Raw genomic sequence first — 57,808 nt, 5'->3', positions numbered from 1 at the left:
CTGTCGCATTTTCCCCGATATGTTAGATCATAATTAATCGATCCAAAGAAAAAGTTTTTGAAAAATAACGTTTAAAATGGTAACTATATGAAAAAGAAAATCTCAACCACTCCTTGTTGTCTGCGATTTCTGCATCGCGACCCTTGTTATATCACCATGTTTCACCCATAAAATAAAAAAATCCGGCTGTGGCCATTCACAGCTGTGTCTTGACACTCAGTGACACATGCTACGTGGAGTTTTTGGATCGAAAGAAGGTAAGTACACGATAATATCTTGTTAAAATTGTGGCGTCTTTAATGCTGCTCTCGCCTCCAATTAGGGTTTTGCTGTAAAAAAAAAAAAAAAAAAAAAATTCAAAAATGCCCTTCCTGTTCAAAATTTTTGTTCCCCCCAGAAAATTGAGATATTAAGCTTTCCAATGATGTACCACACATCAGTCACCTGAGTGTTTTCCGCCATGTATGTATAATATATATATATTTTTTTATTTTTTTTTTTTTTTTTTTTACTTTATGTGTATTCTGTGCAATGGATTTAACAGCATTGCTGCTCTCTAGTGGCCACCCTTAATATTACAGAAACTCACAAACGTGTCCTAAAGCAAGGCTCATTGGCTACCATTGACGGCGATTGACGTCCGATCAATTAGAACTGCGGGGGCTGGCAGTGTCGTCAAATGGGTCCGACGTCAATAACCGTCAAAGACAACTAATGAGTTGATGAGAAAGGCACACTCACAATTACAGTACACACACTGATTTAAAATGCAGGTGTGGAATAGGTAAGATTAATTTTGAAAGTTTGCAAATTATCAAATATTTCTAATATTTTGTCATTTAAGCTAATTAAACTGGATAAAGAAAAACAAGGAAAGCCTTAACAATTGTTATTCAAAACATTTTATTGTTTTTTTTAACATGTTATTCCTCAAAAAGTCACTTTTTTTTTTTTAATTTTGAATTTTTGAATTGAATTTGAAATTCGTGTCACCTGGACTTCCAAATTCAACCACTCAATATAAAAAAATATATACTGTTTCAAAAGTATTTTGTCAATCTTCGATAATACTGGATGGAAATAATACATTTTCAGGTATTCTGAAAGCTGTGAAAAATGACACTTGTTAATCACAATTTTCATGTGCAAGTTAGTTCAAAAATGTAAACAAAGGTATTTTGGAAATATATTGCTGTAATACTAGTATGTTTTAGACACCTGTGAGAAGTGGGGAAAAGTACTGTAAATCTAATTTGAATCGAAAACTTGATACAAACATGAATAGGCTTACAGTATTTTTGTATTATTTTTCCCAAATTATTGCTTTCGGCATATTGTTTGGGTTGTTATGCCCAGTTAACTGTTATTTTCTATGACTGCCATTTTTTTCATGATTGTATTGGTAATTCATATTTAGCTTTTTCTTTTGTAACAGTTGTTGTCGATTTGTCCACTGCCTCTCTTCCCACTCCTATCCTGGCATGCTGCTGCGGAGGAGAAGGTGATGCTGAAGGCGGATGTGAGAAGCCATCCCTGCGCCAGCACTTGCTCAAGCTGAGGTAAAAAAAAACAACACGTACGTCATCATTAGTTTTAATTTCCTGTCAACACGAGTTGTGGTTATGTCTGCGTGTGAGCCGAGTTAAACAGGGTTGTTTTTTTTTTTAAGAGTCTGAAGCAGGTCCAGCCCTGGGCATAGACGAACTAGGCGGTTGCCTAGGGCGAAATCTAGTGGCGGGGGCACCAAATTGCTTTGGGGGGGAAAAAAATCACCCGAAAAAAGATTCTCACGCTATACTTTCAGAACGTTTTCTATTATATCAAGTACATTCAAAAAGGCTACATATAAAAAAATATTTTTTTTTCCCAATCTGGATTGTGTTAGCTACGTACCTGCTATTTTGTGGCACATATGAGGGAGGGAGGAACAGCTTAAAGTATGTAAGCAGATCCACTTCGTGAAAAAGGACAAATAATGGCAGGTGATTAAATTAAGTCATTCAAACTCACGATTTCAAAACGAAATTAAAATTATCACATAACAAACGCGCAGAGCTGCCATTGTTCCGGAAACGTCTCTACCGGCCTTTCAACCTATTACTGAGATTGTTTTAACCTACTGCTAACTTCGTTTCAATGACTAGTTAGTGGGGAAAGCTAAATGCTAAAAACATGCCCTTTTCCTAGTTCCTTAGAGTTTGGGTTTGTGCAGTTGTACTCAGCAGGGGCAGGAAAAATGATGCATTCAAGGAAGGTGGGAAGACTGACTTATCCCACTCGGATGCTGCCAGTTGTGACCTCGAAGCGTTCCAAACGAATGTAAATAACAAAGATGGTTGTTTGCGACAAGTTGTTTTTTATTTTTGGCATTAAAAGACAATAAAGCTGACTTTGACCTTCACTTCTTTAATTACATCCTTGCTGAAAGTCAATCTAAAAAAGATATATATATTTTTAAGCTAATTTACTGTAAGACAAAAAATTTATGGCGTCTCAAAGAAAGTTAATTTAACGTCATTATTGTGTCATCAATACGTTGTCTTTAGCGCCATTTTGTTGAGTGACGCCAGACTGACATGTTTACATGATGATGTTAACATGATTACATGTTTTTTCCCCGACTTCATTGCTAGGATCTCCCAGTTCGAGTGGCATTCCAATCATATTTTTCCTGGTCGGAGGTCGGAAAACTCCAACTTCCTACCTTCCTCGAATGCAGCATGCTTATGAAAACCTGACGGAGAGGCGCTTTCTTAGCTGAGTACAACTTTGCATGGCCAAACCTTGAGAAACTATGGGCAAAGGTAATATTTTTAGCATTTAGCTTTCGCCGCTAACTAGTCGTTGAAATTCGTTTGCTAATAAGTTGAAACAAGGTTATCAATACGTTGAAATGAGAATATCAGTACGTTAAAACAAGGTTAGCAATAGGTTGAAACGAGTTGTCAATATGTTTAAACGTGAAAACCCTGGTAGAAATGTTTCACTAAAACAGGCAGCTCTGCGCTTCCGTGCAAACGGAATAGCATAATTAGCGATTAATAACACAACTGGAACACTAAATTAATAATAAGCAAAGAACATGAAGTTGAAATGTTCTTTACATCTGTAGTGCTGCAATGCATGCTGGGAGGCTTGTTGTATGACAACAGTGTTGACAGCAGGTGGCAGCAGAGGTCGTCTCTCTCCCAAGGAAAGTAAGCAATTACCTTGATCGGCCATGGCCAAATAAAGTTTCATGAGGCAATGAAGCTTTGCAGTTAATTGATTCAAAGCTTCATGGTGGTTCATTTGCTCTATGGCGCTATCAAGTGGTCATGAAGTCAAAGAGGTGTGGAGAGGTCTATGGCTATTTTTTGAAGAAAATTATATGAATGTGGTTGTGTTACTGTATGAACAACATGCAACAAGTGCTATCAGGATAATTTGCTATTTATTTACAGTGGGGCGAATAAGTATTTAGTCAACCACCAATTGTGCAAGTTCTCCTACTTGAAAAGATTAGAGAGGCCTGTAATTGTCAACATGGGTAAACCTCAACCATGAGAGACAGAATGTGGAAAAAAAAAAAAACAGAAAATCACATTGTTTGATTTTTAAAGAATTTATTTCCAAATTAGAGTGGAAAATAGGTGTTTGGTCACCTACAAACAAGCAAGATTTCTGGCTGTCAAAGAGGTCTAACTTCTTCTAACGAGGTCTAACAAGGCTCCACTCATTACCTGTATTAACTGCACCTGTTTTAACTCATTATCGGTATAAAAGACACCTGTCCACAATCTCAATCAGTCCCACTCCAAACTCCACTATGGCCAAGACCAAAGAGCTGTCGAAGGACATCAGAGACCTGCACCAGGCTGGGAAGACTCAATCTGCAATAGGTAAAACGCTTGGTGTAAAGAAATCAACTGTGTGAGCAATTATTAGAAAATGGAAGACATACAAGACCACTGATAATCTCCCTCGATCTGGGGCTCCATGCAAGATCTCACCCCATGGCGTCAAAATGATAACAAGAACGGTGAGCAAAAATCCCAGAACCACACGGGGGGACCTAGTGAACAACCTACAGAGAGCTGGGACCACAGTAACAAAGGCTACTATCAGTAACACAATGCGCTGCCAGGGACTCAAATCCTGCACTGCCAGACGTGTCCCCTGCTGAAGCCAGTACACATCCAGGCCAGTCTGCGGTTCGCTAGAGAGCATTTGGATGATCCAGAAGAGGACTGGGAGAATGTGTTAGGGTCAGATGAAACCAAAATAGAACTTTTTGGTAGAAACATAGGTTCTCGTGTTTGGAGGAGAAAGAATACTGAATTGCATCCGAAGAACACCATACCCACTGTGAAGCATGGGGGCTGTTTTTCTGCAAAGGGACTAGGACGACTGATCTGTGTAAAGGAAAGCATGACTGGGGCCATGTATCGAGAGATTTTGAGTGAAAATCTCCTTCCATCAGCAAGGGCATTGAAGATGAGACGTGGCTGGGTCTTTCAGCATGACAATGATCGCAAACACACAGCCAGGGCAACAAAGGAGTGGCTTCGTAAGAAGCATTTCGAGGTCCTGGAGTGGCCTAGCCAGTCTCCAGATCTCAACCTAATAGAAAATCTGTTGAGGGAGTTGAAAGTCCGTGTTGCCCGACGACAGCCCCAAAACATCACTGTTCTAGAGGAGATCTGCACGAAGGAATGGGCCAAAATACCAGCAACAGTGTGTGAAAAGCTTGTGAAGAGTTACAGAAAATGTTTGTGCTCCGTTATTGCCAACAAAGGGTACATAACAAGGTATTGAGATGAAATTTTGGTATTGACCAAATACTTATTTTCCACCATGATTTGCAAATAAATTCTTTGAAAATCAAGCAATGTGATTTTCTGTTTTTTTCCCCCACATTCTAATATTTTCAAGTGAGAGAACTTGCACAATTAGTGGTTGACCAAATACTTATTTGCCCCTCTGTATATTGAGAAACACTAGCTTCTACAGTGTTTTGACAAAATATTTTTTTTTAAATGTTTTTTTATTGGGGTTTCCTAGCTACACGTTGCCTAGAGCACCAAGTCACCCAGGGCCGGGCCTGGTCAGAAGGATTCGAACATACCAAGTGTCTTACTCTTCCAGCTGTACAGCTGCGCAGATGTCTTTGTTTTCTGGCGCTATGGCTAAATACTCGGCCCTGAGAGGTGGAAAAGGGAGGAGGAGGAAGGAGAGAAAAGAGTCAAACAATCAAAACAGAATCTGTTTTGATCCAGCTGGAGAGTAGGGAGGACTTTGAGTGCCAAGCTTAAATCAAGACATGAATAATAAGAATGTGTCATTAAACATATGATGTCACTGATTTTTTTTTTTTTTTTAAAGCAACACTCGGTAACTTTTCAACCTTTATAAAATATTTTCACAACATTTGTGATGATCTGTCGACTGACAAGTAGTTGAATGACACCTCTTTAAAGGCAGGAACCCTGCCACACAAAAAAAACTACAAATGTGCTGACAGCTTTACGGCAAATGTTACTTCAATGTAAAGGTGCAAATTCTCCAAAGATGGCAGAGTAACAAAAGAGACAAAAAGTTTGGTCTGAGGAGAAAAAAAAAGGGAGGTTGGCGTGACCCCTCCTCAACAACCAGGTAGGGTGTTGGGGATTAACCACATGGTTGCTAGCCGTCATATGCTATTGTTTAGCCACAACTGGATTCATTATCTTACTACTGTTCATCCTTCACACAGCCACTGGAAACAGAAATGTCATTTAATCCATCTCCCATCTCCAGGTGACAGAGATCATTTTACGACACTGTGCGGGTGTGTGCTGGTCCTCATGGGAAACGCTATCTTCCTAAAGGCAAAGCACTACCTCTTTTATCCACCGGCATCGCTAAAATTGACCAAAACTGAAGTTATCTCATGTTGCTTTAAATAGATTTTTCAAATTTGTATTTAATTATTGTTTCGATTTTATATATTGCATGAAAATGCATACATTATTGAAATTTGAAATAGTGTATTTTACATTTTGAATATTTTTTTAACAAATATTGAATTAACATATTTAATGACACATTTAATTCATATATTTCAAATTCTCATTTATCACTTTCATTTTTTTTAAATTTCGAAATATATTCAAATAAGTTTCAATTTCAATTTTTAATGAAAACAGTAGATACTGAAATATCATATTTAATGATACATTCACTTATTTAATATTGGACTAAATAAAACCAAACAAATACAACAATTACTTTGATTTTTAGATAGTTATTGAAATTATTTAGTGCATATTATTTACATCTTAAAATGTAAATTTATTTAAAATCTTAATATTAAATAATAATAATCTTAAATGCTGAAATTCAATTTTTAATGACACTTATTTCAAGATTTGTTTTCAGTATATTATATAACACATATACAGGTAGTCCCCAGGTTATGAGGCGCTAGACTTACGCGATTTCGATGCCGGAGTCTCTCCACCATTTTGTCTCCGGTCGTTTTTTGTCCTTTTTTCTTAGTCGCATAAACAGTACCTTATTGTACCTCACAGTATTTTATTTTTTACTTTCTTTGTTAATATGAAGTGTTCTGTCCTCACGAAACGTGAAGTTGTTCAGATTTACAGATATAAAAAAAATGAAGCTTTTTACTCTCTTCACTTTTGACAATTTGTAAAGCTGAAACCCACGTTCAATTATGTTCAAAACGACGCACATTTTAACAATAAAACCTTTGACACGAAACAATTGGTGTTCAAACGTTAATCTAGTCTAAACAATAGGTAAATTTAGTCGATTAAATAAGCCTATTTTGCCTAACAAAAGCCTGCTAGCTTAAATGCTACGAATGCTAACGTATTTACAATACCATAGCAAATCGCTGACACGTAACTCCACAAACTGTAGCTCAAACTTAATTACAAATGCATACACAAACATATTAGCTGAAACAACTTGCAGCCTTATGTGGGCCAAACTAGAGCGCAGCTGTCTTTTATCCATTTCAGATGAGAGTCTGCTCCTCAGTCATAAGGCGACAGTCCAGCCAGACCTAACCCTGCCACCCAGAGGACAGTGTATCCTCCATCATTAAACAAAATACAATACTTTTGGACTTTTTGGATAGTTTTTCCGGGGTACTTAAAGGGTAAATTCTGACTTGTGTAGAAATTTGGTTTATGTCGCCAGCGTAGGAACGGAAGTCGCTCATAATGCGGGGTTTACCTGTATAATTTTATTCAATTTGCATTTTAATTATTTTTTGTGAATAAATATTGAAAAAACAACACAATTACAATTTTAAAAATTACGTTATTTAAATTTGACTCTCCTGATCCTCCATAGGTGAACGCTGAATGAAGGAAATTGTGACATCATTTGCGTAGAGTAATATATCGTTTCTTTGTTTTAACCTTATCAGTGAGGAGCTACAAGCAAATAAATGTACAGTGGTATGAAAAAAGTATCTGAACTTTTTGGAATTTCTCACATATCTGCATAAAATCACCATCAAATGTGATTTGATCTTTGTCAAAATCACACAGATGAAAAAACAGTGTCGGCTTTAACTGCTCCCACCCAAACATAGGTTTTCATGTTTTATTGAGGATAGTACGCAAAAAATGACAGAAGAGGGGAAAAATAAGTTATTGAATCATCACATTTAATATTTTGTGGCCCTCCTTTGGCAGCAATAACTTCAACCAGACGCTTCCTATAGCTGCAGGTCAGACTGGCAAATCGACCAAGACTAATCTTGGCCCATTCTTTTCTACAAAACTGCTGTAGTTCAGTCAGATTCCTGGGATGTCTGGCATGAATCGCTGTCTTTAGGTCATGCCACAGCGTCTCAATGGGGTTCAAGTCTGGACTTTGACTTGGCCACTCCAGAACGTGTATTTTGTTCTTCTGAAACCATTCTGAAGTTGTTTTACTTCTGTGTTTTGGATCATTGTCTTGTTGCAGCACCCATCCTTTTTTAGCTTCAACTGTCTGATGGACAGCCTCAGGTTTTCCTACAAAACATCCTGATAAACATTTGAATTCATTCATCCATTAATGATTGCGAGTTGTCCAGGCCCTGGGGTAGCAAAACAGCCCCAAATCATGATGCTCCCTCCACCATGCTTCATGGTGGGGATGAGGTGTTGATGTTGGTGAGCTGTTCCATTTTTCCTCCACAAATGACGTTGTGTGTTACTCCCAAACAATTCAACTATAGTTTCATCAGTCCAAAACTTCTGTTGAGTGTCCAAGTGCCTTTTTGCAAACATTAAACAAGCAACAATGTTTTTTTTAGACAGCAGTGGCTCCCTCTGTGGAGTCCTATGAACACCATTCTTTGCCATAGTTTTACATATAGTTGATGTGTGCACATAGATATTGGACTGTGCCCAGGGCCGGCCAAGGCCATTTGGGGGCCCTAAGCAAAATAATGCCAAGGGGCCCATATTTTTGGTCCAACATTTCGTCACAGTGTACTGTGAAACCCATACATGCAATCCAACCCATACGTCCATATTTTGTATATTCATCAGATTTTTCGTTTCTCTGCTCCGGAAGGATAAATTCTCTTCGACATATTCGTGCATCTATTTTCCAAGCAAGTTTGAGCACCAATCATCGCGAAGCAGGTTCAACGTCACTCCCCAGGTTGCCGGATTGTAATGACAAGAAAATGGAAGTTTGCATAGCTTAAACGGCAATGCGCGCCACATTATTCACGATGCTCTATTAACAACGTATAAAATGAGGTTGCCAGATTGGGGGCCCCCTAGTGGTCAGGGGCCTTAAGCAGCTGCATAATCTGCGTATAGGCTGGGCCGGCCTTGACTGTGCCAGCGATTTCTGTAAGTCTTTAGCAGACACTCTAGAGTTGTTTTTTATCTACCTATTCTGCGCTAAACTCTTGGCGTCATCTTTGGTGGTCAGCCACTCATTGGGAGAGAAGCAACAGTGCCAAACTCCTTCTATTTGTAGACAACTTCTCTGACTGTCGATTAATGAACATCCAGACTTTTAGAGATGGTTTCTATCCTTTCCAAGCTTTATACAAATCAACAATCCTTGATCGCTGGTCTTCAAACAGCTCTTTTGACCGAGCCATGTGTATGTTTTATAGTGGGCAGGGCAGATTTAAACCACTCATCAATGATTGGGCACACACCTGACTTAAAATGTTTGGTAAAAATTAGGGCTGTCAAAATTATCGCGTTAACGGGCAGTAATTAATTTTCTAAATTAATCACGTTAAAATATTTGACGCAATTAACGCACATGCCCCGCTCAGACAGATTTAAATGACAGTACAGTGAAATGCCCACATGTTAATTGTGTTTAATGGAGTTTTGCCGCCCTCTGCTGTCACTTGGGTGCGACTGATTTTATAGGCTTCAGCACCATGAGCATTGTGTAAGTAATTATTGACATCAACAATGGTGGGCTACTAGTTTATTTTTTTGATTGAAATTTTGGCAAATTTTATTAAAACGAAAACATTAAGAGGGGTTTTAATATAAAATTTCTATAACTTGTACTAACATTTATCTTTTAAGAACTACAAGTCTTTTGTATCCATGGATCGCTTTATTAGAATGTTAATAATGGTAATGCCATCTTGTTGATTATAATAAACAAATACAGTCCCTATGTACCGTATGTTGAATGTATATATCCATCTTGTCTTATCTTTCCATTCCAACAATAATTTACAGAAAAATATGGCATATTTTATAGATGGTTTGAATTGCGATTAATTGCGATTAATTACAAATAATTAATTTTTAAGCTGTAATTAACTCGATTAAAAATTTTAATCGTTTGACAGCCCTAGTAAAAATTGGTTTCAATTGATGTTTAAGTCTCCTTAGGCAAAGGGTTCACTTACTTATTCCCCCCCCCCCTTCTGTCATTGGTTGCATGCTATCTTCATTAAAACATGAAAACCTGTAAATGTTTGGGTGATTTTAGTTAAAGAAGACACTGTATTTTCATCTGTGTGATTTTGACAAAGATCAGATCACATTTGATGGTGATTTTATGCAGAAATGTGAGAATTTCCAAAAGGTTCAGATACTTTTTCATACAACTGTAGCTCAACAGACTAGCTGCCATTGACATCATTGGCGATGGAGCCAATAAGCTAAAGTCAAAGAACACACTTTAAAGTTAAAAAGCATGTGAAGGATAAAAAAAAGGACAACTCGCTGGAATAAGAGCAGGAAGAAGTGAATGTTGGGTGTCCAAAAACTAGTTTGACTTACGCGTTCTCCCTCAAGGCCTCTTCGCCGGCAGCAGAGATCTTCCTGTAGCAGTAGATCATCTCCACCAGCAGCCACAGTTGCAGACCAACGATAGACACGTACATCATCACCTCCGACAGAATGGACGCCCACCCCCGCGTCACTGCCAAAAAACACGGGTGAGTCATAATTCACACAATGGCCTCCCCAACCCAAAAAAATCAACATACTTTTGGGCACCACACGCAAGTTGATGGTCTTGCTGCTGACGGTGTGGAAGGTGTAGTCGTTGTAGAGGAGCATGCGGCTGAAGACGCACCTGTACGTGCCCGTGTCATTGAAAGTGACATTGTGGATGTAGATGGAACCGTCCTGCAGGTCCAGCGTGGACATGCTACCGCGCCACTCCATGCGGGACTCAAAGCGCTCGTCCAAAATGGAGCCAATCTGGTCCTCGAAATTGTATATCTGTTGAATTTAACGCAACGGAAATATGAGCAATGCGTCATTAGCATCGATTGAATTTTATTTGAAAAATATATATATACAATGGGGCAAATAAGTATTTAGTCAACCACTAATTGTGCAAGTTCTCCCACTTGAAAATATTAGAGGCCTGTAATTGTCAACATGGGTAAACCTCAACAATGAGAGACAGAATGTGGAAAAAAAAAAAAAAAAAAAATCACATTGTTTGCTTTTTTAAAGAATTTATTTGCAAATCATGGTGGAAAATAAGTATTTGGTCAATACCAAAAGTTCATCTCAATACTTTGTTATGTACCCTTTGTTGGCAATAATGGAGGCCAAACGTTTTCTGTAGCTATTCGCAAGCTTTTCACACACTGTTGCTGGTATTTAGGCCCATTCCTCTATGCAGATCTCCTCTAGAGCAGTGATGTTTTGGGGCTGTCGTTGCGCAACACGGACTTTCAAGTCCCTCCACAGATTTTCTATGGGCTTGAGATCTGGAGCCTGGCTAGGCCACTCCAGGACCTTAAAATGCTTCTTACGAAGCCACTCCTTTGTTGCCCTGGCTTTGTGTTTGAGATCATGGTCATGCTGAAAGACCCAGCCACGTCTCATCGTCAATGCCCTTGCTGATGGAAGGAGATTTTCACTCAAAATCTCTCAATACATGGCCCCATTCATTCTTTCCTTTACACAGATCAGTCGACCTAGTCCCTTTGCAGAAAAACAGCCCCAAAGCATGATGTTTCCACCCCCATGCTTCACAGTGGGTATGGTGTTCTTCGGATGCAATTCAGTATTCTTTCTCCTCCAAACACGAGAACTTGTGTTTCTACCAAAAAGTTCTATTTTGGTTTCATCTGACCATAACACATTCTCCCAGTCCTCTTCTGGATCATCCAAATGCTCTCTAGCGAACCGCAGACAGGCCTGGACGTGTACTGGCTTCAGCAGGGGGACACTTCTGGCAGTGCAGGATTTGAGTCCCTGGCAGCGCATTGTGTTACTGATAGTAGCCTTTGTTACTGTGGTCCCAGCTCTCTGTAGGTCATTCACTAGGTCCCCCCGTGTGGTTCTGGGATTTTTGCTCACCATTCTTGTTATCATTTTGACGCCACGGGGTAAGATCTTGCATGGAGCCCCAGATCGAGGGAGATTATCAGTGGTCTTGTATGTCTTCCATTTTCTAATAATTGCTCCCACAGTTGATTTCTTTACACTAAGCGTTTTACCTATTGCAGATTCAGTCTTCCCAGCCTGGTGCAGGTCTACAATTTTGTCTCTGGTTTCCTTCGACATCTCTTTGGTCTTGGCCATAGTGGAGTTTGGAGTGTGACTGACTGAAGTTGTGGACAGGTGTCTTTTATACTGATAATGACTTAAAACAGGTGCCATTAATAAAGGTAACGAGTGGAGTCTCGTTAGACCTCGTTAGAAGAAGTTAGACCTCTTTGACAGCCAGAAATCTTGCTTGTTTGTAGGTGACCAAATACACCCAATAGAATGCACAAACATGCCCATCAATGGCATTAATCAAAGTAAATGCCATTAGAAATGAATGGGGAAATTTGGACGTCCATGGCTGTCAGTGGCAGCACCCTTCATAAGCGTCAATGGAATCGAATTCAATTTCCATTTTAATTCTAAGATCATTCTTTGCTTAAATTTTAAGTAATTGATAATTGATTAAAATGTCAATTATAATATGTATTTAATGCATAATATTTGTGATTAAGATTTATAATAAAGTCTCGATGACGCTACGGATGTTATAAATATTTCGTGCACAATTTTGTCTGCTGGCCAGTGTAATATAAAACTATTTCAAATTTTAGTATAGAATCAAAATAGACAATTTTGAATTACTTATTAAAAGAAGATAATTAGGTTTGTAAATATAACATGCAGTACAATGTGTACAGTTTTGAAATGTGGTGCTTTGATGAAGTAATGTTTGCACGAGTGCAAGCCTGACGTGTGAGAAGTCGTCGTCGTGCGAGGCCTTGAAGAACCAAGCGACGCTGGCAGTGGCCATGACCTCTCCCCTCCTCTTGCACGAAATGCAGCCCATTTTAAAGCCTCGGTTGGCCACCGCCTCTGTATCCGAGTCCACCTCCACGCACGCGCCTGTGCACGAGCAAGCTAAAAAAAAAAAACAACAGAAAATCGAACTTAATATCAATTCATTGACGTCGATCACCATCAATTACACACACAAAAAATCATTCACTATCAGAAGCCGTAATCTACACCAGCTGTTCCCACATCTGCTAATCCTTTTAAAAGTCACTTTTATATTACAAAAACGCTCATTCCTAATTTCATCATGAAGGACGCGCAGCATCTAAGCTCAATGTCAACAAACCTTTTCATGCTGACTCTGTCAAATGACACAAGCAGTAACCGACACGCACACGGTGGGTACGTGCGCACCGCATCAAAAAATGTCAGCACGTTACATAATCAGTGACATGGTTACATTACGCAAGAGATATTCTAGAATTTGCCGTGCTCTAACTCGCTAATCCTTTCAATCAAATCATGCACAACCTCGGACGCACAAAAGACATACAACAACACATGCTATTATTATGGTGTGTACACCTCACCCCGCCCAATCACGTCTTCTTTAGACTCACCTCCCATCCTCTTACTCTTCGGATATCAAGCCCCCCCCCCACATGGTGTCCACGTGTAAATATAATTGGTAGGGTTGTTCCGATCATGTTTTTTTGCTCCCGATCCGATCGTTTTAGTTTGAGTATCTGCCGATCCCGATATTTCCCGATCCGATTCAATTCCAATCATTCCCGATAATTTTTCCCGATCATATACATTTTGGCAATGCATTAAGAAAAAAATGAATAAAACTCGGACGAATATATACATTCAACATACAGTACATAAGTGCTGTATTTGTTTATTATGACAATAAATCCTCGAGATGGCATTTACATTATTAACATTCTTTCTGTGAGAGGGATCCACGGATAGAAAGACTTGTAATTCTTAAAGGATAAATGTGACTTTGTATATTGTGACTAAATATTGCCATCTAGTGTATTTGCTTTCAGTAAATGATACTGTAGCCATTTAAATGTTCTGCCCAAATGCATGATGGGAAGTGCAACCATGACTGTGCGTAGTGGCACCGATATACAGTGCCTTCCAAAAGTATTCGGCCCCCTTGAATCTTGCAACCTTTAGCCACATTTCAGGTTTCAAACATAAAGATATGAAATTTAATTTTTTTGTCAAGAATCAACAACAAGCGGGACACAATGGTGAAGTGGAAAACATTTATTGGATAATTTAAACTTTTTTAACATATAAAAAACTGAAAAGTGGGGCGTGCAATATTATTCGGCCCCTTTACTTTCAGGGCAGCAAACTCACTCCAGAAGTTCAGTGAGGATCTCTGAATGAGCCAATGTTGTCCTAAATGACCGATGATGATAAATAGAATCCACCTGTGTGTAATCAAGTCTCCGTATAAATGCACCTGCTCTGTGATAGTCTCAGGGTTCTGTTTAAAGTGCAGAGAGAATTATGAAAACCAAGGAACACACCAGGCAGGTCCGAGATACTGTTGTGGAGAAGTTTAAAGCCGGATTTGGATACAAAAAGATTTCCCAAGCTTTAAACATCTCAAGGAGCACTGTGCAAGCCATCATATTGAAATGGAAGGAGCATCAGACCACTGCAAATCTACCAAGACTCGGCCGTCCTTTCAAACTTTCTTCTCAAACAAGGAGAAAACTGATCAGAGATGCAGCCAAGAGGCCCATGATCACTCTGGATGAACTGCAGAGATCTACAGCTGAGGTGGGAGAGTCTGTCCATAGGACAACAAACAATCAGTCGTACACTGCACAAATCTGGCCTTTATGGAAGAGTGGCAAGAAGAAAGCAATTTCTCAAAGATATCCAAAAAAAGTCTCGTTTAAAGTTTGCCACAAGCCACCTGGGAGACACACCAAACATGTGGAAGAAGGTGCTCTGGTCAGATGAAACCAAAATTGAACTTTTTGGCCACAATGCAAAACGATATGTTTGGCGTAAAAGCAACACAGCTCATCGCCCTGAACACACCATCCCCACTGTCAAACATGGTGGTGGCAGCATCATGGTTTGGGCCTGCTTTTCTTCAGCAGGGACAGGGAAGATGGTTAAAATTGACGGGAAGATGGATGCAGCCAAATACAGGAACATTCTGGAAGAAAACCTGTTGGTATCTGCACAAGACCTGAGACTGGGACGGAGATTTATCTTCCAACAGGACAATGATCCAAAACATAAAGCCAAATCTACAATGGAATGGTTCAGAAATAAACGTATCCAGGTGTTAGAATGGCCAAGTCAAAGTCCAGACCCGAATCCAATCGAGAATCTGTGGAAAGAGCTGAAGACTGCTGTTCACAAACACTCTCCATCCAACCTCACTGAGCTGGAGCTGTTTTGCAAGGAAGAATGGGCAAGAATGTCAGTCTCTCGATGTGCAAAACTGATAGAAACATACCCCAAGCGACTTGCAGCTGTAATTGGAGCAAAAGGTGGCGCTACAAAGTATTAACGCAAGGGGGCCGAATAATATTGCACGCCCCACTTTTCAGTTTTTTATTTGTTAAAAAAGTTTAAACTATCCAATAAATGTTGTTCCACTTCACGATTGTGTCCCACTTGTTGTTGATTCTTGACAAAAAATTAAAATTTTATATCTTTATGTTTGAAGCCTGAAATGTGGCGAAAGGTTGCAAGGTTCAAGGGGGCCGAATACTTTTGCAAGGCACTGTATCTTCTCTGCGTTGGGAAATAACATAGGGTGTTAAGTAAAGATCAACCACTACCTTTCTTCCCCACATTGCTTCTCACGATATTTCTAATTGTTGAGAGAGGGATTTTAAGGCTTTAGCCAATTGAAAAAAAGGTTCCAAAGACTGCCAAAATTCACTCTTATTTATTTTACGCTGCCTTTTACCTCTGTATATAGAAAAAACGGCACCATTATAGATTGAACACGACAATTCGTGAGTGGGTCGTGCAGCGCATGCGGTAATTGCGTAAAATATTTTAACTAGGGCTGCCAAACGATTAAAATTTTTAATCGAGGTAATTACAGCTTAAAATTTAATTAATCGGAATTAATCGGAATTAATCGCAATTCAAACCATCTATAAAATATGCTATATTTTTCTGTAAATTATTTTTGGAATGGAAAGATAAGACAAGATGGATATATACATTAAACATACGGTACATAAGGACTGTATTTGTTTATTATAACAATAAATCAACAAGATGGCATTAACATTATTAACATTCTGTTAAAGCGATCCATGGATAGAAATTTTAGTACAATTTATAGATATTTTATAGTAAAACCCCTCTTTGTTTTCGTTTTAATGAAATTTGTAAAATGATCAATCAAAAAATAAACTAGTAGCCCGCCATTGTTGATGTCAGTAATTACTTGCACAATGCTCATGGGTGCTGAAGCCTATAAAATCAGTCGCACCCAAGCGCCAGCAGAGGGCAGCAAAACTCCATAAAACACAATTAACAAGTGAGCGTTTCACTGTACCGTCATTTAAATCTGTCTGAGCGGGTGATCTGCGTTAATTGCGTCAAATATTTTAACGTGATTAATTAAAAAAATTAATTAACGCCCATTAATGCGATAAATTTGAAAAGACTTTGGATGAGTGCAAGACATTTTTTCTGTAACGTTAAATACAATTAGAAAACGATTCAATTATATATATATATATATATATATATTTTTTTTTTTTTTAAAAAGACATGTCCGATATTTTTTTGCCGATTCCGATACTTTGAAAATGACGTTATCGGACCCGACCGATCGATCGGGTCCGATCTTTAATAATTAGCTAACGATAGCACCACTATGTTCATAGATAGCATAAAAGAGTAATAATGTATTTTTGTTGTTGTTTGTTCTTCTCTTCTGTATGCTTATTTCCTTTCTGTCACGCCATAACCCCTTTCTGTTTGCTGCTTTCTCTTTGCAAAGCAAGGGCCCAGATAGTAACCCCCCCCCCCCTCGTTTTACTGGATTTTGACTGATTTTGCAAGGTCCACAGGAAATTCTGTTCTATTACTATATAAACATGGAACCCACCAAAAGAAAGAATACTCTTTTCAGCAGGTAAAAAGTTAGTTCATATCTTTTTCCATTCTTTAGAAATTAGCATTAGAAAATAGCTTAGTTTGAGCAATTTTCCCAATTTCTGATGAAAAATTGAGCTTTTTGTGAAAGCATACATTTCAAACATAACTTTAACACAGCTATTTTTTGCTTTAGTTACATCCCAAACATCTGAATGTTTTCCTTTTACAAAATAACATAAACAACAAGACAAAAAGAGCTTTTTATAGCAAAGTAACAATTTATTTACACATAACTAACTGAAAGATGACGCTGTTGTGGCCGCGACAGCCAGGTAAACTTTTCCCTCATCGCCACCTGTCTCATAAAGATGGATTTTTTTGAGTCTCTGGCTGGGTCTGCTCGGCGAGCAGCACGGACTCAACGGCATCGTCCGCTGCACTGGTGGTCCCAGTCATTGTGCACGGTTGTCCAACGCCTGGCATCACGAGCGTCCTCCCGGTTGTTCTGCTAGGTCGTCCGCCGCCTGGCATCCTGGACGTCCATTCGGTCGTCTTCTGCCGACGCCCCAGCCGTGCGGCGCGGCCGTTCATTCCATTGAATCGGGTTGCGGGTCTTACCAAATGCGCTACTGCCCTCCAGTGGCCAGTTTTATTGCTTTAAAATGGATTTTCAGCATTGTGCTTTGTAGCTAAGTTGAATCAGAACCCAGAGATGTCTCATGTGAAAAAAAATGTAAAAGATGTATAAATTCATCTTTGGGACACTGAAACAATTAAAAATAAACGTATTTATACGTTTTTGGGAGCAAATGAGTTAATGGCGTTTCTTTGGCACTCACAGCCCAAAACATTTGACCGACTGTCACCATTCAAATAACAAAATGAACGGAATTTTGGCACGACGCAGGGAATTTTTCGAATGACTCCCCAAAATTTTCCGTTCGCCCGTGAAAACGGGTTTTTTGGAAAAAAAATTCCAAAATGTATTTAGTCCTGCAGTTTTTCACCAGATCGCATAATTTACACATAAATAATTCCAGGACAGTCAGGGGCATAAAAGTTGGATACAGAATTTGCCAAAACATTCCGGTTCCCCCAAAATTTGCCCAAAACTGTCCTATTCATTTCAAAATTTGTACAAATTTCCAATTAATTTTCAATGGCAGGAAAACAAACAGTAGGTCCTTTTACCATTTACCATGACAGCCCATTGACATTCAACTGGTGCCTAATTAAATTGATGCCATTGACAGACATGCACGTCCACGCCATTGATGGCCATGTACGTCCAAATTCCCCATTCATTTTCAATGGCAGAAAAACCTGTGTGGTTGTTATTTTTGATCGAAAACCTAACATTACACTGATATCAACAGGACGTGTCCTCGAAATGTCCCCAAATCAGCAGAAAGTGGTAATTAAAAGTAGAGATGTGAGTGAAAATTCGGCACCAAAAACTTTAGGCTGAATATAGGTGTCAACAGGGTATATAACTAGCTAAGGATAGTACCAATAAATTCATAGTTAGTGTAGGTGTTCAATGTATTTCTTGTTGTTTGTGCTTCATCTGTCTCTCTCTCTCCTTCTCTCTTTTATTTATGTCCCACTCACACAGGATTTTGATTGTGTCATCACAAAAGGACTACGGTTTTTCATGTGGGGTATGGGGGGGCTAATGACCAAGGAGAAAGAGCAGGGGGTGGGGGGGTTCAGAAAGTCAAAGATGTGGAGTTTTTGAGAGGGGTGAGGTGGACACAAATCAGCCATGTGAGGTGTAGAACCCAGTATTTGTGTGAATCCCTTGTGAGTGTGGATATGTTGGCATCCTATTCTATGCTGCCTGATCGCTAATCCTGACATGGAGTTTCTCAACTTGAGTGTGTCTAATAGCACCTTGTATTGCGTGAATCCCGTCAGGCATGCGATAGTCCTGCAGACGAGTGGAAATCACACGCGGGAGCTGCCCTTATCCAGTCAAACGAGGGTAGGGGGCGAGGCAGCGCTGCCCATCCTTCCTCCCGCAGCACTAGCTAGGAGGCCGCCGTCATCCTACCATGATCTACGGTGGTCCCCGGGACCGTCCGCGCCCCTATCAACCGACCTTCAGGGATGGGACGAGGTGACACGCCGTAGCCCCACCACCGGCCAACGAGCCACCACCGCCCGCCCCCCAACCAACACGGCACACCGCAGGACCCCCACGGCCCACTAAGCCCAGGGTAGGACAGGATCCCTACCCAGAGCAGGCAATACCCGGCCGACCTACCGGCACCCAGCCAGTGACCCGCGCCGGAGCGCAGGGTGGATACCCAGGCATAAGTGAGAAGGGAAGCAGGAGAGCGGGGGCGAGAAGCCACCACGAGGCGGCGCGGGATTAGAGCCCCCACCGCCCCCCTGCGGCAAGCAGCCCAGGCAGAGAGGAGGCCACGCCCCGGAACCCACGCCATAGAGAAAACGTGTGGGACCAACCTACCGCCCTATTACTGTGGCTGCCAGGTCCCCGACTGGCAGCCATTGTCCCAGCACAGTGATGGGATTGTGTGGGGAGGGTAGTGCAGTGTATGCTTTAAATTAGGAGAGCTTAGCTTAGGCAGTGGGACCGCCGCATGGAAGTTCTTCCCAGCCGCACATCCCACCGCCCCTTGTCGAAGCCCCCTGTGAAGTATGTTGTATGTGGTGCGTTAAAAGAGGTGCGGGAATGGCGTGTCTGCGGTGATGAGACAACTGTGATTTTCCATGTGCTCAAATATGCATCCAATTACTTCACTTTTGAGCAAAATTATTATAATTTTAAAAAGTCGCTTTTCACTTCCAAAAAATAAAGGATGACGGTTTTTGGGCCGGCCGACTCTACCAATTAAGTGTCCCTTATTCATTTTTTTCCTTCAGGGAGTTGGCAAGTACAGTAGACTACACACACAGGAAATGCCAAACATCGGTGACATTTGACCAAATCCCGAGTCTGCCTGGAACTTTCAACGAGAACAAGGAGGTTATTGAGCGTATGTTTGAGTCGCCTTTTTCCTCTACAGAATCGTCACTTTGACTCGGGACGATGAACGAGACCATGTGACAGCACTTCCATCGTTGGGGCGCGTAAGGCTTTTGATTCATGGGTCGAAACCGCAGGGGGTTTAATTAGCGAGGTCACTAAGCGGCCGAAGTATTCTCTTCCATCGCTTTGATAGCCGCATCCATCTTAGCCAAGATGGGCTCTACATGAGCTGCATTAATAGTGTGCACTTGTCCTTGGACAGCCACACACACACACCTGACGTAATGCGTCATCCATGCTGATGGAACATAAAACCCATGACTGTACTTTGATTCCACTGCACCTTTTTGTCCCTACTAGAGATAACAGAGAACTACAGAGGGCTAACTCAATTTCTGCCATTTTTAGGTCAAGTTCGACAGAAGGGGGGAAAATAAGTAAGTGAACCCTCTGCCTAAGGCAGTGCTTCTCAATTATTTTCTGTTATGCCTCCCCCAGGAAGACGTAACCGTTCCGCGCCCCCCAACTCTCTGCCACCACTGTAAATATACTGTAGTATCATTTCTATATAACATTGTTATTATTATAAGTACAGCTCTGCATAACATTGTGTTCTTTATGATATTAAAGAAAAAACTAATATAGATCAACTTACAATAAATTCAAATTGATTAGCATATTAATTTACGAGGACAATATGCCAAACAATTAGACCGAAAAAATAAAAATAAGTGTAAAAAAAACAACAACAACATTCATACTGTAAAAATACACTCGATTCATTTTTTGACCGTTTGATACTGAAAAATAAAATCAATAAATAATAATACATTCAAATTGATTAGCATATTAACTCACGAGGACAATATGCCAAACAATTAGACTGAAAAAATAAAAATAAGTGTAAAAAAACAACAACAACAACATTCATACTGTAAAAATACACTCGATTCATTTTTTGACCGTTTGATACTGAAAAATAAAATCTAATAAAATCAATAAATAATAATAAATTCAAATTGATTAGCATATTAACTCACGAGGACAATATGCCAAACAATTAGACCGAAAAAATAAAAATTAATAAGTGTAAAAAAAAAACCAACATTCATACTGTAAAAATACACTCAAGATTCATTTTTTGACCGTTTGATACTGAAAAATAAAATCAATAAATAATAATAAATTCAAATTGATTAGCATATTAACTTACGAGGACAATATACCAAACAATTACACCGAAAAAATAAAAATTAATAAGTGTAAAAAAAAAACAACATTCATACTGTAAAAATACACTCAAGATTCATTTTTTGACCGTTTGATACTGAAAATTGATTAGCATATTAACTCACGGGGACAATATGCCAAACAGTTAGACTGAAAAAATAAAAATTAATAAGTGTAAAAAACAACAACAACAACAACATTCATACTGTAAAAATACACTCAATTCATTTTTTGACCGTTTGATACTGAAAAATAAAATCTAATAAAATCAATAAATAATAATAAATTCAAATTGATTAGCATATTAACTCACGAGGACAATATGCCAAACAATTAGACCGAAAAAATAAAAATTAATAAGTGTAAAAAAACAACAACAACAACATTCATACTGTAAAAATACACTCAATTCATTTTTTGACCGTTTGATACTGAAAAATAAAATCAATAAATAATAATACATTCAAATTGATTAGCATATTAACTCACGAGGACAATATGCCAAACAATTAGACCGAAAAAATACAAATTAATAAGTGTAATAAAAAAAAAAAACATTCATACTGTAAAAATACACTCAAGATTCATTTTTTGACCGTTTGATACTGAAAAATAAAATCAATAAATAATAATAAATTCAAATTGATTAGCATATTAACTCACGAGGACAATATGCCAAACAATTAGACCGAAAAAATAAAAATTAATAGAACAAAAATGACAGTTTCCTTGGAAAGGGGAACTGTTTTTATTTTTGCTGCAGGCAGTATCAGCTCCTTTGCAATGGTGTTGGGTTATTTTGCACTGAGCAACTTGGTATGCCACCTTATATGATGCTGACAGTGCTCGCTGGTTTACTGATTCAACACTGACAAAGCGGGAGGATTGCTAGCAATATTCGGCACATTTTCACTGAAAAAAAAATAATTTCTGCTGTACGCTGCGAACATTTTTAGACTAAGTAAACAAACTGGTCTTTCCGCGTCCCCCACTGTACTAAAAGTCAAAGCCATATGCTACATACGATTCGTCATATTTCCTTGTCTTAGCATTTCATATGTCCAGTGCTCTTTTCTGTGTGCTCTTGTTAGGTTCAAAAATATTGCGCAATCTCTGAAAATGAGGGTGGCACTGCCACCCACTGAGTGGATGTGCAATTACACTTTATTCTAGTACGGCAAAAAGTATGTTCCCCAAAGTCACATGTGCCACCCCCAGCATCACCCAACTATTTGAGAAGTACTGGCCTAAGGAGAGTTAAAGAACAATTGAAACCAATTTTTACCAAGCAATTTCAGTCAGGTGTGTGCCCAATCACTGATGAGTGGCTTAAAGCTGCCCTGCCCACTATAAAACACACACCTGGTAAGAATTGTCTTGATGAGAACAGTTGTCTGATGTGCATCATGGCTCGGTCAAAAGAGCTGTCTGAAGACTTGCGATTAAGGATTGTTGATTTGTATAAAGCTGGGAAAGGATACAAAACCATCTCTAAAAGTCTGGATGTTCATCAATCGACAGTCAGAGTTGTCTACTAATGTAGACAGTTTTGCACTGTTGCTTCTCTCCCAAGTAGTGGCCGTCCACCAAAGATGACGCCAAGAGTTCAGCGCAGAATACACAGAGAGGTAAAAAATAACCCTAGAGTGTCTGCTAAAGACTTACAGAAATCACTGGCACAGTCCAATATCTCTGTGCACACATCAACTATACAGTATGTAAAACTATGGCCAATAGGAGTGGGAACCTCTTGGTACCTCATGATACGATACGATTTGCAATACAAAGCTCACGATAATGATCATTTGACGATATAGCGATGCAACGATTTTCGATACATTGGTCGGGAAATCATTCTAGGATATTCTCCAAAAACTAATAAACAAAAAACAAGCTTCTGCTGTGAATTGGAATGAGTTTATCACTAGTAGACGTCCAATCCATTTGAACTGGGAGGGATGGCAGCGAACGAACGAATGTTCATTCGCTGCCACCCTCCCAGTTCAAACGGATTGAACGCCATTTTAGAAAATTGGAAGTAAAGGGTCAGACGGGGTAATGTTGCTTAGAGTGCTGCTCTTAAAGTTTTTCAAAGTTTCGTGAGAATAGGCTGAGTTTCTGTGGACAAGATAGTTGTAGATATCAGGGTAGCAGATGTCAGGCAGAGACGGCGAAGACAGTGGGTCGAAAAATATCGATTTAGGCATCAAATATGGATCTGGCGAATGGATCGACCGAAGCTTTTCCACATAACGCCTTTTATGCAACGCATCCAATGAGTTTACAGCATCTGAAAGCACCGGGGCTTCCATGAATTGCACTATAAATTGCACGATAAATTGAGACCATTAAGAATACGGACACACAATGACGGACAATATGGCGGCACAATACAACGACATGTCATTGTGTGACGTTGGTGAGTGGGGTCAATTGGTAGGAACAAAAACCAGGACCCACAGCGGCCCTTGAGGACAGGTTTGGACACCCATGCCCTAATCATATGGAAAGCACACAAGAGCTCTGGATGCTAACTATCTCCATAATAATATTGGAGTAAGTTGGATCACACAATAGTTTACCGTAAAGATCTGCAAACAATTCCAGGAGAGTGCTGTCACTATCGAACTTGACACATGAACACTACTTGTCTCATCCAGTCTTTCCTGTTCATTTTGCTTTTGCTGTCCTCCTCATTAATGTTCCACTCGGGTTCAAATTGGAAGGGCAGAACCGATGACATGTTTATGTACTTAAAAGAGTGACACTGTGGAAGTCCGGCAGCGTACCAATGTGACGTCAACAACAATGGCGACCTACATGTAAAATAATTTAAAAATTTTATTAAAACGAAAACATTAAGAAGGGTTTTAATATCAAATTATTATAACTCGTACTAGCTTTAATCTTTTAAGAATTATGTCTATCTGTAAATAAAATTGACCTAAAAAATAATACTTATTTTTCAATTGAACTAAATAATTAGTAGAACCAACATGACCTAAAAAAAAATTTCATATTTTTAACTCAATACATTTTAATTGGGTAATTTGGTTTTCTACTTTTGAATGCAAAATAAAGTATTCAAAATTGTATTAATGTTCCTCAATTTTATTTGATGTTATTCAATGCATACTGTGAAACACTCTGTCTATTGCTGCACTTAAAATGTGTATATTTTTAAACTGTTATCACCCTTCCGTCCTTCTCATTAATATTCTTGGCGCGTTCATTGCCGCTATTGACTTTTTCCCATCAAACGTTCCCCTCCAGATTTAAAAGGCTGCTATTTTTAATCAAGCGCTCGTTCTTCTGAGCTCTCATTCAATTGCCTGCCTTATCCTCGATCTTGTCCAGATGTGTTCCAGTCAACGCTGAACTCTGTCCAACACTCCACTGCCAAAAACTTAGAAGCCGCTGCATGTTGCGCCATCAACACAAGCTGTTATTTGTAACACCGGCTTCCATTTTGCCTTAGTTGCTCAAAGTACAAGCCCTGGAATTCACTGTAAAGTGGTTGCTTCAAACCAAAATGGCTGAGGTCATGTTCAAATTTCAGGCAAGGGTTCCTCAAAGCGATTGGTATGGTGGACATGTCAGTCGATATCATGTTGAGTGGTTAAACTGGTGTTCAAAGATAAAAAAAAAAATTAAAAAAAACATTCCAGATGATTCCTTGGTTTATTTATTGCAAACATTTTTGTTTTTTCTTAAAAGATGCGAAAAGGCAATTGTTTTATAACTGATTTCTGCTCGGGCTGCTGTAATAAAACAAATAGCAGCAGCTGGATGTTGAAGATAATCTCTCCAAATGCAACACATCCTTTTTTGTGGCCTCTTTTAAACCCTTCGGCTTAAAACAAGATCAACCGTGACGTGCGTCCTTAAAAGTTTTCTCATTTTTTTGGGTTAACGTGATTGAGATACTGTTAAAACTGTTCCATTCCTAATGAGTCAATTTATTCCCTTTTAGTTAGGGTGACCATATTTTGATTTCTAAAAAAGAGGACACTCAGCCCAGCCTCAGCCCGGCCTCAAGATACTTGAATTTTATTCAAAGTTCACTCAAAGATGCCTATATCACTTTAATATATTTAAAGTGTGCCCCCTCACTCTGGATGGAAAAATGCAGTTTGAAAAAAAATAAATAATGACTTTTTAAAAAAAAAAATATATATATATATATATATATATATATATATATATATATATATATATATATATTAGGGCTACAGCTATCGAATATTTCAGTAATCGAGTAATCGACTGAAAATTCTATCGATTAATCGAGTAATTGGATAAAACAAATATATTTTTGGGTGAAGAGCAATTATAGATATACATGAGAAACAAGACATTTCATCTAATCTTGAACCATTTTCAGTCAATGTCTTTATTTTCGATGTATATTGTTGAAAACAACCAACAATTGCATCTCAGATGTAACTAAAATAAAAAAAATAAAAAAGACTAATTCACTGCTTTCACTCAAAATACCTTTAGATCTTATTTAAAAAAATAAAATAAAATATATATATATCAGGGGTCGCGTTAACCGAATATTTTCCGTCATTGACCGGTTTTTTAAAACGGTGACGGAAAAAACTGAAGTCCGTCCGTCATTTTGACAGGTTGCAATTCACACCCCAGACCACAGGGTGGCGAGTGAGCATATTAATTAGCTATTGTCTCTCTTAATGCATGACGTCGTTGGCTATTCTGTCAGAATATTGTAGCGTCACCGGGGTCTGGCGGCGTGATTGACACATCAACGCGAGGTTCTTATTGGTGCACCCGGTGTGCCAGCGCGTCATCCAATTGGTGGACTAGATTGCCGCCTGTGTTTAGACCCCAATCACATGACGTCACAACTCCGCCCCCCTGACTGGAGCCGCCATATTGTGTGTCAGCTCGTCTTGTTTACACATTACCGCTACGTACATGCCTCCTATTATGGCGTGTTTTTCTGCTCGTTAACATTAATAATCAAAATGGTGAAGGCGTGTGTGGCGGTTGGTTGCAGTCACAGATAGACGGAGAGACTTGAAGTTCTACTGTATTCTGAGAGACCCGAAGAGGAGAGCGAGATGGACTGCTGTAATTCGACAAGAAATCTGGGCACCAAACGATCACCACAGACTATGTAGTAGTCATTTTATATCTGGTAAGATGCATTTAATATATATTTAGAAGATTTTGGGCTGACAACCACGATTAAGATCATTGTGTGACGTTGGTGATTGGGGTCTATATCGTTGCCTCTTTTTCTTTGGGGGCGGAGTTGTTGTTTTGTTGGTGTTGTTGGCAGTAAGCAGAGTAAAAAGAGGGAGAAAAATACCACGACTTCCGTGTCTAATTTTTCGCCGCCAAGCAAGCGTTACAATATTAATTAAAAATGAATGAAAACTAAATACAATTAAATATGTCATCATTATCATTTTAAAAATTTAAGTCACGGGTAAAAATAGATTATGACCGGATTTTTATGACCCTGTCAGTCAAAATGACAGACAACGAAAATGTCTAGTGCAACCTCTGATATATAAACTGTAAGTCCTGATAGGATTTTTTGCAGTGTTCAAAATAAATGTACGATACAGGCTGTATTGGAGCACATTAGGGACCAGTGCTACTTGATGTTTTATCCAGCAATGACTACAGAGCTAAAATTGATAGTTAGCATTATTGAGTTTTTATTTTACACCCTCATCACTCCACATCGCTATGTTATGTTAAAGCCTGTATGTAAGACACGTTAGCCAAGCATCGACAGTGGTCATAATTAATAGAAACCTAGCCCTCCACAGGGCTAACGTTACGTTATTCTTATTTATTAGCGCTTAGCGCTCTTTATTAGCGCTTTGCGCTCTACTGCTTTAAGATGACGGCTGTTTACTAACGCTGCCCAGACGCGGCCGAGTCTGTCAAATTGCATCTAGTTCAACATACATGTGATATCTATGAGACTCATCAGACACTACCTGCTACCAACTAGCATCGTGCGGGCTAGTATTTAGCAACGTCGGCGTCGTTTGTAGCTGCTGTCGGCTGCAGTAAGTTTTTTTTCTCTTCTTCTTCTTCCTCTACGTACGTGACATCAGCGCGTCCCGCATTAAAAGTAGTCCGAGCAAAACGTGATGCTTAGAGCTGTCAAAATAAACGATTACTCGAGGTGAATAAAACTACTCGGATCAGTTTTTAAACTCGAGTTGCTCGAGTATTCGTTTCAGCTCTAATATATATATATATATATATATATATGTAACCCCTGTGTCAGCGCCGCCCCGTGTTCCGCTCCCACCTCTGACTAGGCTGGGATGCGAACCCGCGCGCCAACGACGCTTCCACTCGGCAGGCAAGATCGGTAACCACTGCACCAATAAGCTCGAGCTAACGGCGCAGCCGCTAGCGTCCTTACATGAAGGAATCGGCAGGGAGGTTTCCACGCTCCACATGGACTCGCGTGTACCCGTTACACTCACCCCCCGAAAGCTTCGCTGCCGATCCGGGTACACGGCACCATTGTAACCCCTGTGTCAGCGCCGCCCCGCATTCCGCTCCCACCTCTGACTAGGCCGGGACGCGAACCCGCGCGCCAACGACGGTTCCACTCGGCAGGCAAGATCGGTAACCACTACACCAATAAGCTCGAGCCAACGGCGCAGCCGCTAGCGTCCTTACATGAAGGAATCGGCAGGGAGGTTTCCACGCTCCACATGGACTCGCGTGTACCCGTTACATATATATATATATATATATATATATATAATGCAGACCCATAGAAATGTAGTCCAGTCAATACACATACACACAGTAGGCTATGTGCCAACTAAACATTTTTCTAAATTACTATCACGACAATTGTCCTTGACAAATTGTTATTCCTATTCAATTGATGTTCTCATTCAATGTTCTAGATTGCACACAAACAAAAACCGAAATAAACTGACAAACTATTCAATCAGCATGTTTCTTAACATAGCAGTTCAAAACTACGTTTCCCATAATGCCTAGCGCGGTTTAGCTTACTGATAGCTAGCTGAGGCAAAAATCAAACTTTGCTATAAAAGTTTACAATCATTGGCAGCGCACCGATGCGACACCAAACGGGATTTTACAGTCAAAGCTCCGACAGAAGTCTACAGTTGCCATTATATACATATTTATCATAATAAAAAAAAACTTCAGGCATTGTGGCCAAATCGTCAACCCAGTAGATGGCGGTAATGCCTCATTAATAGGGGTAAACTGCCAACAAAAACAAGAAGAACTACTACTTCCCTCCATTCTCATAGGAGCCATGTCAGCTGCTGCCACCCAGCGGTCGGAGGGATTCTCTTTAAATTGGTCCCGTGAAAAATCATAAAAAACTGACATTTTTATGAATTTATAAAACCCGCCCGGACCACGAGGACACTACGTGAAAGTAGGACTTGTCCGGGCAAAAGAGGATGTTTGGTCACCCTACTTTTAGTATTTGCACGCAAAAAAAAATCAGCCCCTCACACCAGTTTAACCAATCAAGATGAATTCGGGTGGACATGTCTATCATTACAGGATGCACAAAAAAGTCTCAAAGACCCATGCCTTGAATTTAACAGGAAGTCTGCCATTTTGGTTTGAAGCAAACAATTTGGATTTTTTATTCAGTAGTGAGATCTGCAGACCACAAAAAAAAAAAAAAAAAAAAAATCAGCAGCTGTTGCCCCAGTCCGTGTTGCCCAACGACAGCCCCAAAACATCACTGCTCTAAAGGAGATCTGCATAGAGGAATGGGCCAAAATACCAGCAACAGTGTGTGCAAAGCTTGTGCAGAGTAACAGAAAACATTTGGCCTCCGTTATTGCCAACAAAGGGTACATAACAAAGTATTGAGATGAACTTTTGGTATTGACCAAATACTTATTTTCCACCATGATTTGCAAATAATTTTTTAAAAATCAAACAATGTGATTTTCTGTTTTTTTTCCACATTCTGTCTCTCATTGTTGAGGTTTACCCATGTTGACAATTACAGGCCTCTCTAATATTTTCAAGTGGGAGAACTTGCGAAATACTGGCTAAATACTTATTTGCCCCACTGTATACAGCGTATTACAAAAGTAAGTACACCCCTCGCATTTCTACAGATATTTAAGTATATCTTTTCATGGGATAACACTGGCAAAATGACAGCTTGACACAATGAAAAGTAGTCTGTGTGCAGCTTATATAGTAGAGTTCATTTATTTTCCCCTCAAAATAACTCAAAATATAGCTATTACTGTCTAAACCCCTGACAACAAAAGTGAGTACACCCCTTAGAAACTACATCCCTAAATGTCCGAATCGAGTACTGCTTGTCCTTTTCCCTCCAAAATGTCATGTAACTCGTTACAGGAGTGCTGTCAGCATTGCTACAGAGATTGAAGCGGTGGGGGGTCAGCTTGTTACTGCTTAGACCAGGGGTCCCCAACCTTTTTTGCACCACAGACCGGTGTTATTTGGGTCTTTTTTTCACGGATCGGTGCGCTGACAAATTTTGCAAGCCATCAAAAATTGCAACGATACGGTTCTGCGCATGCGCATAACGTTAAACATAGCCACAAAATGCGCAAATGCAGCGATTCCAAAGTAAACACTACAAACTCTCTTGAAAGAAAGGAATATTAACTTACGTTTGATCATGGAAGGACTTGTAGAAAAGTTCTCCACAGATACATCCTGCCATGTTAGCTACACACAACAACTGCACACCGCTCTCACCATTAATGACTTCGCCTTGTCGTTCAGCATTAATTAAGAAGCCCGCTTCACAAAGATACGATGTTGGAAATTGTAGCAAGGTTTTCAATGCTCTCGTAGCGATGTCAGGATATTCCGGAATGACTTTCATCCAGAACGTCGGTAGAGTTGTTGTCTCAAATGTACGTTAAGGTCGCCGTCATTTGCGATCTCTACAAGCTGATCCTCCTGTTGCACAGACATGCTCGAATCACTCGGTTTATTCACAAACGAGCCACGAATCCACTCCTTCGCCGTTCGTGGGTCTTCGAGGTTGTAGGCTCGTCAGGTGCCCTTTTCTCCGTGAAAATATCTCCAAAGACGTCTTTTTTCCAGTCATCTTCGCTCGTGTGGGGGCTAATTATTTCTGGGAACAAATGTGTTGCGCCCGCGGCCTAGTAATACGTTATTATCGAGGACAAGCGCACATAGATATATTATATACACAAACAAGATGTACTGCTAGCAGTCCAATCAATGGATTTCTATGACGACATTCTAATATATCCCGTAGTATTATATCTAGAGTAGACAGGGATATTGGTGTGTTAAGCAGGGGCACAGGGTTAATTCGGCCAGAATGCGGTCGTTATTAAATTATTTTTTCTGTGCGGCCCGGTAGCAAATTATAAATGCAAATGACGGTAATAAATGATTTATTGTTGATTTTTGAAGTATTTGTTGACAGTTTGTTAAGCATTTACAGAGTGTTCTTAACCTGAAACACAGTTTGTGTAGAAACGTTTCAAGATTTTGTGTGTCACGTTTGGCATTTCTATCTTTTCAGGTTAAGAAATGCCAAAAGAAAAGGCATTTTGATAAGGCATTTTGCAGGCAGCGCTCATGTTGCACAATTATGAAAATCTGCCATAGAACCAACAAATATTTTTACTTTTCTTTGTATATTTAACCAATAAAACTTATGACCTTCAACATAAAGTGTATATAGTTTTATTAAGATCCATCAACTAGCTTGGGAATTTAGAATGGGGTCAACCATATTGGAACACCCTGTAAATGCTTAACAAACTGTTAACAAATACTTCACAAAGCAACCATAAATCATTTATAAACAATTTATTAATGATCTCTTAACTAGTTAAACAGTTATTATAAAGTGTTAGCCAAAAAAAATTATACCCTCCAGGACGCCACGATCTGTATGTAAAAAAAAGTTGTCTGAGAGTTTAAGAAGACGCTCATCATTAGCAATAGCCTGCTGCTAATGAGCACGTGAATGCTATGCAAAAGCCACGAGTTACATTTATTGTGTGATGATCACTCAGCACAGCGAGTTTAAGAGGACGCTCGCTATTAGCAATAGCCTGATGCTAACATGAATGCTATGCTACTACTACAAGTTACATTTAGTGTGTGATGATCACTCAGCACAGACCTTTAAAGACTAAAGCAACACTGCATATTCTCTCTTCTTGCCAAGAAAACAAGACAAATCTTAGCATGTGTATCTCAAAACAGGCAATGGGAAGACTGGAGAGGACGCTAGTGGGTGAATTGGGGGGCGCAGTACGTCACATGAGTGACACAACCATACTCACATTGTTAACATGTGACAAAAACAATGGCGCATTTTCGTCTCATCAGACAAAAACTGGCATTCATGTCGTTATGTTTTAGTCTCCCAAGACACGTTTTTAGTAGAGATCGATCGGGTCCGATCACATCATTTTCAAAGTATCGGAATCGGCATAATAATATCAGACATGCCTTTTTTAAATATATATATATATATATATTTTTTTTTAAATTGTTTTCTAATTGTATGTAACGTTACAGACATAATATATTACACTCATCCAGAGTCTTTAGTTTTGGCTTAAGGTAGGGTTATCAAATTCATCCCGATAATGGCGGTAATTAATTTTTTAAAAAATGTATCACGTTAAAATATTTAACGCAATTAATGCATGCGCTGCACGACCCACTCACGCATTGTCGCGCTTAATCTGTAATGGCGCCACTTTACCTATATAGAGAGCTAAAAGGCAGAGTAAATGAGTAAAGTGAATTTTGGAAGCCTTTGGAGCCTTGATTTAATTGGCTAAAGCCTTACAATCCCTCTCCCTACGATTCATATAGTGGGAAGCAATGTGGGGAAGCAAGGTAGTAATTAATCTTTTTCTTAACACCCTATATTATTTACCAACCTAGAGAAGATATATCAATTGTTGGCACTACACACAGTCATGGTTCCACTTCCCATCATGCATTTGGGCATGGCTACAGTATCATTTACTGAAAGCTCAACAAATACACTAGATGGCAATATTTAGTCACAATATGCAAAGTCACAAGTCTTTCTATCCGTGGTTCCCTCTCACAGAAAGGATGTTAATAATGTAAATGCCATCTTGAGGATTTATTGTCATAATAAACAAATACAGTACTTATGTACTGTATGTTGAATGTATATATTCGTCCGAGTTTTATTCATTTTTTTCTTAATGCATTGCCAAAATGTATATGATCGGGAAAAATTATTAGGAATGATTGGAATTGAATCGGGAAATATCGGGATCAAACGAAAACGATCGGGATCGGATCGGGAGCAAAAAAACATGATCGGAACAACCCTAGTTTTTAGCTCGTTATCGTCCGTCATCATCATGAAAAAATTGTTCGTTGACAAAATATTTTCGTTATGATGAAAACAACACTTCTATGAAGTGGCTCTGAGCAACTTACCTTGAAGCCCCACGAGGAGAACCGACATCATCAACGTCACGGGGGCGTCCGCCAAGCCAGACATGTTGTAGCTATCGTCCACGCACACACAAACACAGGCTGTGGGCTCGTCGAGAATGAGATAATACGTGAGAAGACGAAAAAGAGAAAGAACAAGTGGTTGCCTCCCCAAACTGTTGACAACTCTCAGTGTCCAGTTACACGAGAAGAATCCGTCCCAGTATCTCCTTTCAGCCTCTCCTCAACTATTTATAAGGGACCATTTGCACCACTCTCTTGCTACTTTTTCCTCAATTTTCTTCTCACTTTGGCTTATTCCCACGATGACCATGTGGGATCACAACCAAAAATGTCTTGTAAAGTTGAACATAACAGGTGTTTGTTTGTTCTTTGGCTTTTTTTGTTGTAGTCCAAAATGTTAAGACTTGAGAAAAAATGATACTAATCGATGCGGAAAATGGCTGCAAAGCAACTTTTGTCTGAATGAAAATCCTCAAATCACTTCAAAATAGTTCTATGATGGCTAAACGCTACTACTCTCAATTTAAAATTCACTTTTCACTTCATCATAGTTTCCTGGATAGTGCCAAAAGTGAGTAATGTATTGTTTTTGGCCAGCAAAAATTGAGAATGGATCCAACCCAAAATTTCTGAATAGCTAAAATCTGTCTAAATTGCTCAAGATGATGCCAAACAAATGGTGTTTTTGTTTGGCCTGGTGTCAAAAACTGAATTTTTCAACAAAAATAGTTCCCAAAAAGTGTGCTTATAAGTCAATCCACCAAATTGCCAAAAACTGGTTCCAAAATAATACCTTGACTCGTATTCCTGAGCACAAAAAAACAATAGGAACATGGATTCCGCCAAAACATCCAGCCCCGAAACACCAAATGATGATGCCTAAGTAAAAAAAAATCCACGAGTAAGTGCCTCCACCAAAATGGTGTCCATGCGGTACTTTAAGAAAGATACGAAACAGCAAATAGGTAAGTTTTTAAAAAATTATCAAAACTGGATTCGATGAAAATGCGGAAATTTACAAATTCGCAGCAGTCAGTTTTAGGATATTCCTAATCACAGCCGTAAAGTGTTCTGGAAGTCATGCCTTTTTTTCCAAGTGACTAAAATACCACTGAAATATTGTCTTCAATCCAAATTAATTGAATATTTTTGCCAAAAGTCCTGTATAATAAATCCAAATTCTCGCCTTGCGATGTTTCCGAGTTGGTCCCGTTCCATCCGCGTTGAAGAATTATTCATTTTTGCACCTTTGCTGGGACGCCAGCGAGATCCGGAGGCTCGCCAGCAGTCATGATGTGTCCGTGCCGAGGAGGGATGTTGTGCTGATGTGTCTTTTGGACACGTGGGGGAGGAGGGAGGTCGACTGGGGGTGGTGGAGTGATGCAACGAGGAGGGGGAGGATGAAAATGATGATGGAGAGGTGTCAGGTTGTTGTCAGGGCAACAAGGATTTGGATTTGGCGGCCTTCCTGAGCATAACCCCCACCTCACTGTATGTTTATATGAGCTGTTTTGTTTGTTTTTATTGCAAATCTGCATTTTACAGTAGCTTTAAAATACTATAGAGATTCTGAATGTGTTTTCATTCTAATTTATATTTCCACCTTTAAACTTTTCTACAAAATTGTAAGATTCTGCAATTTATTCTAACTCTAAGGATCGATTGACGTCCGGTCCAATCCATTTTCACTTTGTGTATGCGTTGTGGTTGTTAACAGACGTATGCTGGAAGCCCTCGCAGTTGAAACGGATTGGGCGTCCATCACCGTCAATGGCAGCCACTTCAATAAAATATTTTTCTATCCAAATAAACACATTCGTTTTGCAATTGGCCAAAAGACCGCTAGATGGTAGCAATGCACCGTAATAGAATACATATTGAGGCACTATATAAAGTATTTTCAAAGTTTAATGAATCACGTTAACGTTAATTAAATCTTAAGTACTGGTGAAAACACAGTATTCTTCATTTTTTTCTCCCAATAATATACATTAAAAATTTTTTTTAAAAATTGTAATCTTATTTTTATTTTTCTGGAGCTATCGATTATTTTAGTAGTTGATTAATCGATGAACTAGTTGGTTCGAATAATCAAGTAATCTGATAAGGAACATAATAAATTATAACCTGAGCTGAGCCTCAAACGGTATAAAATAAATAAATAAAAGAGGATCTAGTACAACAAAAGAACAACTGGCTAACTTACGTAGCGAAAGTACACTAGCTTAATGCTATAAAATGCCTTTTTTTTTTTTTTTTTTTTTTTTTTTTTTTTACAGTGCAGTTAAAGCTGTACTGTGAAGTAATTTCATAACATGCCAAATAGGGTCACAATTAAAGTAATTAAACATTGTCCAACAAATAAAGCATGAAAAAATAATTTATATGTTGTATATTTGACAAAATAATCGCGTTTTCGAAGTTCGAGCCTGAAAGGGGACAAACCCGGAAGTGATACGTCACACCGAGAGCAGCGATGGGAGCGCTCCATACGGCCGCCCTACGAAGCCCTTCAAACAATGATTCAAACAGCGATATAAGCGATAGATGGAGCGCAAGGGAGGAGATCCAAGTTTTTGAAGAGTTGGAGGAAGAAGAGGAGCTTGGAATTTTATGTTGGACCTAACATGTATTAGCCAGACGCTAATCAGGATGCAAACAATGTGCCCAGACTACCTGACATCGAATAGAGACAAGACCCATCGAGATTACAAGATTGGTAAGATATAGGCTGTTATTATTTTCATGATTTGAAGATGCAGGCATTTGCACATAATTTTATGTTTTGTCTATCTGATGACATTGTTAAAAAAAATAATAATCAGACTTCATGTTCATTTTGGCAGATCCGGCAGCTCTCGTGCATATAAAATAATAATGTAAAAACGTTGGGGGGAAAGAAGGAGATGAGTCATCCATGGCTTTCTCCACTTTATTGTGGCAACAATAAGAAAACAAAATAATAGAGGACTGCCGGACATTCGACCGCAAAGTTTTGCTACTCGCCGATCTCCTCCTCGCCTCCCACTCCAGCGTCTCATAAACGGATTGTTCATTGTGTCTTGTTATGAGCTTTTTGTTTACAAATGTATCGAACACACACCGTGCTGACAACCTTGTCTCTTTATTAACACATGGAGCAGTTCTTATCGAAAAGTTAGAACACAGCTCGGCACAGCTCTCGGCAGGAATTGGCGTCTAATGGCGTGAGGAAATGTAGTTTTTTCACACAAGCGAACAGATTACAAAGCACCACTTCAGTGTTGTCCCGAGACTACATTTCCCATGATTCACTGCGTGACCTGCGCGCTCGCTGATTCGCTGCGAGATTGACTCGATGGCTACGCTAAACCAAAACGCTATTTGTCAGCTGTCACCTGTCAGTGGCTCTCATAAAACACAAACTAGAAACCTATCATGCGATCACCGTGAACGCTGAACTGTCCAAAAGCAATGCAATGCTTGAAGCATGAAGGTGGAAATACATAATACAAATACAAATAAATGTGCACAAACTCACCGGCGGTGTGAGTCTCTTACTGCAACATGACCGGGAATTACCGCGACGCCGACCCGTTTATATGCACATCCACACCCGTTTCCTGATTGACAGTGGATTAACCCTTTCGGACACGATCGTAGATGACGCACAATTTAAACACGCTTAACCTAGCGAACGCAACAACAACTATGATCGGGGATTGCCACGAGTTAACTTTCGGCTAACGTCGTTAGCTTCTACTGTACATTCCACAACAGTTGGCAGCTATGCTTTGACAAAGTCATCAGTCATCAATCCAAAATTCACACTTACTTTTTGGCAAATCCTTGATCATAAGCAGACCGGTTGAGGAAGCAGGCATCTTCGAAGTCTTTGTAGCAGAGAACACGACTCGATGATGGCGTGAAATTCATTCGCTTTGTGCGAACAAAGGATGTCCATTTACGTGCCCTGCTATCCTTCAGCCAATCATAGAACTTTTCTTTAGATTGAGAACAATACATCGCCACACACCGCCGTGTCATCTTACCGAGAAGCAATTTAACAAACAATACTGTTCTATGGTGGACTTCCCTCGCACGTCTAGGTGTGACGTAATTTCCGAAGATTTCCGAAGATTGCCGAAGAAAAGCATTTTCATTGTCAAGGGCGTGGCTATGGGTTAAACAAAGAATCTGGAATGGTTGCGTTAAAAAAAATAATGAAAATATGCTTATAATTGTTTAGCCATTGAAATTATTCAAAAACATGGCTGGCCAACCTTACTTCAAAGTTCCCCTTTAACAAATCGTTCAAACACATATTCCCACGGGGGAAAAAATGGCTAAATATACCTATAAACTTAATTACGAATGCATTAAAAAGAAATTAACTCAAACAAATACATAGCTGATGTTGGACTTAACAGAGAGCACCTGGATTCAGCCATGTGAAATGAGTTATAACATCCACGTTTGCCACTAGAGAGCATTGTATTCTCCCAAATCAATAAAACTAAATGCAAACACTTTCAAAACAAACAATCACAATGCCACTTTAATCAAACGAATAGTCGAAGCAGCAAAATTTAATTTGAATCTTTTTAATTGAATTACTCAAGTTGACTGATTAACCGTTGGAGCTCTAGGGAAAGCACTATATTATTACTTTTTTCTCCCAATAATAAGCAAATTTTATTTTTAATTTTTTTTTCGTTAAAAAAAAAGTATAAATGGATTCAAAATCCCCCCAGTTTTAAAAAAGATATTTGTGAAACCACGTTTAGTAGCGTATTTGTAATCGAACGTGTAAAAGTTTAAAAACTACATTACCCACAATCTACCTTTAACGAGCGTCATACGTCACGACGCTGATCCTCTCACTGTCAGAATCCAACATGGACGATATCATGGCTGTTGAAAAGAGCCCGGTATGTAAAAGCCACTTTGTTTTTCATTCTGTGTTGCCGTTTGCGGAACCGCTGTTATTATACACATTTTCTACTTGATGCAGCTTTTTATTTTTTCAGGACTGTCTTTCCTTATTGTCTCAAGGCCCCATAAACATTGTCGAAAACGTAAAGCTGCCAATTCATTCTGTGTGAACGCTATGTCACGCAAGTTAGCCGCTAACGTTAGCATTGTATTCTGACCCCATTCTTCGGGAATAAATTGACGCAAACACGACTGTCACAGTTTAAAATAAGTTAAGTTCAATTTTTTATGTGGTGAACAATGTGTATTTGAAAAAAAGAGAATGTTATCTTTGCCACGCTGTCAAATAGGGCCAGCAGTGCTAAGTTGGATTCTGAATTTGCGTTTAACGTGAAAAACAAAATGTACTTGAACATCTATTTAGGTTTTGTTCATATTTTTATCCCTCTAAAAACTCAACCCCTTCCCCTAAAATAGCTCATTAGCTGCAATTGACGGTGATAGATGTCCAATCCAAAGTGAAGGATTTATTATTTTAAAGGTAGATAATAAATCCACAAAATCAAAACAATTGCAGATGTCTCTTGTCAAAACGTGTATGTAAACATAAGTCTTGTAGTTTAAAAAACAAAACCTAGTTTTGAATAAGAGTGTGACAATACATCGGAATGGTGATATGTAGACACCCAGTCCACTTAGTCGGGGAAGGTCGAATAAAACCAGATCATTCGCAGCCTTTTCCAGCCTTCCAAGTCTTTTCGATTTTTGGGGCATTCACAGGTCAATTTCTGTGCACTTTAGGGCATTTACAGTTTACTTCCACCTCCGTGAAGTTGGCCCTCCATCGGACGCAAATTTATAGCCCAAATAATTAATTAATACCCCCAAATCAACAGGAAGTAAAAGAAAAAAATCAACATCAAACTAGCCCTGCAAGCAGGACTCAACGGGCCCTCGGGAGTCCTGTGTTGATTTCTCCAATTTCTTTTAGGTGATTTTTTGGGGGCGTCATTAAGTTTTTTTTTCCTTCGAGGAGGAGTCGGTCTCGTAAAAAAAGGCTATTTCCTGTTCTCAGCAGGGGGCGCTGAATGGGTGATATTTCAATGAAGTCGAGTTCAGGCTGGGATACATCACGTACATGCCAAATATGAAAAAGATAGGACGTTGTACAGGGTAGTTATTAGTAGAGATGTCCCAATTGATCGGGATGCCGATCGGATCACGTCATTTTCAAAGTATTGGAATCGGCAAAAAAGTATCGTAAAAAAAAAAAAAAAAAGTATGCCTTTTTTTAAATATATATATACATTATTTAATTAAATCGTTTTCTAATTGTATTTAACGTTACAGACATAATGTGTTACACTCTTCCAGAGTCTTTAGTTTAAGCTTAAGGTAGGGTTATCAAATTTATCGCGTTAATGGCGAGAATTAATATTTATTACATTTATCACGTTACAATATTTAACGCAATTAATGCATGCGCTGCACGACCCACTCACGTATTGTTGCGTTCAATCTATAATGGCGCCATTTTACCCATACAGTATATAGAGCTAAAAGGCAGTATAAAATGAATAGCGAGAATTTTGGCAGCCTTTGGAGCCTTTTTTTAAATGGCTAAAGCATTGCAATCCCTCTCCCAACGATTAGAATAATCGTGGAAAGCAATGTGGGGAAGAAAGGTAGTAGTTGATCTTTTTCTTAACACCCTATGTTATTTCCCAACGCAGAGAAGATATATCAATTGGTACCACTATGCACAGTCATGGTTGCACATCCCATCATGCATTTGGGCAGAAGTTGAATGGCTACAGTATCATTTACTGAAAACTCAACAAATACACTAGATGGCAATATTTAGTCACAATATACAAAGTCACAATTATCCTTTAAGAATTACAAGTCTTTCTGTCCGTGGATCCCTCTCACAGAAAGAATGTTAATAATGTAAATGCCATCTTGAGGATTTATTGTCACAATAAACAAATACAGTACTTATGTACTGTATGTTGAATGTATATATTCGTCCGAGTTTTATCCATTTTTTTCTTAATGCATTGCCAAAATGTATATGATCGGGAAAAATTATCAGGAATGATTGGAATTGAATCGGGAGCAAAAAAAAGGATCGGGAAATATCGGGATCGGCAGAGACTCAAACTAAAACGATCGGGATCGGATCAGGAGCAAAAAAACATGATCGGAACAACCCTAGTTATTAGTCTTTTTCTGAATTTGGTGTTTTGTCAAAAAAATGTCCGACTTTGGCACCCCATCGACTTTGGCACGATGAAAAATACATTGTATCTTTTTTTCTCCTACAGATGAAGTAGCAGAGTGTGAACCAACGGCCTTAATGAGTCAAAGCAGTTCTTCACTGCTGTCATCAGATGAACCAATTTATCCCTAATATATTTCATTGAAAAGTACATCGTATTTTTTTCTCCCACAGAAGTAGTTTTATCCCTAATATATGTCAGTGAAAAGTACATAGTATTTTTTTTCTCCCACAGAAGAAATAGCAGAGTGTGAACCCTAAACCCTAACCCGAACACAAAAAAAAAGCCCCGCACAGACCAGCCCGTGAATGAAAACTCACTATTTTGATATGTGCAAATTTTAGTGAGTTTTCGAACATGTTCAGAACTTCAAATTGGCCATTTCCATTTGCCCTGAAGAAGTCCTAACCCTAATCCCCAAATAAGCCTGACTTTGGTACTTCGTCCAGGTCAGGCCCGTGAATGAAAGCTCACCATTTTCATAACCTAACATCTCATATGTGTCCTGAACAGTCTGACCAATTTTAAGGAGGGTCCAACTAACTGCCTTGGCGTAATGGTCTTAAACGTGCACGCTGGTTTTCAACTAAAATGGCATGTTTTTCAATATTCAATCCAAAATACCCGATTTCCTGTTGGGTTTGGAATATGGGTGCAAGAGACTTTTTTAAGCATTTTGGCCCAAGGTATCGACTCCCCAAATTTCATCACTCTACGTTGAAAAAACCGAAATGATGAGGCCTTTTTTAAAAAATTCCAGGGGGTGCCACTGAGCCATTATTTGACATGTTTTCACAACGTTGCCAAATTATCGAAATTTTCGCGAATCCGCATGTTTGTGCAAATTTTTGTGTTTTTGAGCATGTGACCTCCAAATGGGCCATTTTAATTTGCCATGAAGAAAGAATAATAATAATCCTTTGCAGAACAATAGGGCCTTCGCACCATGTTGGTGCTCGGACCCTAATGACCTAAATGCTCCAAATTTAACTCATTGGCTGCCATTGGCCGCTGTAGAAGTCCAATGCGTTTGAAGTGGGAGGGATGGCAGCGAATGAACGCATGTTTATTCGCTACCACCCTCCCAAGTGATAAAGTCAATTCATAGCAGAAGGATGAAAATAGCTTGTTTTTATGTTTATTACCTGTATAGTAACCTGGCTCACGTATTGATAGTTGTTATCTCGCCATATTGTGGTATAATCGTTATCACAAGCCTTCTATTTCGAATAATATCGTATCATGAGGTATCCAGCGGTTCCCACCTCTAGTTTTGGACTTCAGCTTTTGCTCATGGAAGCTCGAGTGAACCCGTGATCTAAATAACCACACGTGGTAATAAAATGAGAAGCTTGGTAACATGTTGGTTTGTGTTTTCCATCGGCAGGAGGAAATTCCGGCAGTCTTGAATTCCCGTCCACAAACCGGTCTATCCTTCCTGGCACCAGAACCGGAGGACCTGGAGGACCTTTACAGCAGATACAAGGTCAAGAAGTCATCTTCAAGTCAAGTTACACAAAACTCCAAAAATGGGCCGGACAAAAGTATTGGCACCCTCGGCCTAATACTTGGTAGCACAACCTCTAGACAAAATAACTGCGAACAACCGCTTCCGGTATCCATCAATGAGATTCTTACAATGCACTGCTGGAATTTTAGACCATTCTTCTTTGGCCAACTGCACCAGGTCTCTGAGATTTGAAGGGTGCCTTCTCCAAACTGCCATTGTCAGATCTCAGATTTAGGTCTGGACTGACCCTGGCCACTTTAGAAGTCTCCAGTGCTTTCTCTCAAACCATTTTCTAGTGCTTTTTGAAGTGTGTTTTGAGTCAATATCCTGCTGGAAGACCCATGACCTCTGAGGGGGACCCAGCTTTCTCAGACTGGACCCTACATTATGCTGCAACATTTGTTGGTACTCTTCAGACGTTATAATGCCATGCACACGGTCAAGCAGTCCAGTGCCAGAGGCAGCAAAGCAACCCCAAAACATCCGGGAACTTCCAACATGTTTACTGTGGGAACCGTGTTCTTTTCTTTGAAGGCCTCGTTTTTCCTTGTAAACTCAATTTATATGTCTTTTCCCAAAAAGCTCTACTTTTGTCTCATCTGACCATAGCGTTTCTGGCTTTCTCCGGTATGTTTTGGCAAACTCCAGCCTGACTTTTTTATGTCTCTGGGTCTTCCTGGGTATCGTACCATAAAGTCCCTTTTCATTCAGACGTTGACGGATAGTACGGATTGACACTGCTGTACCCTCAGACTGCAGGACAGCTTGAACTTGTTTGGGTGTTAGTCGAGGTTCTTTATCCACCAGCTGCACAATCTTTTGTTGAAATCTGTCGTCGATTTTTTTTTTTCTGTCCTCATCTAGGGAGGTTAGCTACAGTGCCATGGGCTTTACACTTATTGATGACACTGCGCACGTTAGACACAGAAACATTCAGGTCTTGGTCTTTGGAGATGGACTTGTAGCCTTGAGATTGCCTCACAATTTTGCTTCTCAGGTCCTCAGACGGTTCTTTGGTCTTCTTTCTTTTCTCCATGGTCAATGTGGTACACAAAAGGACACAGGACATAGGTTGACTCAAGTTTAATCTATTTTAACTGGCAGCAAGTGTGATTTAGTTATTACCACCACCTGTTATGTGCCACAGGTACAGTGGGGCAAATAAATATTTAGTCAACCACTAATTGTGCAAGTTCTCCAACTTGAAAATATTAAAGAGGCCTGTAATTGTCAACATGGGTAAACCTCAACCATGAGAGACAGAATGGGGGAAAAAAAAACAGAAAATCACATTATTTGATTTTTAAAGATTTTTATTTGCAAATCATGGTGTAAAATAAGTATTTGGTCAATAGCAAATGTTCATCTCAGTACTTTGTTATGTACCCTTTGTTGGCAATAACGGAGGCCAAACGATTTCTGTATCTCTTCACAAGCTTTTCACACACTGTTGCTGGTATTTTGGCCCATTCCTCCATGCAGATCTCTAGAGCAGTGATGTTTTGGGGCTGTCGTTGGGCAACATGGACTTTTAACTCCCTCCACAGATTTTCTATGGGGCTGAGATCTCGAGACTGGCTAGGCCACTCCAGGAGCCTTGAAATGCTTCTTACGAAGCCACTCCTTTGTTGTCCTGGCTGTGTGTTTGGGATCATTTTCATGCTGAAAAACCCAGCCACATCTCATCTTCAATGCCTTTGCTGATGGAAGGAAATTTTCACTCAAAATCTCTCGATACATGGCCCCATTCATTCTCTCCTTTACACAGATCAGTCGTCCTGGTCCCTTTGCAGAAAAACAGCCCCAAAGCATGATGTTTCCACCCCCCATGTTTCACAGTGGGTATGGTGTTCTTCGGATGCAATTCAGTATTCTTTCTCCTCCAAACACGAGAACCTGTGTTTCTACCAAAAAGTAGTATTTTGGTTTCATCTGACCATAACACATTCTCCCAGTCCTCTTCTGGATCATCCAAATGCTCTCTAGCGAACCGCAGACGGGTGTGGACATGTACTGGCTTCAGCAGGAGGACACATCTGGCAGTGCAGGATTTGAGTCCCTGGAGGCGCATTGTGTTACTGATAGTAGCCTTTGTTACTGTGGTCCCAGCTCTCTTTAGGTCATTCACTAGGTGTGATTCTGGGATTTTTGCTCACCGTTCTTATTATCATTTTGACGTCACGGGGTGAGATCTTGCATAGAGCCCCAGATCGAGTGAGATTATCAGTGGTCTTGTATGGCTTCCATTTTATAATAATTCCTCCCACAGTTGATTTCTTCACACCAAGCGTTTTACCTATTGTAGATTCAGTCTTCCCATTCTGGTGCAGGTCTACAATTTAGTCTCTGGTGTCCTTCGACAGCTCTTTGGTCTTGGCTATAGTGGAGTTTGGAATGTGACTGACTGAGGTTGTGGACAGGTGTCCGATAATGAGTTAAAACAGGTGCCATTATTACAGGTAACGAGTGGAGCCTCGTTAGACCTTGTTAGAAGAAGTTAGACCTCTTTGACAGCCAGAAGTCTTGTTTTTAGGTGACCAAATACTTATTTCCACTCTAATTTGGAAATAAATTCTTTAAAAATCAAACAATGTGATTTTCTGTTTTTCCCACATTCTGTCTCTCATGGTTGAGATTTACCCATGTTGACAATTACAGGCCTCTCTAACCTTTTCAAGTAAGAGAACTTGCACAATTAGTGGTTGACTAAATACTTATTTGCCCCACTGTAAGAAACATGGGCGGTTAATTATACAAATTAGAGAAGCATCACATGATTTTTCAAAGGGTGCCAATAATTTTGTCCAGCGTATTTTTGGAGTTTTGTGCAAAATGATCAGGATTTAATTTTTTCCCCAATTCACTTTTGTGTTTTTTCATTGCAAGCAAAATAAATGAAGATATTACTACCAAAGTATTTGTAATTGCAATCATTTTCTGGGAGAAATTGAGTATTATCTGACAGAATTGCAGGGGTACCAGCACTGTATATTTTTTGAATGAGCTCTTATTGCATCTAGATTCATTGGTGAATTTCCATTGCAGAAACTGCAACAGGAGCTAGAGTTTCTGGAAGTGCAGGAAGAATACATCAAGGATGAGCAGAAGAACCTGAAGAAAGAGTTCCTTCACGCGCAGGAGGAGGTGAAGAGGATACAGAGCATCCCTCTCGTCATTGGACAGTTCCTGGAGGCGGTCGACCAGAACACCGCTATTGTTGGCTCCACTACTGGTAGAACATACAGAAACTCTGTTCACTTTGAAACATTTACCTACATTTTAGCTGCAAAACAGGATGCACGTTAAAAATAAATGAGTCATTCTTTACATTAATTCTTTATCACATCAAGCATCTTTTGAAACACCTACTGCATTTCCATTTTTCATAATGGATGAGGTTTAAATGTGTAATGATTGTGTTCCCCACCAATTTCTCAGGGTCCAACTACTACGTGCGCATTTTGAGCACCATCGACCGGGAACTGCTGAAGCCCAATGCCTCGGTGGCGTTGCACAAGCATAGCAACGCCCTGGTAGATGTGCTGCCCCCCGAAGCTGACAGTAGCATCATGATGCTTACCTCAGGTATTGTACAGTTGCCAAAAAGGTGTGAAGTTAGAATGTTTTTCTCTGAAATTAATGAGTTTATCATCCATAGACGTCAAATGGATTAGACGTCTAACACCGTCAATGACAACCAATTATATCTAATTGGTTAATAATTGGTGTGTAACATTGCACTAAAATGTAATTTCATTTCATTTTTGTTACAAAAATGTATGTAATAAAATCTTACAATGCTTTCATTTTTAACCATGTAAACAATAGAACTTGCGTAAATCAATAAGAGTGACGTTTGGGTGATACAGTGCTGGCCAAAAGTATTGGCACCCTTGGAATTCTGTCAGATAATGCTTCATTTTGCCCAGAAAATGATTGCAGTTACAAATGCTTTTGTCGTAATACAGTGCCTTGCAAAAGTATTCGGCCCCCTTGAACCTTGCAACCTTTCGCCACATTTCAGGCTTCAAACATAAAGGTATGAAATTTAATTTTTTTGTCAAGAATCAACAACAAGTGGGACACAATCGTGAAGTGGAACAACATTTATTGGATAATTTAAACTTTTTTAACAGATAAAAAACTGAAAAGTGGGGCGTGCAATATTATTCGGCCCCCTTGCGTTAATACTTTGTAGCGCCACCTTTTGCTCCAATTACAGCTGCAAGTCGCTTGGGGTATGTTTCTATCAGTTTTGCACATCGAGAGACTGACATTCTTGCCCATTCTTCCTTGCAAAACAGCTTGAGCTCAGTGAGGTTGGATGGAGAGTGTTTGTGAACAGCAGTCTTCAGCTCTTTCCACAGATTCTCGATTGGATTCAGGTCTGGACTTTGACTAGGCCATAACACCTGGATACGTTTATTTTTTAACCATTCCATTGTAGATTTGGCTTTATGTTTTGGATCATTGTCCTGTTGGAAGATAAATCTCTGTCCCAGTCTTAGGTCTTGTGCAGATACCAACAGGTTTTCTTCCAGAATGTTCCTGTATTTGGCTGCATCCATCTTCCCGTCAATTTTAACCACCTTCCCTGTCCCTGCTGAAGAAAAGCAGGCCCAAACCATGATGCTGCCACCACCATGTTTGACAGTGGGGATGGTGTGTTCAGGGTGATGAGCTGTGTTGCTTTTACGCCAAACATATCGTTTTGCATTGTGGCCAAAAAGTTCAATTTTGGTTTCATCTGACCAGAGCACCTTCTTCCACATGTTTGGTGTGTCTCCCAGGTGGCTTGTGGCAAACTTTAAACGAGACTTTTTATGGATATCTTTGAGAAATGGCTTTCTTCTTGCCACTCTTCCATAAAGGCCAGATTTGTGCAGCGTACGACTGATTGTTGTCCTATGGACAGACTCTCCCACCTCAGCTGTAGATCTCTGCAGTTCATCCAGAGTGATCATGGGCCTCTTGGCTGCAGCTCTGATCAGTTTTCTCCTTGTTTGAGAAGAAAGTTTGGAAGGACGGCCGGGTCTTGGTAGATTTGTAGTGGTCTGATGCTCCTTCCATTTCAATATGATGGCTTGCACAGTGCTCCTTGAGATGTTTAAAGCTTGGGAAATCTTTTTGTATCCAAATCCGGCTTTAAACTTCTCCACAACAGTTATCTCGGACCTGCCTGGTGTGTTCCTTGGTTTTCATAATGTTCTCTGCACTTTAAACAGAACCCTGAGACTATCACAGAGCAGGTGCATTTATACGGAGACTTGATTACACACAGGTGGATTCTGTTTATCATCATCGGTCATTTAGGACAACATTGAATCATTCAGAGATCCTCACTGAACTTCTGGAGTGAGTTTGCTGCACTAAAAGTAAAGGGGCCGAATAATATTGCACGCCCCACTTTTCAGTTTTTTATTAGTTAAAAAAGTTTAAATTATCCAATAAATGTTGTTCCACTTCACGATTGTGTCCCACTTGTTGTTGATTCTTGACAAAAAAAAGAAATTTCATATCTTTATGTTTGAAGCCTGAAATGTGGCGAAAGGTTGCAAGATTCAAGGGGGCCAAATACTTTTGCAAGGCACTGTATTTTTGTACCCGAGTCAGTCACCTGATTTTGAGTCGCCATCCGATAGTTTTGTTTTTGTTTTTTTACCAAAAGATCCAAGCATATTACTCCCCCACTATGCCGTCTTCATAGTGTGAATAATTTTTAAACAAGAATAGCGTAGGAAAATGTTTGTCTTTACTAAATGCTTCATTGAGTGAGTCCACTCAAATCCACTCATGCTTTGATGCTCACTCTACTGAGAACAGTCTCCCACTTAGACAATGAGTTGCCACACATTTATGCAAATTTAACGATGATTGACACATTTGTGCCTTTTTATCATAGAGCTGCCAAGCTTTTCTGGCAAGATCGAGGGGCCGTTTACATGGTGACTTTTCGAGAATACGAAAAATTTCAAATTTGCATTTGTGTCTTCATTTGAACAATGTCACAATTTCGCATTAAAATTATGTAGTATTCATGCCAGGCCCTAGAGGGCAGTGCAGATTTACAGGGCGACAGAGAATGATGCACTTTGACCCAACCAAGCTCCCTCAGCCCGGAAAAAAATATGCCCGCCCACTCGAAGCAATGGCATTTTTCTTTTGTTCAAAAATTCACAAAAATTGAAACATTCAACATATTTCATATAAAAATATTATTAAAACAGTAAATTAAAGCCGACATTCCGCCATCCATATTTGCTGTTTTTAATGTTTAGTAGCACCGCTGCGCGCGCCCAATGTGACGTGTACAAGTGCTGATGTTAACAGCGCGGTCTCGCACCGCGGGAGCCTTTGATATGGCAATCGGATTCTTCCACTTTGAAGGCAGGTAGACATGTGCCGGTTACCGGTTTCACGGTTTACCGTGGTGTGAAAACGTCGCGGTTTCAAAACCAATAATATTTTCCGTCAGACTGTAGTACGGTATTCGCCATTTTTCATGTGTCAAAAATGCAGCCAGAAGTGGCGTGGCGTGGCATGGCGCGGCAGCGCCCACCCCCTCACGTTTGTTGCTGTGTGTGAAAGTGACTATCTGCTAAACAGCCAGCGAACCCTAAACAAATAATCCAAATTTAAGGCGTTCTTTTCTTCAATTTATTGAGCTCTCAAATCGTGGTAAGTGGAATATACAAAATGAATACATTTAAAACGTTTTACAATTGTATTTTTCCATGTGTGAGTAGCTAAACAGATTAGCTCTATGAAAAAGTTCGCCAAAAACAAAACACATATTTTCCTTTGAAATTCGATATACAAACTAACTAAAAGCTTATAAAAGACGAATGTTAGCCTAGGCTTAGCTGGGAGAGCAACTTCGTCGACTGTTACAGCCGCAGAGTGAGAAAACAAGCTTGATTCACTTGAATGAAGGGGAAAAAAGGCATAGCATCAAAGATCGTTAACTGAGGAAAGATGATCTTGCCCGAAGCACAAATCCACGTTCGCTTGATCAAGGAGAGGTCTCACTCACAATGTTTTTTTTTTTGTTGTTGTGTTTTTTTGTTTTTTTAGGTGAAACCTTTCCACAACAATATTTACATTTTAACTTATACATTTTTAACTAACTTATTAACTTTTGAATTCTTTGTTCTTTCTAACACAAAGGCATGACATCATGTAGACTAGAGAAACTTCACTTGAGCTTTTCAATCCTCAAAAAAATTATGCAGTATAATTTTTTTAAAAATTTATTCAGAAGAGTTTTTACTTTTTTTATAGAAATTATTTTGTTCTTGCTCTAAACTTGAGCAACTTGAGCTGTGGCTGTGGGTATAGTCTACGTTATATTTTAATTAAAATGTTTTTTTTTATTGATAATTTATGTATTTTAACAATACATTTATATTCCAATTTGCAACTATGTTCTGAAAAAACAAATCCTGTTCAATGGAAAAAAGTTATTCTTTTTTAACCCATACATCTCAAAATAACACATTTTGGAGCTATAATTGCAATACCGTGATACCGTGAAACCGCGGTATTTTTGCTCACGGTTATCGTACCGTCAAAATCTCATACCGGCACATGCCTAGAGGCAGGATTCAGAATTTTTTGTCTTCGCCGACACCATATGCACGCGAGACGAGTCCGCTACTCAGTCATTGCGTCTTTGTGCCGTAAACTGCCCCCAAAGCTACAAAAGTGTCAATCATTGTTAACTTTAAGTACCAAAGCAAGCTGGACAGTTTGGCCGCACTGCTGAAAAGGAGAGCGAGTGAGAGGCTGTGGCACTGTACAAGCAAGAAGCATAAAAAAATGTTTTTTTTCTTAATTAAAAACCCAATCCTTTTCACATGATTCCGACCCTCTGAAAAATGGCACGATCGGCCCAATTTCCAGTCACGTGATCAGATCAGGACATCTCTAATATTGAATAAAATAGCATTCATAACAATGTTTTTGAATTCCCTTGTTTGTTTTTATTATTTGTACCCCTGAGAAAATCAGTGCTGATATTTAGTGCAGAATCCTTTGTTTGCAATTACAGAGGTCAAATGTTTTCTGTACCTCTTTGCCAGGTTTTCACATATGGGGACAGGGATTTTGGCTCTTTCCTCCACACCAATGTTCACTAGATCTGTCAGGTTTCGGTGCTGTCGTTAAGAAACACGAAGTTTCAGCTCCATCCAAAGATTTTCTCTTGGATTGAGGTCTGGAGACTGGCTAGGCCACTCCAGAACCTTGATATGCTTTTTACGCAGCCAATCCTTGGTCAGCTTGGCTGTGTGCTTCAGGTCATTGTCATGTTGGAAGATCCAGGCACGACTCATCTTCACATCTCTGCTGAGGGAAGGAGGTTGTGGCTCAAAATCTGACGATACATGTCACCATTCATACTCTGTTTTATACAGTACAGTCGTCATATCCCCTTTGCCAAAAAGCAGCCCCAAAGCATGAGGTTTCTGCCTCCATACTTCACAGTGGGGGGATGGTGTTCTTGGGATTGTACTAGCCCTTCTGTTTCCCCCACAAAAAGCGTAAGTAACGTTTGCACCAAAACGTTCTGCTTTGGTGTGATCTGACCACTTGACTTTCTCCAATGACCCACCCCTCTGCATCATTAAGATGGTCCCTGGCAAACTTCAAACAGGCTATCACATGCACTGGCTTTAACAGGGTTTCTTCTAAGCAATGCATGATTTTAAACCTTCTAGTGACAGAAGCCTTTGAAACTGTGCATCCAGCTCTCTACATGTCATTGACCAGCTCCTGCCGTGTAGTTCTAGGCTAAGCCCTCACTTTTCTCATCATGAGTGATGCCCCACGAGGAGAGATTTTACATGGAGCCCCAGTCCGAGGTAGATTATCGGTCATAGTTAGCCCTTTCCCATTTTCTAACAATCGCTGCATCTGTTGATTTAATCTCACCAAGCTGCTTTCTCAATTGTCCCATAGCCTTTTCCAGCTTTGTGGAGCTCAACAATTTTTTTCTCTGGTGTCTTTTGAAAGCTCTCTGGTCTTGCTCATGGTAGCAGTTGGATTATGACAGACTTCTGGGTGCACAGGTCACAATAATGAGCTCAAACGGGTGGTTACTCATGGGGTAAAGGTGGACTATTTTTAAGGTAGACTCTGACAATTCTTTGAGTGTTAGAATTATTGCTGATTCTCAGGGGTACAAATACTTATAAACCCTAGTAAATTACAAATAAATTATTTAATCATACAATTTGAGTTTAGGATTTTTTCAGTTTATGTCTCTATAAGTGGAAATGCATCTATGATTGAAATTTCAGACCTCTACCAATTTTAAGTGAGTTCTAAGTGAGTGAACTTAGAAAATCACAAGGGGTACAAATACTCCTCACTGTATATACTAGTATGTATAATTTTAATTAAAAAAAAAAGTTTTTAAAATTTATATATGAAAAAGATAATTTGTACTATTAACTCATTGCCTGCCAATGACAATGATAGACTTCCAATTCGATGAAACTGGGAGGAGTTGCTGTGTAAGCTCATTTTTCACTGCGATTGATGGAGTTAGAAGTCCAATCAATTTGATCTGGGAGGGATGGCAGGGAACAATCAATAGATTGGACTAAAGTCCAGTTTACTGAGAAGACATTGGCTACGTTCATACTGCAGGTCTTAATGCACAAATCCGATTTTTTTGTCATATCTGTTTTTTGGCGTGCCCGTTCAGACTGCCTTTGTCCATTGAGACCATTCAAGTATTACGCATGCGCACTAATTCGCAGTCCGACACGCGCTGAGCAAGAGGACCCGCATGCGCAGAAGCATCAAAACAAATGACCACACATGCTGGCTGTCATCCGTCATTCCAGGGATATTATATTTTGCTTTTTAAAAAGAGGACACAAATAACAGACATAAATAATCCCAGTTTAGGCTTATATTCAAAGTATATGGATCGATAGCATGCACGCACTGTCCGTACATGTCACATACATACATATTTGCCCCGACTCTCGGCCGGGTAAGCAATGTTCAAATATTGCTTATATGGAGCAGACAGAAAATCGATCCTTCTCAGGTTTATCCTCAACCCATTTTTATTTTTATTTTATGACTGTTGTCAAGTCTGACCCTCCCTAAAAAGCCGTGTTCAAGGCAAGCTAGGCGCTAATAACGCACAGCTGCACCACTAAAGTGGCGTCTCGCTCGCTTTTTGATGACGTAATTGCTGCATGAATTCCGATTTGAGAGACTGGACAGTACAGACCGCCGCGACAGTCTGGAAAAATGAGGCCCAGATCGGATTTGAACCACTTACGAAAGTGACCCAGATCGGATTTGAAATGGTCCAGTTCTATGCGACTTGTCACGTTCAGACCGTCAAGTTAATGCCTCACTCGAGTCGGAAAAACACGAAAAAATCGGATTCGTGCATTAAGACCTGTAGTATGAACGTAGCCTTTGTAAAAACCTACCAGAATAGAACACAAGCATTTCAAAAATGGGAAAGAAAACAACATGGAGAGCCCTTTAAAGCCTGTATTAGTACGTGTTCACTGATTTATCCTCGTTGCCGTTTATGACTGTAGATCAGAAACCAGACGTCATGTACGCCGACATCGGAGGCATGGACATCCAGAAGCAGGAAGTCCGGGAGGCGGTGGAGCTTCCTCTCACGCACTTTGAGCTCTACAAACAGGTCACACACAAGGGTTATATTCTACTTCAATGTCAAGAAACTTACCGGGTATTTTCACACAGATTGGTATTGACCCACCGAGAGGAGTCCTCATGTACGGACCTCCAGGATGCGGCAAGACCATGTTAGCCAAGGCCGTGGCACACCACACAACAGGTATCGTCATTGAAACAAAACCTCCAAAGCAGTGATTTGCGATTCTTTTCCAAAAAAATGTGACCAATCCCGTCCTCCGACAGCGGCGTTCATCCGCGTGGTGGGATCCGAATTTGTACAGAAGTACCTGGGCGAGGGTCCCCGCATGGTGCGCGACGTTTTCCGTCTAGCCAAGGAGAACGCTCCCGCCATCATCTTCATCGATGAGATCGACGCCATCGCCACCAAGCGTTTTGACGCGCAAACCGGAGGTATGTTGTGCACCGACGGTCTAAAAAAAGACAAACCCTCATTGGCTCAATATTCCTCTCCAGCCGACAGAGAAGTGCAGAGAATTTTGCTGGAGCTGCTTAATCAGATGGACGGTTTCGACCAGAACGTCAATGTCAAGGTGAGCCAAATCCTCCCTCATCCGCAAACACTGTCTGAGAATGCTTTTAGCTAATTTCCCCACGGATTGGTCATTTTTCTAGTGCTCACTATTACAATTGATGTGGCTTTTTTATTTTTTTTTTTTTATATGTTTTATATTTTTTTGCAATAGGAATATTTTTTATTTTAAGTCCTCAATCAATTTTTAAAATCGAGTTACTCGAATTATTCGAGTAATCGTTTCAGCTCTACACTCAACACAATGTTGTGGCACCGCGTTAATTTCCTGGAAGCGGAAACCACGCAAGACGACTTGCTCTTATGGAAGTGGCAATTTGACAATCCAAAAAAATCACGAAAGTGAAAGCGATCCCGCGTTTGTGTGACTTGGGGTTAGAGCAGGGCGGTAAACCGAAAATTTACCGTCACCGAAATTCTTCACGATGACCGACGTAATTTTGACCATGTCGGTAAATTCGGTAAATTAATAAAACAACAAAATATAGTCTTTTTATCCCGCTTTGACGCTGTGTTGTTCGGCTATGTTCATTCCCCTTTAAGAAAGCAGACAGTGTGCTTACGTATGGAGTCACGTGGTTTTCAGGAAGCCAATCAAACAGAAGCCCGGTAGGCTAACGCTAGCAGCTAACGCTACAAGTAAACGGGATGGAGTCGGGCTTAAATTAGCTTTGCCAAACTTTCACCCCAAATAAAGTAAACTCTTCCAGACCGGCTTTCACCCGCTGTCCTCCCTGGTTCTCACGATATCAGGAGAGGATGCTTTCTTGTGGTAGCCAAGCCACAGGCTAACGCTAGCGGCTAACAACAGCTACAAATGTGAACGTGAAAGAGTCGGACAGCGGATCTAAGCTTGTCGAAACGGTTGAAATTAATGAGTGGACTGGGCACAGCTATTTTTCTGTGTGATTTTTTCTACCCCAGGTGATCATGGCCACCAACAGAGCCGATACGTTGGACCCGGCCCTGCTCCGTCCCGGTCGGCTGGACCGAAAAATCGAGTTCCCGCTGCCCGACCGCCGGCAGAAGCGTCTCATCTTCTCTACCATCACCAGCAAAATGAACCTCTCTGAGGAAGTGGACCTTGAAGACTGTATCCTTGATCAAAATGACAGATAAGCCCTCTTATCATATAAATACACCGCTACCCGCCTTAACCACTTCTACAGACGTTGCCCGACCAGACAAGATTTCCGGAGCCGACATCAACTCAATCTGCCAAGAGGTGAACAGCCGAGCGCCCCGAGTGACGTCGGTAAATATCCACCCGGACGCACAATCAATACTAATATTGATTTCTTTGTCCCCCGCCGAAAGGCCGGCATGTTGGCCGTCCGCGAGAACCGTTACATTGTCCTGGCCAAAGACTTCGAGAAAGCTTACAAGACGGTGATCAAAAAGGACGAGCAGGAGCACGAGTTCTACAAGTAGAGGGTGGAGAAAAACGTCTGTCTGTTGCCACGTGTCATTTAGATTACCTTTCTCGGACTGAAGTATGTCACTGCAACACCTGGCTTGATAAGAAGCCTGATGTGCCCAAGTATGTTTTGTTTTTTGTTAGAGGTGTTCTTCTCATTCAAAAGAAGGAATAAAAATAGCAGCTGTACGACCAGTAGTTTGGGTTGCTAAATACATGACCTAAATATTCATTAAAGATGTTTTGCATAAAATGTGAATGAGGGTTTGTTTTATTTCACAATCACATCTAGTTAAAAAGAAAATATACTACAGTTACAGTGGTATGAAAAAGTATCTGAACCATTTGGAATTTCTCACATTTATGCATGAAATCATCAAATGTGATCTGATCTTTGTCAAAATCACACAGATGAAAAGAATATTTTAACAAAAAACACCCAAACATTTAAAGGTTTTCATATTTTAATGAGGATAGTATGCAAACAATGACAGAAGGGATAAAAAAAAGTGAACCATCACATTTAATATTTTGTCCCCCCCACATGCAGCGCTAACATGAACTATACGCTTCCTGTAGCTGCATATCAGTCTGACACATTGATCAGGACTAATCTTGGCCCATTCTTCTCGACAAAACTGTTGTAGTTCAGTCAGATTCCTGGGATGTCTGGCATGAATCGCTGTCTTTAGGCCATGCCACAGCATTTCAATGGAGTTCAAGTCTGGACTTTGACTTGGCCACTCCGGAACGTGTATTTTGTTCTTCTGAAAGCATTCTGAAGTTGTTTTACTTCTGTGTTTTGGATCATTGTCTTGTTGCAGCACCCATCCTCTTTTTAGCCTCAACTGTCTCAAAGACTGCCTCATTTTTTCCTGCAAACCATCCTGATAAAACTTTTGAATTCATTCTTCCATTAATGATTGTAAGTTGTCCAGACCCCGCGGCAGCAAAACAGCCCCAAAGCATGATGCTCCCTCCACCATGCTTCACGGTGAGGATGAGGTATTGATGTTGGTGAGCTGTTCCATTTTTCCTCCACACATGACGTTGCGTGTTACTCCCAAACAATTCAACGTTAGTTTCATCAGTCCACAAAATATTTTGCCAAAACTTGTGTGGGGATTATTGCAAGTTGTCCAGGCCCTGAGCCAGGAAAACAACCCCAAATCATGATGCCCTCTCCACCATGGCTCACGGTGGGGATGAGGGTTTGATGTTGATCCGTTTGGTTTTTCCTCCACACATGACATTGTGTTACTCCCAAACAATTCAACTTTGGTTTCATCATTTCACAAAATATTTTGCCAAAACTTCTGTGGAGTATCTAAGAGTCTTTTTGCAAACATTAAATGAGCAACAATGTTTTTTCAGACAGCAGTGGGTTCCTCCGTGGAGTCCTCCCATGAACACCATTCTTGGCCATAGTTGTACAGTTGTAGAGTTATTGGACTGTGCCAGTTATTTATATAAGTCTTTAGCAGACACACTAGGTTGTTGTTTTTTTATCTACCTATTCTGCGCTAAACTCTTGGCGTCAAATCTATCATAAAAAAAGTTTTTAATGTGAAAACAAAAAAATAAATTAAGTGCATTCCAAACTTTTTGCACGTAAAAAAAAATGTAAGTTCCGAACGTTTTGCACTGCAATAAAAAATTGAGTTCAAAACCTCTTGCACTTGAATCAAAAAATTTAAAAAATAAAAATGATACTTTCAAAAATATTTTTAGGGGAGGGCAATTTTATTTATTATTTATTTATTTTTATTGAAGTGACATTTTTGGGATTGAACTATGTGCATATATACAGTACATATATATATATATATATATATATAGATGATGTCCCGATCGATCTGCATCCCGATCGATCGGGTCCGATCACGTCATTTTCAAAGTATCGGAATCGGCAAAAAAATATCGGCCATGCCTTTTAAATTTTTTTTTTTTTTTTTTTTTTTATTAAATTGTTTTCTAATTGTATTTAACGTTACAGACATAATATGTTTCACTCTTCCAGAGTCTTTAGGCTTAAGATAGGGTTATCAAATTTATCCTAATTACGGCGGTAATTAATTTTTTAAAAAATGTATCACGTTAAAGTATTTAACGCAATTAATGCATGTGCCGCACGACCCACTCACGCATTGTCGCGCTCAATCTGTAATGACGCCGTTTTACCTATATAGAGAGAAAAAGCAGCGTAAAATGAGTAGAGAGAATTTTGGCAGCCTTTGGAGCCTTTTTTTAAGTTGGCTAAAACTTTAAAATCCCTCTCCCTACGATTAGAAATATCATGGGAAGCAATGTAGGGAAGCAAGGTATCAATTGATCTTTATCTTAACACCTTATGTTATTTCCCAACGCAGAGAAGATATATCAATCGGTAGCACTACGCACAGTCATGGTTCCACTTCCCATCATGCATTTGGGCATGACTACAGTATCATTTACTGAAAGCTCAACAAATACACTAGATGGCAATATTTAGTCACAATATACAAAGTCACAAGTCTTTCTATCCGTGGATCCCTCTCACAGAAAGAATGTTAATAACGTAAATGCCGTCTTGAGGATTTATTGTCATAATAAACAAATACAGTACTTATGTACTGTATGTTGAATGTATATATTTGTCTGGGTTTTATTCATTTTTTTCTTAATGCATTGCCAAAATGTATATGATCGGGAAAAATCGGGAATGATTGGAATTGAATCGGGAGCAAAAAAAAGCAATCGGATCGGGAAATAGCAGGATCGGCAGATACTCAAACTAAAACGATCAGGATCGGATTGGGAGCAAAAAAACATGATCGGAACAACCCTAACGTATGTATATATATATATATATATATATATATATATATATATATATATATATTTTTTTTTTTTTTTTTGCTAATAATTGCAAGCCCTCCTTACCCTGTACGATAGATGGCTCCGCTGGCGCAAATGATATTGCTGCTTTCTGGCGACAGCATTATGAACATTTATTTAACTGTGTGCCGAATGATCCCTATCAAGCAGGCAATGTCAAAGGGGTGTGCACGTTTAAGACCCATGAGGTGTATCAGGTGATAAAGAACTTATCAGTTAATAAATCCACAGGTATGAACTTTATATCTGCTGAAGATTCTAAAGTATGCTAGCCAGAGGGTTGCCCCACTTCGCGCACTTTGCTTTACATCCTTTATGGTTCATGGCTGTCTTCCGGAATCTATGATGTCAGTGCTGCTGGTCCCTGTTATCAAAAACAAAGCAGGGAAAGGGAGCAGCTCTGACAATTCTAGACCCATCGCCCTCGCTAGTGTCCTTTCTAAGGTTTTTGAACCCCTCCTACTAGAGAGTTTTTATTTTTTTCTAATGGAATTTTATTGTCATCATCATCAGTATCATTGACAATCATTGACAATTACAAAATGTGATATGATTTGCCCGAAGGAACCGAAGAAGACGACAAAGGCGGACGAGATGACGCATATGCTTATCAGTTTCCCGTCCCCCATACAACTTAAGACGCACATTCAGGCATGGAATATATATCAAAACTGTAAAATAACACAGTCAACAATCTGGGTTTGGTAACTAAGCGTCCAGTCAAGCAGCTCGATTAATTTTAGGGCGTACAAGGTTATGACTTTGTCATGTCCCTGACATTTTTGCATCTGTTTGCTGTGGAACATTTTGTTGTGGCTATGTGTGTGACATGTTATCACAGCTGGTGTGAGTAGCGACTCAAAATGCTTTTCTTATACAGGGTGGCAACAATTGGCGCACACAAGGTCACTGTAAGAGTTTCATCAGACATGAATGTATGAGAAAATCAAACAACATGCTGTACATATTTTATTCCAAGATTAATATCTCCACAAAGAAAACATGCTTATTATTCGTTTTGTACA

General features: G+C 39.7%; 2 protein-coding genes across 3 annotated transcripts; one reads left to right on the top strand and one right to left on the bottom strand.

The window, feature by feature from the left end:
* Positions 1-499: 499 nt before the first annotated feature.
* Positions 500-33,860, bottom strand: LOC130914544 (sodium channel subunit beta-1-like). 2 transcript variants are annotated; one of them, XM_057833816.1, is made up of 6 exons: positions 32,536-33,860; positions 12,688-12,854; positions 10,472-10,709; positions 10,263-10,404; positions 5,108-5,182; positions 1,407-1,554 (listed from the first exon to the last, which is right to left on the bottom strand). In XM_057833816.1, the coding sequence occupies exons 1-5, from the start codon at positions 32,597-32,599 to the stop codon at positions 5,116-5,118; spliced, it is 678 nt and encodes a 225-aa protein (XP_057689799.1). In that variant the 5' UTR covers positions 32,600-33,860; the 3' UTR covers positions 1,407-1,554; positions 5,108-5,115. The 2 variants fall into 2 exon arrangements, with proteins under 2 accessions (XP_057689798.1, XP_057689799.1); XM_057833815.1 differs by lacking the exon at positions 5,108-5,182 and having other exon boundaries at positions 500-1,554.
* Positions 33,861-37,410: 3,550 nt separating this feature from the next.
* On the top strand, positions 37,411-54,104 carry LOC130914540 (26S proteasome regulatory subunit 6B). Its single transcript, XM_057833812.1, has 11 exons — positions 37,411-37,466; positions 41,140-41,238; positions 44,308-44,494; positions 44,701-44,847; positions 51,834-51,943; positions 52,006-52,099; positions 52,183-52,350; positions 52,414-52,490; positions 53,414-53,582; positions 53,659-53,714; positions 53,807-54,104. The coding sequence occupies exons 1-11, from the start codon at positions 37,434-37,436 to the stop codon at positions 53,918-53,920; spliced, it is 1,254 nt and encodes a 417-aa protein (XP_057689795.1). The 5' UTR covers positions 37,411-37,433; the 3' UTR covers positions 53,921-54,104.
* The last annotated feature ends 3,704 nt before the right edge of the window (positions 54,105-57,808 follow it).

This window comes from Corythoichthys intestinalis, chromosome 4 (assembly GCF_030265065.1).
Source record: "Corythoichthys intestinalis isolate RoL2023-P3 chromosome 4, ASM3026506v1, whole genome shotgun sequence".
NCBI classification, from domain to species: Eukaryota; Metazoa; Chordata; class Actinopteri; order Syngnathiformes; family Syngnathidae; genus Corythoichthys; species Corythoichthys intestinalis.
Note: the sequence above shows the minus strand (reverse complement) of the source record. Positions and strands in the feature narration are given on the sequence as shown.

Bases quoted from the DNA above. Each gene is read 5' to 3' on its own strand.
- LOC130914544 (XM_057833815.1), bottom strand. From the start codon at position 32,599: ATGTCTGGCTTGGCGGACGCCCCCGTGACGTTGATGATGTCGGTTCTC. The intron at 12,855-32,535 runs GTAAGTTGCTCA...TTTTTTTTTTAG, and splicing joins TCTCCTCGTGGGGCTTCAAG to CTTGCTCGTGCACAGGCGCG. The intron at 1,555-10,262 runs GTAAGTCAAACT...TTTTTACCTCAG, and splicing joins GAGGCCTTGAGGGAGAACGC to CTTGAGCAAGTGCTGGCGCA.
- LOC130914540 (XM_057833812.1), top strand. From the start codon at position 37,434: ATGGACGATATCATGGCTGTTGAAAAGAGCCCG. The intron at 52,491-53,413 runs GTGAGCCAAATC...TTTCTACCCCAG, and splicing joins ACCAGAACGTCAATGTCAAG to GTGATCATGGCCACCAACAG. The intron at 53,715-53,806 runs GTGAACAGCCGA...CCCCGCCGAAAG, and splicing joins TCAACTCAATCTGCCAAGAG to GCCGGCATGTTGGCCGTCCG.